General features: G+C 41.5%; 1 protein-coding gene across 2 annotated transcripts; it reads left to right on the forward strand.

Moving 5' to 3' along the window:
• Window positions 1-12,020: 12,020 nt before the first annotated feature.
• On the forward strand, window positions 12,021-45,254 carry Sry-alpha (Serendipity alpha). Of its 2 annotated transcripts, none has more exons than XM_076179117.1 (14): window positions 12,021-12,190; window positions 12,801-13,028; window positions 14,360-14,563; window positions 17,268-17,447; window positions 17,640-17,756; window positions 20,194-20,361; window positions 21,319-21,468; window positions 21,762-21,939; window positions 27,047-27,270; window positions 31,721-31,898; window positions 35,516-35,740; window positions 36,555-36,697; window positions 42,650-43,037; window positions 43,259-45,254. In XM_076179117.1, exons 1-14 carry the CDS (start codon window positions 12,122-12,124, stop codon window positions 44,053-44,055), a joined length of 3,249 nt encoding a protein of 1,082 aa, XP_076035232.1. In that variant the 5' UTR covers window positions 12,021-12,121; the 3' UTR covers window positions 44,056-45,254. The 2 variants fall into 2 exon arrangements, with proteins under 2 accessions (XP_076035232.1, XP_076035233.1); XM_076179118.1 differs by having other exon boundaries at window positions 35,516-35,728.
• Window positions 45,255-62,500: the final 17,246 nt, after the last annotated feature.

Consider the following 62,500-nt stretch of genomic DNA (forward strand, 5'->3'; position numbering starts at 1 on the left):
GCTGAGCCCCGTGGAAGCCCACTTGTCACTTCTCTCTAATCCGACACCTCGTCTTTCATTGTTGTTCTCATGCGCCTGTCTGCCTCTCACGAAATCCTTCATCTATTACACGACTCCCTTCAATTTCTCCAATATTGTCCGACCTCCACATTGATATTTTTGTGCGGCACCTCGTCGAAGGTTTCTCCAGGTTAAGGTATGCACAATCTAACACTCTTGAATCACAACAACAACCCTCTAATAAAGAAAAAAAAAATGTTGCACAGGACCCTCCCTTTCTGAATCCCTAGTCATCTACCTTGATTCATCCTTCCTCCTCCAAGTCAATGTGTGATTCACCACGATCTTGGATCACGATATGGCACAATCTATGGGTAATGCTGTCACTTTACCCACACCTTGCCCACCAGAGTTGGAGTGCCGGATCACAGTGCAGCGATGCTGATTTTTTTTTTCTTCGGTAGGATCGCTGACTTAGTGGTCGATAATGGCACCAATGCACCGTGTGTGTGTGTGTGTATTTACCTATTTGTAGTATACAGGAAAGGAGCAACGCTCGCTAAGGTCCCGTCTTCTACTCTCCAATGTATCTTACCTAGCCTCAAATGCATATACACTTCCAACTGAATCTATATCCTTGATTTCCAATTGTCACGTTTAGATTTGAGTTCATGTATTGTTCCAGCTTGGGCTATATCTCCTGACCCATTCTAAATATTTATGCATCTATATGGAAAACTATTTCTTCACATCCTGTAGACATGTAGTCTTCCTTGATTTGTTCTCACGATCTCTTAAACTCCCCCTCTCCATCAAGAGATTCTCACCTGTCAATGTAATCTATCCCCTTTAATGACCTGAATACAGTAATCATACCACCTCTTTCTCTTCGATCTTTCAAAGTTGGCAGACCCAGTGCTTTTAGTCTCTCCTCTTTTTATTTTATTTTATTTTTTGCCAGGCTGGCAACCAATTTGGTTGCTGCCACTTGTATTCTCACATAGTGAAAAGCAACATTAATATTCGGCAGCAGTCCCTTCGCCCTTACCACAGCCCTCCTGACATATCTGTTAGGTGGTTGTGTGTGTGTGTGTGTGTGTGTGTGTGTGTGTGTGTGTGTGTGTGTGTGTGTGTGTGTGTGTGTGTGTGTGTGTGCGTGTGTGTGTGTGTGTGTATGTATGTTTGTTTACCTAACCTATCTATATACCAAGGGCTTCTTCCCCCTATTAAGGGGGGTAGCCAGACAATGCATGCCTCGACCCCCAACTATCCCACTCCCATCTATTTGTTTCCCTCTCCTCTTAGATCCTCTTGGATGAAGGGTCATCCCTGTCTCCAGCCCAGTGCCCGGATCAGAAGCAAGGCAGCAAGACACAGCAGGAGCACATCCACAGCAGGGTCAGCCGAGACTCGTTTACACGAGGACCCTCCCTCCCTCCCTCCCTCCCTCCTCGTCCAATCAAGCGAAATTTTGAGAAAGCGAAGAGAAATTCCCTCGGGTCCCGTCAAATTAATTATCGGTCAGACACAACCATATTCTACTTACAATTATCCCCGGCCTTTCCCCTTCCCTGCTCAAAAACTCCTTCGCCCCCCATCTTACTTTTGGTCCTTCCTCCCTCAAATTGACTCCATCCACCTCTGCTTTCCACTCTTTTTGCTAATCTCCCCTCACTCATTCTTTCTACGTGCCCAAACTGTCCCACTAACCTTCCATCAGCCTTTTCTGCCAACGCCCCTTTCTACACCGGCTCTCCTCCTCGTCTTCTCATATCTAATTCCATCCGTCCATCCATCCTTGTAACGCCCACCCTACTTCTCGAACTCGCTTCAATTTCTTCTCTCTGCCTGCCTCTCTTAGGTTCCCAGGTTCCGTTGCACACAGTATCGCATCGCAGGCAGCACAAAGGCACAATCACCTCTCCGCATAATCGATTTGCATCAATTCCCAAATACCTGTTTTTTAACTTTTCATTCCCCGCAAGACATTGACTTACTTGCTTCCCCCACTCTTCAATTTGGCCAATTACACTCCCCTCCTGCAACATATGACCCTAAAAACATAAAACTCTCCACTTCTAACCTATCTTCTCTAAGACCTCCAACATACTACAACTCTTTCCTCACCTTGTATACTCATCACCTTACTCAATTGTAGTAGAAAAACCAACATCCGTGGGGTCTCGTCTCCTACTCACAAAATTGCCATACTTAGCTTCAGATACATTTATGGTACCAACTTGGTCTATAGTCTTATTTTCCAAATTCATATTTGGATATGAATTCATGCATTTTCCCATCGAAACTATTCCAGGTATCTATGCATATGGAAAAATGTGTTTCTTCACATCCTTTACACATTGTTGTAGACTTTCCTAATTTGGTGAGGATCCTGCCGTCTCCATGAGATGGGAAGTAATCTAGTTGGTACTGCAGTGTCCACGCGCGTGCTGGTGACAGCACAAGGTCAGGTCCGGTCAGGAAGCGTGTCGAGTGCACGGAGGCAGACGGGCAAGTGACCGCGACCTTCCTTCCTTCCTTACGGTCCTCTCCTGACTGGCTCGCGCCTCCCACGTGACTGGCTCACTCACGCACCGCTTGAGCCGCTAAATTTGTATAGATATCCTGTAATTTTGCCGATAAGGCATTCTGGATCCAACTGTTGTCTTTATAACACCTTGCCGGTGGCCATTACGCTATCATTTGTTCCCATGACCTCTTAGAGCTCTTCCCTCCCTAATCAAGAGCTTTTGTCAAGGTAGCCTATCCCCTTTAGCGACCTGAATGCTGTAATTATATCATTTCTCCTCAAGCAGACTAATGTGGTTTACCAGTAGACTCGCCCCCGAAAAAGGTTGCAAGCCTCTCCCCTCCCCAGTGCTTCTTACCCTCACATTTGCTACAGGGGATCTCGTAGACGAGCCTACACTTGAGTCGTTTCTTAGTTTCGTAGTTGGTGTTACCAAGTGTCCTATTTTCTTACCCGTGTCATTAATGATTTGAAGACCAAGCGGCCTTAATGCGATTCCAAGTGTGTGTATAAGACTAGATCCCGGAACATTTGAAAGTAGATCAATCATTTAATAAATACAAAGAATCTACTCTTTTTAAATATCACATAATAAAAGTTTGTTTACCATATATGTACTTTGTTTTATTTACATGTACAATACTTTGTAATCGTACAAATATTCAGTTACAGTAAAAAAAATCATATTGGACCATGGATGGCACCTTTAAAACAGTATTTTACCAACTTTACCCCTGTCAGATACAGAAATCGTAGTCTTCCCACTTGTCTATGCCTTGATGACAGGAGCAGTGAGGTCGTGTATATATGCTTGTTTGAAGATTTAACTGACATCGCTAACGAAAACGGGAAATGGCTTGAACTCACAATCCAAAACATCAGATTTAGAATTGGCTGTAATTCAAAAATCTAAAAACGAGTTTTCTAGCGTCAACAGCAATCTTTTTTTTTCCATTTAGGGCAGTGCTTTTGGCGAAGAATTCATTCAAATTGATTATAATCCACTTGATCAACTTTCTATGGCAATGATGACTTTTTTTTAGTTTAATAATACATCTTCCTTCGCATGAGATTCCGGAAGCTTTCGAAGGTTTAAAACCTAGAAGCGTGACGACTTGGTCTGGAAATAAACAGGTGCCTCGGACGAATGAGAAGGCACTTACGTAATGGCGCTGTCGTGGGGGGGCCCATTTCCTCCGATGATGTGGCCAGTACGAGAGAGACTCCATGCCATTACGAATTCCACGCATTCAAAGTGTAGTCGAAGCAAGGCTCACAAGATGGGAAAACATCAATGGAAGAGCTCATACTGGGCTTTGTACCATAACTGAAAAGTTACAACAGGAGCAGCAGCAAGTTGTTGAGTGCATACTTCGTGGCGAACCATTTTACACACACACACACACACACACACACACACACACACACACACACACACACACACACACACACACACACACACACACACACACACAAGATAAGACCAAGATTGGAATATGCAGCAACGATGTGGTCACCAAGTACAAAAAATGTATAAAAAAAAACTTGAAAGAATACAAAGAGCAATTACAAAATTGGCACCAAAACTTAAAACTATCATATGAAGAGAGACTAGCAAAACTTGAACTACAGACACTAGAGCAAAGAAGAGAGAGAGGAGATTTGATAGCTATTTACAGAATCATGAAAGGCATAGAAATTATTGATAGAGAGAATCTGATAAAATGGGATGATAGAAATAAAAGAGGACACGGAAAGAAAATCAAGAAAGACAGCTATAGAAGAGATGTGAAAAAGAACAGCTTTCCTCACAGAGTAATAGACAGTTGGAACAAGTTAGATGAGAAAGTGGTGTGGGCAAAAACAATACATGAATTTAAAAATAGTTTAGATAAAATGAGGTATGAAGACGGGACCCCACGAGCATAGTTCCCCTTCCCGTAAAATACAACTAGGTAAATACACACACACACACACACACACAAACAAACACACACACACACACACACACACACACACACACACACACACACACACACACACACACACACACACACACACACATAAATATATATATATATATATATATATATATATATATATATATATATATATATATATATATATATATATATAACATATTCATAAAGAACACATCACAAAGCCAATGGGCGAACGCAAACACCAGAATATCACGGATTATATATCATCGTGGAATATACCAATGTCTTAGATAAACTATTGAATTATTTTAATTATACATTTACATCTGATGTTTCATTCAGTTGTAAATTTATATCTTAACAGAACATAGAAAATCATGATCATTTTGACAATTCACCAATATAATTTAAGAAAATAAAATATTTGGTATTCTATGTCGGAATTCTTTTTTCGGTAGCTTGGTCTGTCGGGATTTTGGCAGTCGGGAACTTGACCCACACCCATATGTATGCATATATATATATACACACACACACACACATATATATATATATGTTTGTATGTAAGTATGTATGTATGTTTGTATGAATATTTGTGTATGTGTGTGTGTGTGTGTGTGTGCGTGTATCCACCAGCAATTAATCGACAATGTGCATATATACCGAAAGGCCTTCCTCTTCTAGGGGATGTGACCGAGGCTAAGCACACACACATTTACAAAAGCAAAAAATGTGTCGACAAGAGGTCATTTCCGGAAAAGAATGAAAGGTCAAGGACACGCATGCACCCGCCCTACGCCCATCCCACGGTGGGTGTAGCAATTAATCGATAATTTACATATATATATATATATCACAATTAACACCACAGTCGGACGAAAGAAAGAGTTGCGTAAGCGGAACTATATATTTCGATTGCTACCTGCAATCCTCTTCAGTAGTACAAAGTGGTTGTAGCATGGGTTCGAATCTTTCTCCTGTTCTGGCTAATCTTTACATGGAATACTTTGAGAGTGTTCTTCTTCCAACAATTAAACCCCCAGGTATGATTTGGTTAAGATACGTTGATGATATTTTCACTCTTTGGGATGAGAGTTGGGGTCCCTTTGACATTTTTCTAGATAAACTAAATAATTTAACAACCAACATCAAGTTCAAAGTGGAATGGGAAAAAGATGACAAAATCCCCTTTTTAGACATCTTAATCATGAAGAATGGGAATAAGCTTGCCTTTACTGTTTTTAGAAAGAACACTCATTCAGGTAGTTACCTCCATTTCTTCAGTCATCACCCAGATCACATTAAAAGGAGTGTAGCTTCGGGACTTTTTCTCCGAGCCTTTAGGATTTGTAGCCCCCAATTTTTAGAACACGAATTAACTTCCATCAAGTCCCAATTAACAAAATTAGCCTACCCTCATTGGTTTCTGGATAAAGCCCTTAGTCAAGCCAGAGCAAGTTTTTTTAAACACCCTTCCACTAAGTTAAAGAAAGAGAGACAAAATTCCCTAGTTATCCCCTTCTCAGAGTCCATCAGTCAATTGTCCAAGTTTCTTCCCAAAGAGAAAGTAAATTTAATTCATAACTACCCTAATACTATTAATAAAAAAGTTGTTAATGTTCACCAGAGGTTGAAGGAAGAACATATCCCAGGTGTTTACTCCCTTCCATGTAAAGATTGTAACCTTTCTTACATTGGCCAGACGGGAAGAGATCTACCGACAAGATTAAATGAACACAAAAGGTCGATTAGATATGGCCAAATAAATTCAGCAGTGTTTCAACACGTTGATAAATTTAATCACCGGATGGACTGGGAGAAATCTGATCTCATTTACAAATCAGGGTGTGGGTTCAGAAGGAAAATGGTGGAATCAACATTAATTGATTGTCTGCCCACGATGAATATTTCCAAGGGTCAATGGACCCCAGACATCATTTCAGGACTATTCATCACCAAAAATATTGTCAACAAGCTTCCTCCCCCTCCCCCTGACCCGACCTCGTGTCAGCCTCAGGTCAACTAGGGTTGGGGCAGTGATGTTCTGTATTTTCTCGTGTTCCCTTTCTTTTGTAAGAGGTTGCTACTTAAGATAGCCTCCTCCCTGCCACTTTGTACTACTGAAGAGGATTGCAGGTAGCAATCGAAATGTATAGTTACGTTTACTCAACCCTTTCTTTCGTCCGATTGCGGTGTTAATTGTGATTTATAAATGTGTTACTACATTTCTCACCTGTGATATACATATATATATACAGGTATATATATATATATATATATATATATATATATATATATATGTTGATGAAGGTGGAAAAAGACCGTATTCGCTCTATGCTTCTTCAGAAGAAGCATAGAGCGAAACCGGTCAGGAATAAACTCAGAAACTCGAAACTAGACCCGTGACTTCTTTTCCACCTTCAACTTGTCACAATGTACCAGCATATATATCTATATCTATATATATATATATATACATATATGTATATATATATATATATATATACATGTGTATATATATATATATACATGTATATATATATACATGTATATATATATATATATATGTATATATATATATATATATATACATGTATATATACATATATAATATATATGTATATATATATATATACATGTATATATATATATATATATAACACACATGTGCTACTACATTTCTATTTAGAAAATATATATATATATATATATATTATATATATATATATATATATATATATATATATATATATATACCTTTGCCAATTATAAGGGGAGTAGTCGAGGCTAAGTATACATCCACTTTACACGCATCCAAAAGAAGAAGAAAATATACTAAAATAAAAAGATTAGTAAATAAACGTATTGAAAAAAAAAAAACATTTGTTGGGGATGTAGCCATTCCTGTAAAATGGGGGAAGCGTCGCCCACCACACCCCCCGTCGTCGTCTTTGATACTAATGTTTGATACTTATGTCTGCATTATGAGAGACTCCTTCACTTCACAAGCGACTTTCACCCGTTACGTTTCCTTTCACTTTCAGCTCTAGGCTGCTTGTTCTCACACTCGAGTGACGCTGCGATTTCATCAAGGGAGAAAAGATCATCACAACTCTCCGCGTTTTTTTTTCTATGTCTCTAAACACAAGCCTGGTCATATATGTGATCTTATCAAAAATCTTTTGTAAGAGGACGAGGTGGGTGAGGAGAGTTCTCTGTTCGATTCAGATCTCTAGTTATCGTCACACGTCTCCCCAGTTGCCCAGACTGATCGGTCACGGAAGCACGCGGGTGCATGAAGGGACTTCTTGCCACGAAGGAGAAATGAATTCCAACGTTATTCATCGGAATGTGGACAAACCTTTCGGAAGCGAGTACGGCTGGACATCCGATGGTAATAGGGACTTCCTCGCGACGGAAGGCATGCGGGAGGTGACCTTGTTTAGGGGCAGCACCTCAGGGTGACGTCATCAAACCGGGCTACCCGCTCGGGGAGGGGGGAAAGGATTAACGTGGTAACTGAATCAATGCGTGGTTTTGTTACCTCATTCTTGAAATCCTCTCCATGGTCTGAAAATATTAGTTTGTGAATAATGTTAATATGCTAATTCAGCAGATTTGTCTTTGATGGGTATCCTCGTAAAAATATATTATAATAATAATTATGAAAAATAAAGAAAAGTAGCCCGCTACAATCAAGGCGAAGTTTAATCTTTGATAACTGCGGGGTATCTCAGAACAATTGACATTGCATCTGTCACGCTCTCGTAAAAGACGTGTAGGTCTACGATCCATGGGCGTGTTCTTAGCAATCCCACGTATTTGTCGTCAGCCGTGACGACAACAGGCAGGGCGGCAAATCGTACCGTTCCAAGGCGCCAGTTAGTGCAGGAGCTCTTGTGACTACCGGCCAATTCTATTTATCAACGTAAGGCTGTACATATACATTCTGTAGCCTACGTAACCCCGTTTTATGGTGTATAATGTGTAAAAAATAATCATGCGAAAGGCCTATGTAGCCCGATCATATTTTTCCATCAATCTTATTTTTTTCTTACATGCTGGCGAAGTGACGCTTATCTTTGGGCAAAACATTTTGTGGTTGCTAAAATCATTTAGCTTACGACTAGCTTCCTAAGGTCCACAACGGTGATCATCGTTTAAACATGAACTAGAGAGTGTTCAGCCTTAAGGATCCACTGTAGGATCACCAGTATTCCATACAACAGCCACGTTGGTTGTATGGATGATATTTAGTTAGTTAGTTAAGGTTCATACAACAATATAAAATACAATTTAGACATACATATATACAAATTTTTTACAAAATTAGTTGTTGAAAAATGAAGGACGGTATGGTGAAGTGGCGAGTGTTCAATACAGAGTTGTACACAGAGCCTGGAACCAGTGTAATCAACTCAAATGTGTTGCTTGTGTGCCAAAGCTGAATTGTAACATCGATATACTACACCTTGTATGTCCGCCGTTGAAGAAAAAACATTAATGTCAGATTTGGACAACTGTCCACATTGTTTCTCGGGGGTCGAACCCGAGACTCCAGCGTTAATTGTAATTATATATATATAAGTATATATATATATATATATATACAGACACAAACCAACAGCTCCCCCCTCCCCTTACAAGGGAGGCAGCCAAAAGCAAAGGCATAAAATCTACTCCCACCCATTCCATCCCCGCATACTCCACTCCCATTCACCACCCCTCCCTCCCACTTATCTTGGCTCCTCCTGGATGACGGGTCATCTCCGTATCTTGCCCACTTCCCTGGGTCAGAGGCAATGTACAGTATACTGTACACTGCTATGTGTATTACATGTATATATACATATATGTGTGTATGTGCTGCAAGAAATGCCTGTAGACTGAGTGTCATTGATTCATTCTATATTAGCGTGCACACGCGCACGCATTAGTTACATGACGTCAGGTCTTGGTGGTATCAGCAAGCTTCAACGAGCCATCCACTGTCTGACCCGACCAGCGGTCACCTTGGCGTGGCCTCAGATTCCGACCGTCAAAGCCACCTGCATCACGACGACCAGGGAGTCGGCCACACATGCAGTGTTACCTTAAGACAAGTTATCAATCACGCCGATAGGATGATGTTTCTTTCTGTATATATGTATGTGCATCTATATATCATACTGGGTGCTCACACTCGGTTCTATACTGTACATAAATTTAGTCATGAGGAAAATAGATCTGTGTAATTATAACCTTTTTCTTCGTCGCGCCCTACGCGGTGAGGGACAGGCGAGGCTCGACTCCGCTACTCGTACTTATCAAATAAAGATAAGCCAAGCGACGCCTTCATTTCAACAACTCCAAACTAATGTAGAAAAACACAAGTCTACATATATATACATACATACACACACGTATATATATATATATATATATCACTACAAAATGTAAAAGCACATTTGTAAATAATAACAACAATGAACCCACAGTCGGAATGAAAGGAAACTTAGAAGAAAGTATAACTTCTATATTCCAGCTAATAGCTATAGCCCTCTTCAGGAAAGTACTTTCCTGAAGAGGGCTATAGCTATTAGCTGAAATATAGAAGTTATACTTTCCCTTTATTCTGACTGTGGGTTTTGTGATTATATACATACATATATATATATATGTATATATATATATACACACACACACACACACCCATATATCCATCAGTTTGGTTCGAGTTCATAGCTTGACTATGTACTATTTTCTGTACATCCTTCCATCAAGCACATAATATGCATACGATCATAGATTCACACATATATATATATTGAAAGACTGGGTTTGACAGATGGGGTGTGGGTGGAGGAGGAACAAGTGAGGATGGGCTGGAACTCTTTTATTGCTTGTACGTTTTGAACTATTCGGTCTTCTTCAGTAAGCTGTCTACAAACAGCTCGAACCTTACAGTGATACACACTCGAAGTTGGAAACTTGAACGGGTGATCCCGCTGGCTGGCTGGCTGGGGATTCCCGTACCAGGTACATACTTCCCAATTGTATTTATCATTAACTTGCTTGCTACCTTCGGTAAAGATGCAAAACCACTTCTGTCATTGGTATTTCGACATTTTTTCTCGTGTCTCTTTTTAATCACGTGTGCAGAATCTCGACCCCATCCCATCTGAAAATACCAACGACAGAAAAGGTTTCGCATGTTTATCGAAGATATCAAGCAAATTGATAATACTCGCAAATATGATTGGAAAGCATGTACTTGGTACAGGAATCCCCAGACAGCTAACAAAGGATGGACAAGAGAAATCACTGTATACAAAGAACTCACAAATTTAATAATTAGTCACAATCTGACAATGACCAATACATACAATAAGCAATTACTAGGAAAGCCTCCAGACAGTGAAAGATGGGGACACGGGAGTAATAACTGTTAGCACCAAAACAACTAATTGTAAATCAGGGTCTGGGAAATCCACTCCTTATAAATATATTACTCAGGCCTGTCCTCGAAAACCAAAATTCTCCCAATTTTGAATACACTAAAATTAAATTTATTTAAATTATACCTGTTTTGCAATAGGTCCAAGAGTATTCAATACAGATTTAGCTTTAGTATACCCTTCTACTTTATCCATTATAGTGAAAGTGAAAAGGCAAAGTTGAAAGTAACTAAAACTACATTCCAACGATTTGGATACCGCGCAACTATTTGAATTACCACTAGTTTTGTATTTTGTTTACAAGTTACGACTACTGTTGTCAGTATATTGTAGAAAATGCGCTAGAGTAAGACATATACGCTAAATACAAGTACTTTTTTTATAACCCAAACATGAATATCTTAATATGTTAGGGATGTTCCATAACGTTATGATATACACAAATCTTTAGGAGCCCATGGCACCAACTTTCTAGTTAACTGGTCGCAGATTTCAAATTTACACATCACAGAAATTGTTCGTCTGGACCCGGAGATTTTGTAGTTGTCTTTCAAGCTGTGTGACTACTTCTACCTTACTAATGCTGATATCAGATAGTCTACTTTCTTCATTCCTATTGAAAATAAGATCGTAGTCAGGTACCTTATCTAACCTCTCCTTAGTAAACACCGAGAGAAAATATTTGTTAAAAACATCACTCATTTTCCCTTGATTCTATCATGGCATCTTCGTCGTTTTTCCATTGGGCCTATGCTTTCATTATTTTTTGTTCTGTAGAGATGAAAGAAGCCCTTTGGGTTGGATCTCGCATGTCTATGACTCAGTATATATTGCTTACATTTGGTGATTAATTGATTTGTACTGGTTATTGGCTTGGATTGCTTGCAAAATGATTGTAACATATTGGCTAACTGGTTTCAAGGTATTAACTAGAAAGTTTGTGTCATGGGTTCCCAAATATTTGTGTATATCATAACGTTTAATGGAACATTCCTAACATGTTGAGATATTCATGTTTGGGTTGTAAGAAAAGTACTTGTATTTACTTGGCGCATATCATGTCTTACTCTAGCGCATTTACTACAATTCACTGGCAACAGTGTAGTCGTGATTTGTGTACAAAATACAAAGTAGTAATTCAAATAGTTGTGTGGTATCAATATCGTTCGAATATAGTTTTGGAATTACTTTGTATTTTCACTTTTAATGTAATGGATAAAGTAGAAGGCTGTACGAAAGCTAAATCTGTATTGAATACTCTTGGACCTATTGCAAAACAGGTATAGTTTAGTAAATGTATGACTAAGTCTAAGTAAGTAGCCTTGAGGCTTGACTGTTGACAAAGAACTTCGTATTAGAATAGTATTGGCACTTGGACATGAGATGACAGTTGACAGGTCTATATTTACTCTATTTCATATATTTTGGTTCTTCGGATATACAATAGGATCCTACAAGTGCTAGCAATATGTAATACCATCATAGTTTAGAACTTCGTATTGGCACTTGTGACGTCACTTGAACATGAGATGACAGGTGACAATGATAATAAATAAATAGATAAACATCCTTACTTTTTGCAGTCAAAAATTTCTTTCATATCTTCCTCACAAAAATGTTATGCACACACCCTTTACCTTTCCTTAACACACTATATTAATATTCTTCCCCAATTATTTCCTTAGCTCCTCTCCTAATCATCTAATGCTAATCCTTTCCAACTGCACTCAACAGATTGATGAAACTACTACATCCATATTTGTCTCCTTTTCCTTTGTCAAGCAGAAATATAAAGTACCATAAGCCCATAATAAACAACCTAACTAGCCAATTCATTACAACTGTTCCTCTCCTTGTAAGACACATTAATACTCTTTATTCTCATTTTAGGTTGTTGAATTAAAGAGTCGCCATGGGATAGTGTGTGAAGCATCCACTGTGTTACACCTTCTTCATCAGTGCACAACCCTCAAGGCAGCATGCCAACACCTGGTGGAATGTCTGTTGTCTTTTGCCCATCACCATAATCACCGCCAGTTAACAACTTGTGTAGTACATCTACAGAAGGATTTGCAAGATGCAGTGGAAGAAATCAAGGATGCCACAAGGGATTTGCATGTAAGTGTTTGGGTGAAGATATTAGCCTGTGCAACATAGTGAAGTTTTTCATGGATTTTGTTTGGCATTACCAGACAATCTTGTACATACATACATACATATACCAAGGCTTTTTCCCCTTTACAAGGGAGGTAGCCAAAAGGGAAAAGGCATAAAATCATTCCCACCCATTCCATCCCTGAATACACTCCACACCCCTCCACCCTCCCTCTTATCTTAGCACCTCCTGGATGACGGGTCATCCCTGCACCTTGTCCACTGCCCTGGGTCAGAAGCAGTGTCGCAAGACACAGCACATCCACAGCAAGGCCGCTTCATTAAATCAGCGACTCCCCCTCTCCATCCCCCCATGCATAAAAGGAGAAGACGGGGAGAAATCCCTTCGGGCTGCGTCAAATTTTGCTCACATATACTACCTCACCCCCCATCCCCCCACCCATTCTACCTCATGCATCACAACATCATCCATATACAACCATTCTCCATTCACCCCTGTCTTCTGTCCTCTTCCGTCCTTCCTCAACAGACATTCCCCTCTTCCCCAAAGCCCCCTTCACCCCATCCATCCATCTCATCCTAGGACGTCCCCTCATGTTCACTCCCTCCACATCTGCCTTCCATACCTCTTTTACTAGTCTTTCTTCACTCATTCTTTCCATGTGTCCAAACCATCCTAATATTCTTTCATCAACCCTATCTCCCAACTCCCTTTCCACCCCTGTTCTCCTCCTCACCTCCTCATTTCTCACTCTATCTAGCCTAGTAACCCCCATCATACTTCTCAGACACCTCATCTCAAACACATTCAAACTCCTTCTCTCTTCCTCTCTTATGTTCCATGTTTCTGCCCCATACAGTGCTGTTGGCACAATCACTCCTTCATATAGTCTCCTCTTAGCATCCATTCCCAAATGTCTATTCCTCATTACACTCTTTAATCCACCAAGGCATTTACTGGCTTCTCTCAATCTACATTCTACCTCCACCTTCACTCCACCTTTTCTGTCACATTTGCACCTAAGTATCTAAAACTATCCACTTCCTCCAGTTTCTCTCCCTCCCAGTCATTTATCCATAATAAAAAACTTCTTTCCCCTAATAAGAGAAAATGCTCACCAAGACAAGGCATGCCTTAGCAGTTGTAGGGAATGAATGAATTTGAAAGAATTTGTTTTTACTGATTTATTGTTGATAATGAAACTTGTGCAATACACCCTCAAAGATCATACAATATCATGAAACAAATATATAAAAAAACAAATACATATTCCTGTTATTTTAAAAGCAATGTACTGGTATTTTTCCTTTTACATTCATATTTTTACTTATAGAAAGGAGATGTCGACAAAACAAAAGAAGTCTGGTCAAGTCTTGTGGAATGTACTGAAAATCTTCTCTCCATTCTTGTGTCAGCTCTTCTTGCATGGGATAATGCAAACATTCATCAGATAGAAATTTGTATTGGTAACTTTACAAAATCTGTGGAAAACTTGAAGGAAATCAGGATTGTTCAAGATGTTCCTGTTGCTTTCCAGGTGAGACTTTTATCTATTTATCTGTCTATTTATTTATTTATTTCTTTTTCTTTTTCTTTTTCTGTAGAGCTGAATTTTGGTAATATTTTGACATATTCAGATCTAATGTAATTTTAAGATCTAATAGTTGGAGAACATGTGATACAGACTATTCTTTCCTAGACAGAAAATGTCTTAGATATTCATCTCATGGTTGAATAAATTGACATTTTTCTAGCCAGCAGCAAAGCCTTTTTCATCTAGATGCTGCTGAGGTGATCTGCATTTTTGCCACATACCAGAATGTTGTCCAGATAAATAGGAACTCTAGGCACCCTTTTATCTTTGGGAGAGATACTGACCAGTATCTATATAACACACATACCCTAAAGAGAACTACCTGGTGGTGGTTGGGGGGGGGAGGGGTTGCATATCCCCATGACCTGGTGAGCAAAGCTAGAAGGGGCTACAAGCTCTGTTCTGCCCTACTTAGGGGGAGAGGGGGCTATTAAGGTCACCAGTGAGGGACCAGACTAAAAGTTTTCTGGTTCTAGGCTGCCCATATGGGCCAACAGTGCTGCCCACCAGAGGGATCACCTCCCTTTACAGGAATCGCCTTGTTGTGGCGGGGAAACTTGTGTGTCCTAGTGACCAGACGAGTGAGGCTAGAGGGGGTTTCACCTTGCTGATCCACCCTACTTAGGGGGAGAGGGTTACCCATGCCAACAAAGTCATCAGTGAGGGACCAGACTAAAGGTTTCCCAGTGCTAGACTACCAGTATGAGCCAACAGTGCTGCCCACCAGAGGGACCACCATAGAGGTGGTCCTGACCTTGACAAAAAAAGAACTGTTAATGGACCTTGCTATGCAGGTGTTTTAAAGAAACCGAGGCTGGCACTTGTCAAAAAATGGCAAGAAAAGCTGCATGGTCAAACCCTCTTTCACCACAGCAATGCACCAGCACATTCTGCAAGAGTACTGATGGGAAGTGTTACCTCATCTGCCGTACAGTCCAGATCTTGCCCCATCAGACTTCTTCCTCTTTTCAAAGCTTAAGGAATCACTTAAAGGAGCCCACTTTTAAAACATGGAAAGAATTAAAAATTTTAATATGTGGCTATGAGAGAGGGCTGACTATTTCTGTTGAGAAGGCTTACATGGGTGGAAACATCATCTGCAGAAGTGTATTGAGCAGGATGGTGACTATATTGAAAAATAAGCACACAATTTTTTTTTTAAATTCCGCAAACTTTTTTATTTCCCCCGCATATATGAACTGTAAAATCCACTGTTTGAGAAAAGAAACATTGTTGAATGGTGATTTTTATGAAATGACTATAACTGTATTACATATAATTTGCACATATATATATATATATATATATATATATATAATATGTATGTATGCATGGGGTAGTGTGAGAGGTAAATGCAAGGGTAGTGGGTCAGGGATTGGAGATGGTTAAAGAAAATGGAGAAAAGTGGGAGGTGAGCCAGCTGTTGTTAGCGGACGACACTGCGCTTGTGGCAGGATTGGAAGAGGGATTGAGGAAGTTGGTGGCAGAGTTTGGGAGAGTATGTGATAGAAGAAAGCTAAAGATAAATGTGGGTAAATGTAAGGTGATGAGATGTACAAGGGGTGAAAGTGGCAGTAGACTGGAAGTGAGCATTAAGGGAGAGCGACTGGAGGAAGTGGATAGTTTTAGATACTTGGGTGCAAATGTGGGAGGAAAAGGTGGAGTGAAGGTGGAGGTAGAATGTAGATTGAGAGAAGTGAGTAAAGGCCTTGGTGGATTAAAAAGTGTAATGAGGAATAGACATTTGGGAATGGATGCTAAGAGGAGACTATATGAAGGAGTGATTGTGCCAACAGCACTGTATGGGGCAGAAACATGGAACATAAGAGGAAGAGAGAAGGAGTTTGAATGTGTTTGAGATGAGGTGTCTGAGAAGTATGATGGGGGTTACTAGGCTAGATAGAGTGAGAAATGAGGAGGTGAGGAGGAGAACAGGGGTGGAAAGGGAGTTGGGAGATAGGGTTGATGAAAGAATATTAGGATGGTTTGGACACATGGAAAGAATGAGTGAAGAAAGACTAGTGAAAGAGGTATGGAAGGCAGATGTGGAGGGAGTGAACATGAAGGGACGTCCTAGGATGAGGTGGATGGATGGGGTGAAGGGGGCTTTGGGGAAGAGGGGAATGTCTGTTGAGGAAGGACGGGAGAGGACAGAAGACAGGGGTGAATGGAGAATGGTTGTATATGGATGATGTTGTGATGCATGAGGTAGAATGGGCGGGGGGATGTGGGGTGAGGTAGTATGTGTGAGCAAAATTTGACACAGCCCGAAGGGATCTCCCCGTCTTCTCCTTTTATGCAATGGGGGGACGGATAGGGGGGGGTCGCCGATTTAATGAAGCGGCCTTGCTGTGGATGTGCTGTGTCTTGCGACATTGCTTGTGACCCAGGGCAGTGGACAAGGTGCAGGGATGACCCGTCATCCAGGAGGTGCTAAGATAAGAGGGAGGGTGGAGGGGTGTGGAGTGTATTCAGGGATGGAATGGGTGGGAATGATTTTATGCCTTTTCCTTTTTGGCTACCTCCCTTGTAAAGGAAAAAAAGCCTTGGTATATGTATGTATGTATGCATTATATATGTATGTATACTGTGTGTGTATGTATATATTTATTTGGGGTTACCCATGACATTGGTATAATTTTGACAGGAAGTTGCTGATGCTGCAATTAGTTTATTCTCTGCCCTTGAGCAAAGATGTGCCGATATGTCTCAGAAGAAACAAGAAGAAACTGTCCAGCTGCTGTCCTTGCAGCTTCGACACATGTTGCCCCTGCTTGCTGCATCAACAGTTGCTTGTGTTCAGCACCCTGTCAGCAAGTGCTTAAAAGTTGGTGCCTGTCCCATTAGTTTATAAAGAACAACTTGTTTGAGTGTAATTTCTTAGGTATATGTAATGGATAAATGTATCATAGTAAATGAAAATATGTTTAGGAATTGGTAAGCTATATATTTCAAGATATTGTTTTTGGAAAGACAGACTATTATTTTTAATTTATTAAACAAAATAAATTCTTTGCAGTCAACTCGTGAGGTGGTCATTAGGAGAGTGAGGGATGTGTTGACAGACCTGAAAGAAGTTAGTGGCCAGGGGAAGCCACATTATGATGTAGAAGAAGATGGTATTTTCGTTAAGCATGTAAGTGGATGCAGGATGTATTTTTATGTTTGAATTAGATGCTGGTCTGGGACAGGATGCATAATGTAACTTTGATAACTAGTGTATGGATGGAATAATTAGAAGTGAACACAAGTTATGAGTAAGGGAGTGAAGATGGAAAGAAGTGGGAAAGAATGAATAATAAACAGTTGTACAGATGACACGTTAATTGACAAGGTGCTGGAAAGACACTTCTCTTTTTTTCATGCTGAACAGGGTCACTTTTTACTGAAAGTGGCCTTGTGAGTAAACAAAGGCAAAGGTCTCCATAGCTCTGCATGTATTTAACCATTTCAGTATGAGTCAAATTCTCATGCACAGAATTGGCTGCCATATGTACAATTCATCACACTACTTGTATTTCAAAATATAAAGTCACTGCTGTATTACTCATTCTCTTTTACTCTGAGTAATGATAAACCCAGAAAACGTGATCAAACCAGTTTGCAGAATCTGGGGCAAACTCATGTACAACTACAAAAACGCCGATTTCGGCATCCAAACCATCCTAATACTCTTTCATCAACCCTATCTCCCAACTCCCTTTCCACCCCTGTTCTCCTCCTCACCTCCTCATTTCTCACTCTATCTAGCCTAGTAACCCCCATCATACTTCTCAGACACCTCATCTCAAACACATTCAAACTCCTCTCCTCCTCTCTTATGTTCCATGTTTCTGCCCCATACAGTGCTGTTGGCACAATCACTCCTTCATACAGTCTCCTCTTAGCATCCATTCCCAAATGTCTATTCCTCGTTACACTTTTTTAATCCACCAAGGCATTTACTCGCTTCTCTCAATCTACTTTCTACCTCCACCTCCACTCCACCCTTTCCTGCCACATTCGCACCCAAGTATCTAAAACTATCCACTTCCTCCAGTCGCTCTCCCTTAATGCTCACTTCCAGTCTGCTGCCACTTTCACCCCTTGTACATCTCATCACCTTACTTTTACCCACATTTATCTTCAACTTTCTTCTTTCACACACTCTCCCAAACTCTGTCACCAACTTCCTCAATCCCTCCTCTGATCCTGCTTCAAGTGCAGTGTCGTCCGTAAACAACAGCTGGCTCACCTCCCACTTTTCTCCATTTTCTTTAAACATCTCCAATCCCTGACTCACCACCCTTGCATTAACCTCTCACACCACCCCATCCATGTACAAGTTGAACAGCCAGGGTGACATAACGCATCCCTGACGGAATCCCACCTTTACCTCGAACCACTCACTCTCTCCATTTCTAATCCTGACACATGCTCTACTACTCTCGTAAAAAGTCTTGACAGCTCCTAGAAGATTTCCTCCTATCCCATATATCTGCAGTACCTCCCACAGTGCCTTCCTGACTACCCTATCATAAGCCTTTTCCAGATCCATAAAAGCCCAAAAAACATCCTTACCTTTTCCTATAGCTTTCTCACATATCTGTCTTACCACAAAAATCTGATCTACACAACCTCTACCTGTCCTAAATCCACACTGCTCCTCACCAATCACTCCCTCTGTTCCTCTCCTAATCCTCTCAATCAAGATCCTCCCATAAGACTTCCCAACTACACTTAACAAGCTAATCCCTCTGAAACTACTACAGTCACACTTGTCCAATTTTCCTTGAATGATGTACTTAACTTTATTGTGTTTAAGATTGTACACATTTAAGATAAAGTGCTCTAATTACAATACAAATACTCATAAAAAGATGGTGATTATTTCTCTTTTGGTACAACAAAATTCTTCACATTTTTGGATCAACTTTATTTTGCATTTTAAAGTGTGGCTTATTAGCTTTCATTTGGTACATAAAGTAATTAGATTGCACATATACAGATGCTCCTCTACTCACGTTCATTCGTTTTACATTTTTCGATTTTACGTTTGAACTGACTCTAAAAAAATTTTTGTAATTTTTTTTTTTTTGTGAGTGAATTTTTTAGTTAGCGCACTCTCCATAGTACGAGACGTTCAAACAATACTTACGCATGACGCTGTGTCCATTGTTTACATGGCACAAACGACAGACTGAACGTGCCTTGCCTCCTCCTTCTCCTCCACCATCTCACTTTATGTTGCTTGAATTTAATTTATTTGAAATTAATGTTATTATTTTACAATGTTATGTTTATAATTAATGATTTAGGGGTGTTTTTATAAGATACAGTAATAGAATTTATGGATGTATAGTAAAGTATGAACGGTCATACATTACTGGAACGTACAGTAACAACTTACGTTCATTTTCACGTTATGTTCGGCTGTTTGGAATGTAACTAAAACGTAAGTTGAGGAGCGTCTGTACTAACAAAGTTATTGGCCATTTATTCAAGTCAAAATGCATACTTACGTTTTTGGACCAGGTGTACATCTAGTTGAAGAGGAAATGATAATTGATTATTTATTGTCATTCTTTCAACAGGTTGACAAGGTTATAGAGATTCTGGTGGAAGCAGGAGCAAATCAGAAAAGTATTTTTGTGAAGGAAAAGGTACAAGCACCTTTAGAGGAAGTCCTTCGCCATGCTATTGCTGTTGCTCATTCAAGTTGTGAACAAGACAAGAAAGTTATCATGACCATGTGTGAAAATGTAAGCTACTGAATTCAATTAGAGTATCTGCAGTCTCTTGATTAATCAAGACTCCTGCACCACTGGATCAATCTTTTTTCATACCTCGATAGTAGAACAGGTGGCGACTGTCTCAGAGTTGCATGAGCTTCTTTTTCCACTCCTTGGACCTCACTCACTCCTGCAATTTCCCAGTTGATGTTCTCCAGTTCTTCCATCAGATTCTCAAACTTATGATTGTCTGCAAGGATTCTCACATTATAGATGTAAATACTCATTTTTTCCAGGTTTTTTGATGTGCAAAACAAATCTTGGACAATGCTTACATTTAGTGTTATACAGCCCATAAAGACCAGAGGCAATTTACCTAATTGTAGTGTGCAGGAAAGGAGCATTGTTCAATTTTTCATCATACCTAGCCTCAAATTCATGCACAGTTCTAACTTAATCAAAATCCTTGATTGCCAATCATATGTATATTTGTACAGGAATGCCTATTATAAATTTGACTATGTTTACCATGAATCTTTTTGGAAGGCTGTAGATATAATTTCACTCCCTTGCCACATAGTTTCTCTGAGATACATCTTTGGTATATGTATGTATGTATGTATGTATATATGTAGGGTGACCATTGGACCATGTCATCATTTTGATGGTACCCCATAAATCTCTGAGGAATTACCCTGTTTGCGACTAAGGGCTTGCCAACTAGCTTTGGGTCCTATGTATGCATGTGCAAGCTGATCATCATCGTATCTTTCATACAAGACCCACAAATATTTTATTCTTCATTGACAGCCCTTGTAGTTGTTAAGATATGCAAGCCTATCCACAGATATCAGCTCTCAGATGGTTGGAGGGTGGGGTTGGGGGTCTTTATTGAATGCTTATGGTTGTGTAATCATTATAAGATAATGTAAGTAGTCTCAAGAGTATTAAATCCTAAAAATTGATTATGGATTTTTTTATAAACAGGTGCTGAAGCAGTTACATGCAGTAGCTGCAAAGGAGCATAGTGGAGCTCCAGATACTGTTGATATTCACGTGTCTTGTGAGATTCTCACAGATTGTTTAGAGCTGTTGGAACGTGGAGTCAACACAGCACTTATAAGGCTAATAGTTCAAGTAGGGTATATTGGTCCTCAGTTGTGTAGAATATGAGTTAAAATTAACTAACTGACAGATACAATAATAAGTGATGAATTACATACCTTAAATGATCATATTTTGATGTTTTAATTAGCATTAGAATTGGATATTCATTTGGTTTAATGGAATATTGAATACAATCACTTGACTTTAATATGTTTGTCATATTTTACTTGATTTGATATCAAGAAGGTAGATGGCAGTTTGCTGTTTAGGTTCAGGTGGTATGCATTGCATAATTGTAATTGCCTAATTCTTGTGTATGACAGACAATGGCAGACCCTTTTGTTCCCATCAAAGCTCTTGTAGAAACTCTCCATCCCAAAGATGGCAAGATTCCAGTTGACCGTGAAACTCTACGAGCCAAAATTGAAGAATTTGAACAGCATGTGGATAACTTACTTTTGGTTGGAGGATTTGCCATTGCCTGCACTACGGATACAAAGCGTAAGGGCTGCTTTGAAGACTTTTTGTTAACTGTAATAGGATTTTAAGAGGAAAGGCTCTTCAGTGAACTTTATGTAAGATTGATGCTTGACTGACACTAGTTACCCACTTAGAGGGAACAGTTGATGCCAAAATGGTTTGTAAAACTAAAAACATTATCTATATTGCATCCATTCTTCAGATGGGGGCATACAGAAATGTAGGGAACCTTGCGGTGGTATACATACATACATACATATACCAAAGACTTTTTCCCCCTTTATGGGGGGGTAGCCAAAAAGAAAAATGCACAGAAACCACTCCCACCCATTCCATTTCCTATATATTCCACTCCCCTCCACCCTTCTCCCTCCCTCTCATTTTGGCACCTCCTGGATGACAGGTCATCCCTGCATCCTGTCCACTGCCCTGGGTCAGAAGCAGTGTTGCAAGACACAGCACATCCACAGCAAGGCCACTTCATAAATTTGGCGACCCCCCCTCTCCGTCCCCTCATGCAAAAAAGAAGACGGGGAGAAATCCCTTTGGGCTGTGTCAATTTTTTTTTTCTCATATATACTTCCTCACCCCCCATCCCCCACCCACATACATATACTAAAGGCTTTTTTCCCCCATACACAGGAGGTAGCCAAAAGACAAAGCACATAAACCACTCCCACCCATTCCACCTCCTACATACTCCACTCCCCTCTTCCCTCCCTCTTATCTTGGCACCTCCTGGATGACAGTTCATCCCTGCATCTTGTCCACTGCCCTGAATCAGAAACAGTGTCACAAGACACAGCACATCCACAGAAAGGCTGGTTCATTAAATCGGCAACCCCCCCTCTCCGTCCCCTCATGCAGAAAAAGAGAAGACGGGGAGAAATCCCTTCAGGCTGCATCAATTTATTTCTCATACATACTCCCTCACCCACCATCCCCCACACATTCCCCCTCATGCATCACAGCATCATCCATACACAACCATTCTCCATTCACCCCTATCTTCTGTCCTCTTCCGTCTTCCCTCAACAGACTGCTCTTTCCCAATGCCCCTTATACCCCATCCATCCATCTCATCCTAGGATGCCCCCTCATGTTCACTCCTTCCACCTCTGCCTTCCACACCTCTTTTACTAATCTTTCTTCACTCATTCTTTCCATGTTTCCAAACCATTCTAATATTCTTTCATCAACTCTATCTCCTAACTCCCTTTCCACCCCTGTTCTCCTCCTCACGTAATTTCTCTCTCTGTCTAGCCTAGTAACCCCTATCATACTTCTCAGGCATTTCATCTCAAACACATTTAAAATCTTTCTCTCTTCCTCTCTTATGTTCCATGTTTCTGCCCCATACAGTGCTGTCGGCACAACCACTCCTTCATACAATCTCTTCTTAGCATCCATTCCCAAGTGTCTATTTGTCATTACACTTTTAATCCCCCAAGACATTTACTCACTTCTCTCAATCTACATTCTACCTCTACCTCCACTCCTCCCTTTCCTGCCACATTCATACCCACGTATCTAAAGTTATCCACTTCCTCCCGTTTGCTGCCACCCTTGTACATCTCATCACCTTTTACCCACATTTATCTTCAACTTTCTTCTTTTGCACACCTTCCCAAACTCTGACACTTCCTTAATACCAAGTGCAGTGTCATCAGCAAACAACAACTGGCTTATCTCCCACTTTTCTCCATTTTCTTTAACCATCTATCCCCGACCCATTACCCTTACATTTACCTCTTGCACCACCCCAATCATGTATAAATTGAACAGCCAAGATGATATAACACATCCCTGATGAAGTCCCACCCTTACCTCAAACCACTCACACTTGCCACTTCTGATTCTAACACAAGCTCTACTCTCATAAAAACTCTTAACTGCTCTTAAAAGCTTTTCTCCTATCCCATATATGTGCAACACCTCCCACATTGCCCTCCTGTCTACCCTGTCATAAGCCTTCTCCAAATCCATAAAGGTCCAAAAAACATCCTTACCTTTTCCTATTGCTTTCTCACATATCTGTCTTACCACAAAAATATGATCCATGCAACCACCTACCTGTCTTAAACCCACACTGTTCCTCATCAATTACTCCCTCTTTTCCTCTCCTAACCCTCTCAATCAAGACCCTCCCATAAATCTTCCCAATTACACTAAACAAACTGATCCCTCTGAAACTACTACACTCACACTTGTCCCCTTTTCCCTTGTAAAGCAGAACTATACGGGCACTCCTCCATTCCTCCGGCACTCTACCCTCTCTTAAACAAACATTAAATAACCTCACCAGCCAGTCCACCATCACTGTACCTCTTCTTTTTTAGACATTCTGCATGACACTCATCCAACCCAGGTGCCTTACCTGCTCTCATCATCTTAACAACTGCCTTCACCTCATCTTTCCTTGTTTCTCGTCTTTTTTCCTCACTCATCACTGGGTACTGGGTAACTAGTTTATTCCTGAAGACAACTGTTCAGACAATGAAAAAGAGAATTTTTCCAAAAAGAGTATGTGTTGATAATGTATTTATTAGAAAACAAACTACAGATAAACTGAAGCAGGACAAGGTAAGGTTCTTTGCATATATCAACAATGCATTTATTATGTAATTTTTTCAAGCTCCTTTGCTTTGTGTATGATGATTCACCATTTTCAGTTGTGTAAGCTTGCCAGGATTTGTTGATATATTCACTTACAATATACAGTACTTGTGAAGCAATCCAATGTGAGCTAGGCTTCATATTTAAAAACTTATTTCTGCAAGTAGCAGTGACACTGCTTCTGACCCAGGGCAGTGGACAGGATGCAGGGATGACCCGTCATCCAGGAGGTGCCAAGATAAGAGGGAGGGAGGAGGGTGGAGGGGAGTGGAATATATAGGAAATGGAATGGGTGGGAGTGGTTTCTATGCCTTTTTCTTTGTGGCTACCCCCCATGTAGGGGGAAAAGCCTTTGGTATATGTATGTATGTATGTAGCAATGAATTGAGTATGAACACTACTGTCAAACATTTTATTGGAGTTCTGTTTGAGCATGTCTTAATATTCATCAGTATATCAATGTGATTCATAACTAGTCTGCTCAATGAATCTCTTATCAGTGTGATAACTGGTAACTAAGTTACTCTCTACATTAAAAGAAATTCCAAGGAATATGTTTTTGTGTCGACTCTTTAGAAAAAGCTACAGCCTTAAAGACAAAACAGCCATATGTCTTACATCTCTGTCTTGTTTATAGAGCATAAGAGCAACTGCATGAAAAAATCTATTATGAAGTTTGCATCAATAAATGCAAAAGCCATTGAATTATTTAATTGTACTGCAGTACTTTCTTTTTTCAAATGACAATGATCTGTTGCATAGTGTTATCAATTGAATGGGTAGTCACAGTATGACTGAAGTGTCATGCAATTGCCATGACAGTATACTTTTAACCTGACTGTTCATTGTTGACTATGAATTGATTTCCTTTTGCTATAGCACTCACAAGCATTTATGTCTCTGTATGGTCTAGATTAAAGTCTAGACCCAAGTCCAAGATATCTCAGTCTCAGCCTGGGTTAGTAGTCCACAGGTTAATAAAGCAAAGTTTTTGATGATTGTCACTCGATCTGAAATCCCATGACATCTCCAGATAGGTTACTGGGGGGATGGTACAATGATGTTTAGGTTGGGCTATTGGATATAGATTAATGATTGAATAGTACCCGGGCTCTCCCAAAATTAACATTGTGTCATGCAAACAAAAAACAAGGTGGACTAGTCAAAATTTTTGGTCTGCTAGTAAGTGGATAGTTTCAGATACTTGGGTGCAAATGTGACAGGAAAGGGAGGAGTGGGGGTAGAGGTAGAATGTAGATTGAGAGAAGTGAGTAAATGCCTTGGTGGATTAAAAAGTGTAATGAGAAATAGACATCTGGGAATGGATGCTAAGAGGAGGTTATATGAAGGAGTGATTGTGCCAACAGCAATGTATGGGGCAGAAACATGGAACATAAGAGAGGAAGAGAGAAGGAGTTTGAATGTGTTTGAGATGAAATGCCTGAGAAGTATGATAGGGGTTACTAGGCTAGATAGAGTGAGAAATGAGGAGAACAGGGGTGGAAAGGGAGCCGGGAGATAGGGTTAATGAAAGAGTATTAGGATGGTTTGGACACATGGAAAGAATGAGTGAGGAAAGATTAGTAAAAGAAGTGTGGAAGGCGGAGGTGAAAGGAGTGAATATGAGGGGGCGTCCTAGGATGAGATGGAAGGATGGGGTGAAAGGGGTTTACAAAAGAGAAAAATGTCTGTGGAGGAAGAACAGGAGAGGAGAGAAGATAGGGGTGAATGGAGAAGGGTTGTGTATAGATGAGGCTGTGATGCATGAGGGGGAGTGGGTGGGGGATGGGGGGTGAGGAAGTATGTATGAGAAAAAAATTGACGCAGCCCGAAGGGATTTCTCCCCGTCTTCTCCTTTTCTGCATGAGGGGACGGAGAGGGGGGGTTGCCGAATTTATGAAGTGGCCTTGCTGTGGATGTGCTGTGTCTTGCGACACTGCTTCTGACCCAGGGCAGTGGACAGGATGCAGGGATGACCTGTCATCCAGGAGGTGCCAAGATGGGAGGGAGGGAGGAGGGTGGAGGGGAGTGGAATATATAGGAAGTGGAATGGGTGGGAGTGATTTCTATGCCTTTTTTCTTTTTGGCTACCCCACGTGTAAGGGGGAAAAAGCCTTTGGTATATGTATGTATATATGTAGTAAGAATTCTTGCAGACTAGCCAAAATTGAATCTAACTAGTCTGCCTGGCTAGTTAAAAAAAGTTTAAGGTCAATCCTTGTTTAAGGATGGAAGCAAAAGGAATGATAGAAGTCACGTAACTAATATTCCTTTTTGAATGGAGATTTGTTTACAGTTATTAATGAATGCAGCATGACTTTGGTCCTTAGTGGTGTCAATGAAGTGCCTAAATTGTTGACTGTATAAAGCTTATGCAGTTAGTGCTCTAAACAGTGGGTGTGAGTAGTAGATGATCAATTAGCCTTCTAAGCTTTCTGTTAGAATTGTAGGTCAAGGGTTCATTTGTTCTAGTTCTTGTATGCACATGGTCTCAGGAAACTTCTTTATGCAGGTGTTCTTCAAATCCGAGATGTGATATTGACCCTGGAATGGTTGGAACCCTGTCTCATCTCAAGCATAGTTACTGCCCATGAAGAGATCATCTCATCAAAGGGGGATCTGTGTCAGCAGCATAATTGGATACTTTCTCAGATGCTTATTAAGCACTGGAAAATGGCTATCAGGCAGCTGAAAGAATGTTTTGACTTTCTTCTAGATCCTCCTGCCTTTACTCTGGTATGTTCCAATGTTTTTTTTTTTTTTTTTTTTTTTTACATATACCATGTAAATATACCATATACCATTTTTTTTTACATATACCATATACCATGTTTTTTTTTTTTTTAAAGATAAATCTTTTCAGTATTGGGTTGATCAGAGTAGAATAATTGGAATATCTTTTTATACTGAAAAGTTGAGGGCAATTGAATCTCACTACAGACACTTTATTGTGAGTGTCAAAACAATTTAGCCCACAAACCAGCAGAGCTGGGTGCATTCCATTTTAGTTTGGCCACGGTTATCACTCCCAAACTATTAAAGCTTAAGAGACAGGAGGTTCAAACTGAAATAAAAGTCTGGTAGGCCACATACTATATCAAAGAAAAATTTTGTAGGCCACATACTATACCAGTACCTATATTGCTTTAATAGTTTGGGAGCACTAACCATGGCCAAACTAAAGTGGAATGCAGCAAATGATGCACCCAGCTCTGCAAATCAGTTTGTTAAACTCTCATATTCTTCAGATGCCATACCTCATTTTAAATTAATTTATGGTTCCAGCTCAGATTTGATCATTTAAACTATTTCAGGAGAATTTTTAAGAAAAAATGTGTTTCCCATCATTTGGATATGTGGTCTTTTTCATTTTGTTTCCATGACCTTGTAATGCCATCCCAAATTGAGAGATTTTTCTGTCAATTTTGTCCTCCCTCTTTAGTTATCTGAACATTACAATCAAGTTCTTTGGTCCTGTAACAATGACATGTTGAGTGCTTCTAGTCTCTCCTTATGTGACATACCTGCAAGGCGCTGGAAACAGTTTTGGTTGTTGCTCTTTGTATTCCCTCAATTTTTCACTTTCTGTGGGAACCATCCCACTGCAGCATGTTCCAATGGACAGGTAGGATGAATTGGGGTCTCTGATTTTTCATCATCTCGTCATCCAAATAGTGAAAAACCATCTTTATGTTTTTCAGTAATCCATAGATCTCCCCAACAATGTTAATGATACATTTGTCAGATGACAGATTATCCCTTTTCAATGCATCCATTGGCCCAGGCCTCTCTTGCTTGTCAACAACAGCTTCCAGGCAATAGGCACAGAGCTGGCCCTTAAGTCATTTAAAGAAGAAACATTGTGTTGTCTGAGTAAGTCTAGGGTGGTGGTCAGTCGTCTGTGTGATGGTTGCATCTGAGGCAATTTGTTTCTGTTACCAGGTCTGTTCTGGGAGGGACCTGAATGTAATTGTCCTGGTGTGGCTCTTACTTCTTTTTGGCGGGATTTTCCTGTGAGGCTCATGTCTGGAGGTGTTTGATGAAAAAGGATGATTGGGTGTCAGTTTTGTAGTTGTTTTGCTATCTGTATGTGAATGTGTTTTTGTAAGGGTGCATTGTGTCCATGTGCTAAGTTGTTGTAAATGTTTGAGATGTATATTGTTGGTGTAGCTTTTTCAGTTGGTTGTGCTTGTGTGATGTAAGGAGGTGGGTGAGTGGGAGTGAGAGCTCAGGCATAGAACTGTGTACTTGTCATTTCCATGTGATGTTGTGTGTCAAGAAATAGGGGTATCCATCAGATACAGTAACTTCTGGAATAGTTTAGAAGGTACTGTAATATTTCCCATGGAAAATCCACAAGTGATTTCAGAGCTATGTGTGATACTTGGAGAATTAGAGAGAAAATCTATTGAATGTAACTGCTTTCCTGTGTATAACAGTTGTGTAAGATAATGAGACTATTTCAGGCAAGGACTGCAAGTTAAAGAAAAAGATCTGACAAACTGACTGAAAGTAACATGCATGCATACATACATACATACATATACCAAGGCTTTTTCCCCTTTACAAGGGAGGTAGCCAAAAAGAAAAAGGCATAAAATCATTTCCACCCATTCCATCCCTAAATACACTCCACTCCCCTCCACCCTCCCTCCCATCTTAGCACCTCCTGGATGATGGGTCATCCCTGCACCTTGTCCATTGCCCTGGGTCAGAAGCAGTGTCGCACGTCACAGCACATCCACAGCAAGGCTGCTTCATTAAATCGGCGACCTCCCCTCTCCGTCCCCCCATGCATAAAAGGAGAAGACAGGGAGAAATCCCTTCGGGCTGCGTCAAATTTTGCTCACACATACTACCTCAACCCCAAATCCCCCACCCATTCCACCTCATGCATCACAGCATCATCCATATACAACCATTCTCCATCCACCTCGTCATCTGTCCTCTCCCATCCTTCCTCAACAGACATTCCCCTCTTTCCCAAAGCCCCCTTCACCCCATCCATCCATCTCATCCTAGGACGTCCCCTCATGTTCACTCCCTCCACATCTGCCTTCCATACCTCTTTTACTAGTCTTTCTTCACTCATTCTTTCCATGTGTCCAAACCATCCTAATACACTTTCATCAACCCTATCTCCCAACTCCCTTTCCACCCCTGTTCTACTCCTCACGTCCTCATTTCTCACTCTATCTAGCCTAGTAACCCCCATCATACTTCTCAGACACCTCATCTCAAACACATTCAAACTCCTTCTCTCTTCCTCTCTTATGTTCCATGTTTCTGCTCCAAACAGTGCTGTTGGCACAATCACTTCTTCATACAGTCTCCTCTTAGCATCCATTCCCAAATGTCTATTCCTCATTACACTCTTTAATCCACCAAGGCATTTACTCGCTTCTCTCAATCTACATTTTACCTCCACCTCCACTCCACCTTTTCCTGTCACATTTGCACCCAAGTATCTAAAACTATCCACTTCCTCCAGTTGCTCTCCCTTAATGCTCACTTCCAGTCTGCTGCCACTTTCACCCCTTGTACATCTCATCACCTTACTTTTACCCACATTTATCTTCAGCTTTCTTCTTTCACACACTCTCCCAAACTCTGTCACCAACTTCCTCAATCCCTCCTCCGATCCTGCCACAAGTGCAGTGTCATCTGCAAACAACAGCTGGCTCACCTCCCACTTTTCTCCATTTTCTTTAACCATCTCCATGTAATGGTGGCATAGAATATTCTTTGTTGTACATACATATTTGTAATATTGTTTATTTATTATATATTTTATATATTGTGAGAACCAAGTGTTCATTTAAGCGGGTATTTTTTCCTGCCAAATCTAAGCTTGGTCGTGTCACTTGGCGTCAGTCTTGATTCTGCTTATGAAGCGACCGCACACTTGTTTTTGTAGTGCTTGTAACTAATACAATATTTTGCATTGTTGCATTGTTTCATTGGCCACCCCAATACATCCAATCCCTGACACACCACCCTTGCATTTACCTCTCGCACCACCTCATCCATGTACAAGTTGAACAGCCAGGGCGACATAACGCATCCCTGACGAAGTCCCACCTTTACCTCGAACCGCTCACTCTCTCCATTTCTTATCCTGACACATGCTCTACTACTCTTGTAGAAACTCTTGACAGCTCCCAGAAGCTTTCCTCCTATCCCGTATATCCGCAAGACCTCCCATAGTGCCTTCCTGTCTACGCTATCATAAGCCTTTTCCAGATCCATAAAAGCCCAAAAAACATCCTTCCCCTTTCCTATAGCCTCCTCACATATCTGTCTTACCACAAAAATCTGATCTACACAACCTCTACCCGTCCTAAATCCACACTGTTCCTCACCAATTACTCCCTCTGTTCCTCTCCTAATCCTCCCAATTAAGATCCTCCCATAAGCTTTCCCAACTACACTTAACAAGCTAATCCCTCTGAAACTACAACACTCACACATGTCCCCTTTTCCCTTGTAAAGTGGAACTATACAGGCACTCCTCCAGTCCTCCGGCACTCTACTCTCTCTCCAGCAAACATTAAATAACCTCACCAGCCAGTCCACCATCACTGTACCTCCTTTTTTTATACATTCTGCATGGCATCCATCCAGACCAGGTGCCTTACCTGCTTTCATCATCTTAACAACTGCCTTCACTTCATCCTTCCTTATTTCTCCTCCATTTTCCTCACTCATCACGGTCATTTTCTTAGCATTTCCCACTGCAGCTATCTTTCCCTCCCTATCCTCCTTCACATTAAGCAACTCCCTAAAATATTCTGCCCATCTTCCCCTTACTGCCTTCTCTTCCATTATCAACTCTCCATCTGCACCTTTTACCTTTTCTTCTCTACTTGATTCACCTCCTCTTCCTCTCTTAATTTCTCTCCAAAACATCTTTTTATTACTTTCAAAATTTTCTGTCATACTCTTACCCCATTTCACATCTGTTCTCCTCTTTGCCTCCTTTACCTTTTGCTTTACTTCTCTTTTCTGAAAGTAACAATGATCAATATTTGTAGATATAGATGATTTGAAGATCTTGGGTGCTTAGCTTTAGTAGAAATTTCTGTATTCATTATTTATTGGCTGCCTCCTTTGTAAGGGGGAAAAAGCCATTGGTATATGTATGTATGTATATATTATTATTATAATTTCTTGTCTCATTTGGAAGGTAAGCCAGGAAGAAGTGCACAAAGCTTGGGCAGAAGTGAAGGGTTCACTCTACACACAGAATACAGTATGGCTGAGTCATCATGTTCATCACACAAGAGCTGTTATCAATCATTTACTGGATTTGCACAAAACAACGCCTTTTTTGTCTGAGGTGCAAGTGGATGACATTGAACTAGGTAGGATTTATTTGACTAACTTGTTTTCACTGTGGGAGGTTATGCAGATTTATGGGATAGGAGGAAAGCTTTTGGGAGCTGTCAAGAGTTTTTATGTGAGTAGTAGAGCATGTGTTAGGATTAGAAATGGAGAGAGTGAGTGGTTTGAAGTAAAGGTGGGACTTCGTCAAGGATGCGTTATGTCGCCCTGGCTGTTCAACTTATACATGGATGGGGTGGTGTGAGAGGTGAATGCTAGGGTAGTGAGTCAGGGATTGGAGATGGTTAAAGAAAATGGAGAAAAGTGGGAGGTGAGCCAGCTGTTGTTTGCGGACGACACTGCGCTTGTGGCAGGGTCAGAGGAGGGATTGAGGAAGCTGGTGGCAGAGTTTGGGAGAGTATGTGATAGAAGAAAGCTAAAGATAAATGTGGGTAAAAGTAAGGTGATGAGATGTACAAGGGGTGAAAGTGGCAGTAGACTGGAAGTGAACATTAAGGGAGAGCGACTGGAGGAAGTGGATAGTTTTAGATACTTGGGTGCAAGTGTAGCAGGAAAAGGTGGAGTGAAGGTGGAGGTAGAATGTAGATTGAGAGAAGCGAGTAAATGCCTTGGTGGTTTTAAAGAGTGTAATGAGAAATAGACATTTGGGAATGGATGCAAAGAGGAGACTGTATGAAGGAGTGATTGTGCCAACAGCACTGTATGGGGCAGAAACGTGGAACATAAGAGAAGAAGAGAGAAGGAGTTTGAATGTGTTTGAGATGAGGTGTCTGAGAAGTATGGTGGGGGTTACTAGGCTAGATAGAGTGAGAAATGAGGAGGCGAGGAGGAGAACAGGGGTGAAAAAGGATTTGGGAGATAGGGTTGATGAAAGAATATTAGGATGGTTTGGACACATGGAAAGAATGAGTGAAGAAAGACTAGTAAAAGAGGTATGGAAGGCAGATGTGGAGGGAGTGAACATGAGGGGACGTCCTAGGATGAGGTGGATGGATGGGGTGAAGGGGGCTTTGGGGAAGAGGGGAATGTCTGTTGAGGAAGGAAGGGAGAGGACGGAAGACAGAGGTGAGTGGAGAATGGTTGTATATGGATGATGTTGTGACTGCATGAGGAGGAATGGGCGGGGGGGTGGGGGGTGGGGTAGTATGTGAGTAAATTTTGACGCAGCCCGAAGGGATTTCTCCCCGTCCTCGCCTTATATGCAAAGGGGGACGGAGAGGGGGGGTCGCCGATTAAATGAAGCGGCCTTGCTGTGGATGTACTGTGTCTTGCGACACTGCTTCTGACCCAGGGCGGTGGGCAGGGTGCAGGGATGACCCGTCATCCAGGAGGTGCTCAGATGAGAGGAAGGGTGGGAGGGGTGTGGAGTGTATTTAGGGATGAAATGGGTGGGAGTGTTTTTATGCCTTTCCCTTTTTGGCTACCTCCCTTGGAAGGGGGAAAAAGCCTTGGTATATGTATGTATGTATGTTTTCACTGTTGAGAGTGAGGTTTTCCTACTGTCATGAATCTTGTTTTGTGGTCTTGTACCCCTCTCTTCCTTGTCTCCTGCCCAGGAAGAGAGTGGCAAGACCTTGAGGTGGGTTGCAGGAGCAGGCTGAAGGAAAAGCAGATGCTGCCTGATGCCACTGGGTTCCACTCCGATCCAGGAGTTGATGACAAGAATGAGCCATCCACTGGGACTGACAGTACTGTATTTTTCGGACCATAAGGCGCTTTGTACCATAAGGCGCATCTGTAATTTGCTATTCCCCGTCCTTACATAAGGCGCACCTGGTCTCGTCATCGGATAATCCTGCCTATGTGAGTGCAATTCAGAACTGAACATTTTCGTTGTTGAATGAAAAAAATCGGTTGGGATTTAGCAAAATTACAAAAATAAATGATATATTTTTTTATTTTGGTCAGTGAAATCAGACCACCTCCATGGACAGTCTGCCCTGCCAATACCCCTAAAAAACAACATAAACACGTTATGGGAATTGTGGGGAATAAAACCAATATTAGCAGTTTTATTCCCAGAATTCTCTATTCAAAGTAAATTTTTAGTTTCAACCATGGGCGCAATATAGCAATAGAAAATTAATTATTAATTTTGTAAATTATAATGTATCAACGTAATATGCAATTTTGTGACCGGAAATAAAAAACAAAAAAGGTGCTAAAACTGATTTCATAAGTAACGAAGTCGTGACGGATGAATGGTACACCATGTTTGTTATGATAGATGCTGACGTCGAAGAAATGAAAGGATGATAAATTCGTCTAACCTAACCTAACCTGTGTTTAACCCCTTCCATACAGTGCCGCCTATGTAGGTGTCATGAGGAGCAAGTGGATTTGCGACGCTGCCATATCGGCGTCTTGATTATATTTATTGTAGTCGCGCCTGTGTTTTTACATTCTCCCAAATGTGCCCTGAATCCCATTCTCTGTGGTTTTCAAAATTTGCGGGTGAAAGAGAGAACGATCAATATAAGTGGTGACTATATTTTATGATGCAAGTATTATTACGACACGTTGTACGGCTGGCATTGGCTGCTGCCCGCGAGATTTAAGTCCCGTAGTGAAGTGGTTAATGAATCATTACCTGCAAATTAAATGTCATCCGGCTCGTCCTCGTTGTCGTCGTCGTGAGAGACGTTGGTGGGCTTTTCAACCACTCTCACCTTGCGGGGTATACAAAGTTCGTGCAGCTTGAAGGAATGCATGTATCTCCTCTCCATAACATTCCTTCAAGAAAATGTACCTGGCGAGGTACTATAGGAAGTACCAAGGCCGTCAATTGACAGACGACAAGATGGCGTCCCGATCCTATGCTACCAACTTTGTTCATTAGCATATTTGCTTGTAGCAAGGTATTTTTTATTTTCATTTCTGCCCACAAAATTACATATTACATTGATAAATTTTAATTTACAAAATTAATAATTAATTTTCTATTCCTATATTGCGCCCATGGTCGAAACTAAAAAAATACCCAAATGACTACAGTCGGAGTGGAGCGAGACTAGACCAATGCAAAATGGCTGGCTGTGTTGTGGACACTATCATGTCATAGCCATGATAGCGTGAATGAATGCGGTGGCATGGACTCGAAAACTGTCGAAGTTTTCTCAATTTTCTTGTCTAGATACATGCAGCTTGGTTATAACTTGGTTGTAACTTTTGCTAGGCCTATGCACTGTCGCTGTCGGCAGGCTAGCTACGAAACGTGTCAAAATAGTACGTCACTGTCCGAGGCATTTTTTTTGCACTGAAGCCACACATAAGGCGCACCTCACGATAAGGCACACCACCCGATTTTGGCCTGTTTTAAGGATTTTGCCCACGCCTTATGGTCCGAAAAATACGGTATATATAGTTAGTGTTGAACTCGTCTCCCGTGAATTAACAATAATTTCATTCTTCTACTTAACATCATGAAGTCCTTTGGTAATAGTGCTGCAGAATTGTGGACAGGGGAGGAGAAAGGGGTCTCGGGAAGCCCGTAGTCGCAATCCAGGTGGCAGGAGGCAGTGGAATTCTGATGGTGCCCAATGGTGGGATTTGGGTTCAGAGGCACAGCTTGGCAGTAGCCAATACAGTTGAGCAACCATGAAAGTGGTCTTACTGAAAATATGTATTTGAATTTCAGCTAGTCAGGAAATTATGTCCTGTTTGCGCTCTGCCTTGGAAGCTCCAGAAGACCGTGCTTGCCGTAGGAGTCTGCTGAAACGCCTTCAGTTTGCACTTACTGTTGTATCTCGCCTTTCCTCAAGCCTGAATGAAGACAACTCGGCAATGGATATCACAGAAGAACACCTATCTCAGAATCATGTCTCTGAACAGGCTCAGCAAACCTCTTATTGTAAATTGTCTGGTAATGTTGCTAATATTTTCATATAGAGTATGTATGTGTATAAAATTGAATCTTGACTATCATAGGGCTAAATTGTGAACAAGCCATAGTTAATTATTCAGCAGAAATGAAATGGTTATCAAAACAAAAAGGGACAAACCTGGGGAAATTGGTCTTGGAAAATTTACATACATACATACATACATACATACATACATACTTACATACATATACATACCAAAGGCTTTTTTCTTGCCTATAAGAGAGGTAGTTAAAAAATATTTAGGGGCATTGGGAAAGAGAGGAATCTTTGTTGAGGAAGGAAGGGAGAAGACAGAAGATAGGGATGAGTGGAGAATGGTTGTGTGTGGATGATGATGTGATGCATGGGAGTGAAGGATGGGGGGTGAGGGAGTATGTGTAAATGAGAGGGAGTATGTGTAAATTACATTTCTCCACATCTTCTCTTTTTCTGCATGAGGGAATGGAGAGGGGGGTCGTCGATTAAATGAAGTGGCCTTGCTACGGATGTGCTCTGTCTTGCTACATTGCTTCTGATCCAGGGCAGTGGGCGAGATGCAGGGATGACCTGTCATCCAGGAGGGGCCAAGATAAGAGGGAGGAAGGGATGCTGAGTCGGTCTGGAATATTGGTGATGGAATGGGTGGGGGTGGATTTCATGCATTTGTCTTTTGGGTACCTCCCTTGTAAGGGGGAAATAGCCTTTGACATATGTATGTATAAAGTTTTACCATATGATCCCAATATTCAATAAGTCCATGAGGAATTAAAAACAACACAGTTTTAGACAAAATTATTTTGACTCAAATCACAGGTGAGCTGCCTCCTGGTATTGTTACTGCAGAGACTACTGTCAGAGCAGATGTCTCCATTGACATAAGCAAATTCCTGAGCCACTCAACTAATGCTTTTCATTGTTCTTCAACCAGAACCTCTCGCCGGAACTTTACCCTAAAGGTATGTATTTTTTTTTATCCATGTTATGATATCAATAAGCAAGAAATTCATTGTAATAATCATGAAGTGTTTCAGGGGAATAGTGTATGTGAATGCTGAGAGATGTTTATCATAATTTACATGTGGACTTGATTTTTATTATTCTCAAGTCTGCAGTAAAATTATAAGACTGATTTATTTGTATATTGTTTTCTATAAAGTAGGAAAGCACTTAACCACTTCAATACGGGACTTAAATCTCGCGGGCAGCAGCCAATGCCAGCCGTACGACGTAACGAAATAATATTCGCATCATAAAATATAGTCGCCGCTTATATCGATCGTTCTCTCTTTCACCCGCGAATTTTGAAAACCACAGAGAATGGGATTAAGGGCGCATTTGGGAGAATGTAAAAAATAAGGGGAGACTAAAATAAATTTAATCAAGACGCCGATATGGCAGCGTCGCGAATCCACTTGCTCCTCATGACGCCTACGTGTGCGGCACCGTATGGAAGGGGTTAAGTGAATTTTTGGTATATTTAAGCTGGGTACATTAGGTTGATAAAAGGCAACCACTTAAATCCCAGAGAAATGCAGTAGGTCACTCACTCAATTAATCAAACCTTTGCAATAGGTATGTCCTGCAAGAGAACCATGGTTCTCAGTTAATTGACAACAACCAACAGATTGGCCCACAAGTCATACATACATACATACATATACCAAGGTTTTTTCCCCCTAACAAGGGAGGTTGCCAAAAAGGAAAAGGCATAAAATCATTCCCACCCATTCCATCCCTGAATACACTCCACACCCCTCCACCCTCCCTCTCATCTTAGCACCTCCTGGATGACGGGTCATCCCTGCACCTTGTCTAATGCCCTGGGTCAGAAGCAATGTTGTAAGACACAGCACATCCACAGCAAGGCTGCTTCATTAAATCGGCAACCCCCTCTCTCCATCCCCCCATGCATAAAGGAGAAGACGGGGAGAAATCCCTTCGGGCTGCGTCAAAATTTGCTCACACATACTACCTCACCCCCCATTCCACCTCATGCATTACAACATCATCCATATACAACCATTCTCCATTCACCCCTATCTTCTGTCATCTCCCGTCCTTCCTCAACAGACATTCCCCTCTTCCCACAGCCCCCTTCACCCCATCCATCCACCTCATCCTAGGACGTCCCTTCATGTTCACTTCCTCCACATCTGCCTTCCATACCTCTTTTACTAGTCTCTCTTCACTCATTCTTTCTATGTGTCCAAACCGTCCTAATACTCTTTTATCAACCCTCATTTCTCACTCTATCTAGCCTAGTAACCCCCATCATACTTCTCAGACACCTCATCTCAAACACATTCAAACTCCTTCTCTCTTCCTCACTTATGTTCCATGTTTCTGCCCCATACAGTGTTGTTGGCACAATCATACATACAAGGGAGGTAGCCAAAAAGGAAAAGGCATAAAGTCATTCCCACCCATTCCATCCCTAAATACACTCCACACCCCTCCACCATCCCTCTCATCTTAGCACCTCCTGGATGATGGGCCATCCCTGCACCTTGTCCACTGCCCTGGGTCAGAAGCAGTGTCGCAAGACACAGCACATCCACAGCAAGGCAGCTTCATTAAATCGGCAACCCCCCTCTCCATCCCCCCATGCATAAAGGAGAAGACGGGGAGAAATCCCTTCGGGCTGCGTCAAAATTTGCTCACACATACTACCTCAACCCCCATCCCCCCACCCATTCTACCTCATACATCACTCCTTCATATAGTCTCCTCTTAGCATCCATCCCAAATGTCTATTCCTCATTACACTTTTTAATCCACCAAGGCATTTACTCGCTTCTCTCAATCTACATTCAACCTCCACCTTCACTCCACCTTTTCCTGCCACATTTGCACCCAAGTATCTAAAACTATCCACTTCCTCCAGTCGCTCTCCCTTAATGCTCACTTCCAGACTACTGCCACTTTCACCCCTTGTACATCTCATCACCTTACTTTTACCCACATTTATATTCAACTTTCTTCTATCACACACTCTCCCAAACTGTCACCAACTTCCTCAATCCCTCCTCTGAATCCTGCCACAAGCACAGTGTCGTCCACAAACAACAGCTGGCTCATCTCCCACTGTTCTCCATTTTCTTTAACCATCTCCAATCCCTGACCAGCTACCCTTGCATTTACCTCTCGCACTACCCCATCCATGTATAAGTTGAACAGGCAGGGCGACATAACACATCCTTGACGAAGTCCCATCTTTACCTCGAACCACTCACTCTCTCCATTTCTAATCCTGACACAAGCTCTACTACTCTCATAAAAACTCTTGACAGCTCCTAGAAGCTTTCCTCCTATCCCGTATATCCGCAAAACCTCCCACAGTGCCTTTCTGTCTACCCTGTCATAAGCCTTTTCCAGATCCATAAAGGCCCAAAAAACATCCTTCCCCTTTCCTATAGCTTTCTCACATATCTGTCTTACCACAAAAATCTGATCTACACAACCTCTACCTGTCCTAAATCCACACTGTTCCTCACCAATTACTCCTTCTGTTCTTCTAATCCTCTCAATCAAGATCCTCCCATAAGCCTTCCCAACTACACTTAACAAGCTGATCCCTCTGAAACTACTACACTCACACATGTCCCCTTTTCCCTTGTAAAGTGGAACTATACAGGCACTCCTCCAGTCCTCTGGCACTCTACCCTCTCTCCAGCAAACATTAACCTCTTCACTCTGGGGCACATCGCACGTCTGGCAGCATTAGCTGCCCAACGTGCGATGTTGCGTCATAATAATCGCATTATAAAAAATAAAGTCAGTGCTCAATCGTTCGTTCTCTTTCACCCGTGAATTTTGATAACCATAGAAAATATGATGAAGCCAGTTTAGACTACAATAAATATAATCAAGACACCAACGTTGGCATCATCGCGTACCCACTTGCTCCTCATGACGCCTACGTAGGCGTCACCATATGGAAGTGGTTGAATAACCTCACTAGCCAGTCCACCATTGCTGTACCTCCTTTTTTTAGACATTCTGTATGGCATCCATCCAGACCAGGTGCCTTACCTGCTTTCATCATCTTAACAACTGCCTTCACTTCATCCTTCCTTATTTCTCCTCCATTTTCCTCACTCATCATGGTCATTTTCTTAGCATTTCCTACTGCAGCTATCTTTCCTTCCCTATCCTCCTTCACATTTAGCAACTCCCTAAAATATTCTGCCCATCTTCCCCTTACTGCCTTCTCTTCCATTATCATCTCTCCATCTGCACCTTTTACCTTTTCTTCTTTACTTGATTTGCCTCCTCTTCCTCTCTTAATTTCTTTCCAAAACATCTTTTTATTACTTTCAAAATTTTCTGTCATACTCTTACCCCATTTCACATCTGCTCTCCTCTTTGCCTCCTTTACATTTTGCTTTACTTCTCTTTTCTTTTCTTTGTACCTCTCGTATGACTCCCTCGTCCTATTTTGTAACCAATTTGTGAAAGCTCGCTTCTTCTCTTCTACAACCTTCTTCATTTCCTCATCCCACCATTCACTACCCTTTCTTCTATTTCCTCCTGTCCTTCTTGTTCCACACACCATCTTTGCACACTTTAAGACTCCCTCCTTGAACCATCCCCATTCCTCCTCCACACCTGGCTCTACTCACAAGTCACTCAAAGAAATATGTTGTCAGGGTATTGCTAGGATGAGGTTTTTGGTGGCCTTAGTGTGATGGTTGCATCTAGGTCAGTTTTTTTCTATTCTGCTGCAGGGGGCCTCCTCCAGAAACCCAAGAAGACATTTGCCCCTTTTTGTTCAGGACCACCAAAGGTGGACAACCTGGGTAATCCAATGAGAGTAATTACATCAGGAATAGGCAGTGCACCACACCAACTAGCCAAACAACTCATGAAACCCGTGCCTTCCATGTTGGGTTTGATAAGTGGCGCACACCGCAACTCTGCAGATCTGATTGAATGGCTCAAGAGTCTGAAATTCGAGAAGAAAAAGCCAGCCAGCTTTAATGTGAAACAGATCTTTACAAATGTAAGTGTGAAGGGGGCTAAAGAGGCGGTAAAGAGGGCAGTCAACTCCATGGATGAAGATGACTTACCAGTCAGAAAAGTGGACTATCTGGATTTAGTGCCTCAATGCCTAAATTTTGGTGCATTCACATTTGAAGACCAGGAGTATACACAACATCGAGGTTTGACTATGGGCTCCCTTCGGAGTGCAGTCATGGTGTCACTATATATGGAGACATTAGGAAAGGAAGGCTACTACACATCATGGGAAGAGGCTGTGATTGGTTTGCTATGTAGATGATATATTGGTTGTGCTGCCTGAGGGATCATGGACAATAAGCTTTGTATGCTTAATAAAGTAGACGAAAACATACAATCCAGCATACTGTGTGGTGGATGTTCTGCTGTATATTATGGTGAGATGTCAAAGGGGGACTTGCAAAAAGGACAGGAGAACACAAAAATGACCTATGGGACCACAGAACCTCCAACTCCTTAGTGGTGCATGCAGAGTTGCAGGAACATGTTCCTAAATGGGAGAATGCTCGCCCTCTCCACATGGGGCTTGGGAAGAGAATGAGGAGGCTACTGGAAGCCGCACACGTCATTTCAGGAGAGGTCACCAACCACAGAGAAGGGTTTTCCAACTTGTCATTGGTTGCAGCCAGGCTGATCCTCAGAAAAAGAACGGACCAATCAGCACACAGCATTGTAAGACATCCGACAAGATGATCTGCTATGAGTGTATATATTACGATGTTCTATATTATTATTCTGTTACTCTGAAGAAGACGTAAAGGCAAAACATTAGATTACATTAGTGTTCCTGGTTCAACCTGAGTTTCCTTACCACCTTTTCCACTCATGTATCAGGCCCATACCCAGAACTTATGACTTTGTGGGGGACTGAACATAATAGAAATGATTAATTTTGTATAGCATTTATGGAAACAATAACACAGCAGTGTTGTGACACCAAAGCTGAACCATCAGACACTACCATCTTTAGTCCAGGCCAACAGTGCATTGGACATCATAATTATATGGGTCATGCAGTACAAGCACCTGGATTGGCTTCCTGGTTATATTCATTTTGTAGTTGTAGCTGAGTGACCCCCATATTCTGTGAACAGGCTTGATTGGGTTTTCTGTAGTTGTCAACATTCAGGGTGAAAGAGAATGAGTATTACAGCTGTAACTATTTTATAACATTCATCATCATACGTCAGGCAGTCTAATGTGTGCACAAGTATTCAACTCATATTGAAGAGGTTAAGAAAGACTAAATGTCTAAAGGATGTGTACAAATGTAGTTTTCTATATAGATGCATTTAATACTTGGATTAGATTAGAAGGTGATATAGCCCAAGCTGGAACAAGACATGAATTGAAATCTAAATATGATTATTGAAAATTAAGGATACAAAGTTGGAACCATATATGAGTTTGAGGCTAGGTAGGATCAAATGGAAAGTAGGAGATGGGCCCCAATGAGCTTTGCTCCTTTGCTGTATACTACAATTGGGTAAATTAAGTAAAGCAGTATAGACAATCCAAAGGCTCTCCCAAATAGATATTTGCTGATGTGTTTACCTTATTGTAGGTGTACTGCATAAAGAAAGGATCAACACTCATGAGGTCTGGTCTCTTACTCTCAAATTTATCACATGTTTGTTGCTTGAAATTCATGTATGGTTCCAACTTAGTTGGTATCCATATTTTATAGTTGTTATACCAATATTTTTATTTTTATTCATGTATTGCTCTCTTCCAAGTATTAGGTAGATATTGATTATGATACAAATTTTATAATTGTTCTGTGGACAGTCTTTAGCCTTTGTCAGATACCTTAGGGGCCATAGATCTAAGAAACAAAGTAATAGACTGATTTTTCAACCTTATTTCAACTGTTATTTCTTCTGTTAAAGGTACGTGAGATCCAAGTGAACCTGGACAGTCTTGTGAAAGAACCTAAAAAGGACCTAGAGGCCGTGCAGCATGTTGTTGAACCTGAAAGTGACAGGGAAGATGATAAACAAGAAGCAGAAAAAGTTGTCATAGAGAGAGAGAAGTCTGTCACTGAGGAGGAAGAAAATCAACAGAGAGAACTTAATGTTGGGTCACAGACTGACTCTTCCATCTACATATCTTCCTTAGGATCTACTACTCTACCTTCTTTGCTTTCTTTCTCTTCTCTGGCATCTCATCACCACAGACAGGCATCTCTTCCCTCTACTTTGTCAACTCCCCAGACAGAACATTTGACTGTGAACCCTGATGTCTCAAATATAACCTGCCCAGGAGAAGAATTATCAGGTGAATTACTCATAACAGAATGGGCTTATTGAAAATGTATTGTTAGTACTTACTATATGTTGCTTCATTTGGCATACCAGACTAACTCAATACATCCATATTTACATTGTTTCTTTCTTGTTTATTTGATTCATGAATTTGATCATACTTTCTTGACCTGTCTTCTACTTCATACCACTTATTTTTTGTGTGTGACTGAATGCAATGTTTTATATTTACAGAAATTCTTGAGAATCTCACATCCATAGCTGGAAGTCTCTCTGCATTGACCAGTTTGACTGAGAGTGAAAAGACAAAATCAGAAACAGTTCTTGTGGCCGGGAGCGAGAATCTGGAGAAAAGAAAGAGTTGCAGTGTGGCAAACTGTGCTGAGGAAGGTCAAGAGCCATTTAAGACTGAACGAATGTCCACAGTTGGTGCTGAGAAAGTGGGTTGGTCCCCTCTTAAAGGTATAATAATCCATGATACATCCTTTACCCCTGAGTTTCCATCGATAGGGTCAGGAGATACAACTGAAGAGATATTTTGTGATGTCTCTGGATGCAAGGGCCAGAGAAGCTCTGTTCATGAGCCTTCAGAGTTTGGCATATTTTCATCCAATAATGAGACTTCAGTCTGGCAAGATTTTACAAGAATACTAAAAGCTGTCACTCCTGCCAAAAGTGAACTGCTTAACTTTACTGACAATTTCAGTGAGGCCTTTGCAGGTTGGTTTACTAGACTAACTACTCCAATCCAGAATCAAGAAAACTTCAAAGACAAAACTGCATTATCAGTTAAACCTAGAAAAACTCCTTTTAAGGATACAAAGGACATTTCCTCCAACTCCTGCTCACCTTCACCTCCCAAACGTATGTCTTTAGTGAAGGATAACTCTCTTATATATTCATCAACCTCAAGCTTGCCTTCTAATATTTCTGTTAGTTCTGCAAGTGCTAGTGTTAGCACTCCACAACGAATCTGTGACATCCATAAGGTTAATCAACGCCTGGCTGTATTGAAGGAGTCACAGGAATAAGTAAAGTTGGTACTGCCTTGTTCAAGGAAATTGTATTTTATTTTTACATACATGTACTAAAAGGCCCTTTCCCTCTTATAAGGGGTGTGGTTGAATCAAAGCATTCACCCATCATAAAACCCATTTGTTGTTGTTGTTGTTGTCGTTCCCTAGACTGTCTGTCCGAGCAGTCCCGTCTCCCCAAGGAAGGCCACAGCCGAAACTGGGTTTTCCCACAAATCCTTTATAGAGTGTATGTTGTGTTGTTTGCGTGCATGATTGTGTATAATGCAGTCTTCCATTATGTGTTGTATGGTATGGGGTGAAGTGTTACATCCTGGGCAGCTGTTCACAACACGGTCGTCCAGCCTCTTCTGGTAGCTTAGAAGTGCTGGGTGGTGACCGCATCGCAGTCTGGCCAAGTGGACTCTGTCCTTACGTGGGAGAGAGGATTCAGAAGGGTGGATATCAGGGGGTCTGGCATGCAGCAGTGTGTTGTCTTTCAGTGTGTTAATGGAGCGGTGAGTGATATGATTATGAATATGTTTCCGGAGGCTGGTATTTGGTGGTTGTGGAGGAAGAGAAGAGAGTATCTGTGTGTAATAAAGGTCTTTGGGTGTAGTTTTAATGTTTCTTGGTGTGTGTGGGTGTTCTGCTATGTAGTGTAGCGGGTGTGATGTGTTTGAGGTGGCTGCAGCAAGTGTTTGTGTGCCTCTCATGTCGAGGTGGTCCTTGACTTTGAGGACTTTTGTTTCATGGTGTAAATGGTCTGTAGGTGATGTATTTGTGCAGCCTGTAATTGTTTTTAGGGCTTTGTTTTGTATGATTTGAAGGGTGTTGTGGTGTGTCTCACTGAGATTAGGAGCCCATGCAGGACTCGCATAATTCATCACTGAGCGTATGCATTGTTTGTATATTGTTATATTAGTTTCTTTGTTTTGTCCAAATGTTGTTCCAGTGATTGACTTAAGTGCGTTAAGTCTAGGTGTGCATTTGTTTTTTATGTTTGTGAGGTGTTGTTTGAAAGACATGGGATGTATCGTATGTTACACCAAGAATTTTTGGTGTGTTTGTGTGTGGTATTAGAGTGTTGTTGATGTAGAGATGAGGTATGTATTTGTGTTCTTTTGTCCAGTTGGTGAGAAGTGTTGCTGTAGATTTGGTTGGAGCTATTTTGAGTCTGTTTGTGATGAACCATGTGTTGAGTGTGTCAAGGTAAGGCTGGTTATTTCTGCAGTTTTGTCTGTGTTACGATGTGTGCATGTGATTGTTATGTCGTCTGCGTAGGAAGAGATTTGTATTTCTGAGGTGTCTGGCGTGGGTAAGTCATGCATGTATAGATTAAATAATGTGGGGGATAGAACCGAGCCCTGTGGTACTCCGTTCTTAATGTTTCTGATGTGCGATGATTGGCCATTATATGACACATGAGCATTCCTGCCTGCCAGATAATTGGCCAGCCATCTTTTGGTGTTATTGTGCATGTCTGTGTTATATATTTTATTTGTTAGGTTGTGGCGGGGGATAGCATCAAAAGCTTTACTAATGTCCAATGTTATAAGAAGTGTTCTGTGGTGGGGCCTATCTGAATTGATGCCATCTAAAATTCTTTGTGTGAGGTTTGTCAGAAGAGTGTTTGTGGAGTGTAGTGGTCTAAAACCGTGTTGTGAGTCAGCAAGGGGAATATATGGTGTGACAAGTTTAAGTATTAGGCGTTCAATGACTTTAGAGGGGGTGCAGAGAAGTGTGATTGGGCGGTGCGATGTTGGGATTGTTGGGTCTTTGTTCGGTTTTGGAATGGTGATTATTTTACCATGCTTCCAGATGTCGGGTATTGTGTTGTGTGAATAGCTGTAGTTTGCAATGTTTGTGAGTGCGTGTATACCTTGTGGTCCAATGTGTTTTAGGTGGATGTTGCTTATGTTATCAGGGCCACAGGCAGATGAGTGCTTGAGACTATGCAATATGAGTTTTGTCTGACTGTCTATGAAGGGTGTATAGTCTGAGTCTGTGGGAAAGTCTTTCTTACGTCGAATGGTGCGTCGGTCGTCAGGGTGAGATGTAAGATGGCTCGTCTGTGCAAAATGACGTATGAGTGCGTTTGCTTGTTGTCTGTTTGAGGGTAGATTATCTGTTGTGATTATTGCTGCGTGAGAGCGTGTAGTGTTAGTGTTGGATAGTGTGATGCTGTTGAGTGTTTTGTACAATTTGCTGGTGTTTGTTTTGTGATCAAGTGTATTGATAAAGTTTTGCCAATTTTGTGTTTTTTGTTCATGTATTTTATTGGCAATCACAGTGTTTAGTGTTTGTATTTGGTCTGCTATGTTTTGAGGGATAGGTGTGGGGGTATCGTGTTTAAGTGTGTCACGTTGTCTGATGAGGCCTTGGATTTCTGGTGTGAAGTTGGGGTTGTGTGATTTTCTGTTGCCTCTAGGGATGTATCTCTTGTCTGCGTTTTGTATGATTGTATTAAAAGCGTGCACAGCATTGTTTATGTTTGTGATTGGTGTACTGTTAAGTGTTTCAAAATGTTGTTCTGTCTCTTCATTAAAGGCTTCCCAGTTAGCTCTCTTGTAATTGGTGTAAGTGTGTCTGTGGCCAGCTGGGGTGCATCTTGTTTTGGTGGTGATGATGATTGGAAGGTGGTCAGAACCAAGGGCTCCGACCACTCTCCATGATGTTGTTGGGGTTAGGCAGGGGGAGCAAAAGGTGATATCAGGAGAGGAGGGAGTGTAGAGGGCTTGGTATGGGATATGTGTATGATTATGCGTGTTGTTCATGATAGTCAATGAGTCGAATTGAGTCTGTATATCAAGCCCTCTGTCTGTGTCAGGGTTGTCGACAAACCAGGCAGACGACTTGGCGTTGAAGTCACCACCCAAGATCAGGTTGGGGATTGAGGTTAGTTGGCTGAGTTGAGGTCTGAAGGTGTTTGGAACTGTGGGGGATGATTGGGGGGGAATGTACATGTTAACTATTGTTAGTGTTGAATTGTTGCCTGTGCGGATACGAATGGATTGGGTTTCTGTTGTGTTATCTGTGGTAGGGAGGAGAATTTTGGTTGTGGCACTTGTGTCCACAAAACAGATGGAATGGTGGATCAGGGTGATGAGTCCACCGCCATTGCCGTCAGTCCGGTCTTGTCTGATGGTGGTGTAATTATGAAATGATGGTGTTTTGTGTGAGTGTCTTAATTTTGTTTCTTGTAGAATTGCAATGTGTATGTTGTGTTGTTTAAGAAAGTGTTCAAGTTCATGTTTTTTAGTGTTTATACCGTCAATGTTGTGTTGTAATATGTTGATGTTGTGTGTTTTGTTTGTGTTGTTTGTTGCCGTTTGGGGTTGTGGTTGGGGTGGTTGTGGGGAAGGTGTAGGATCTGGGTCAGAGGGGGGGAAAGGAGAGATCGGGGACAAAGGAAGGGGAGTACTAATCGGGGGTAAGGGCAAAGGGAAATTGTGAGTGGGTAAGGGTGTTGGCTGTGGTTGGGGAGGTGGGATTGGGGTTACTGGAGGGCAGGTAGAGCATGTCCAAGTGTTTGTGTATTGGTTTGTGTCAGCAAGTGTTGTACAAGTGAGGTGGGCCCAGTTTTTGCACACATTGCACTGAACTGAGCCCTTTGTCTGTCTGCTCGAAGTAATGGGTTTAGAGCATGTTGGGCATGTGTATTTTGTGGTGGGCCCAGGATTGCTCTCTACATCTCCGGCTAAAAGTAGAAGAAGAGGGGTGATCGCCGGAAAATGACCCCTCAGTGCAGAAAAAACGTAACATTGTGTGTTGGAAAAAAAAAAAAGGATTGTGGTACTCCCCCAGGTAGGCGTAGCTCCTCCTTGGGGATCGGTGCCATCTGCGTAGAGCTGATGGCCAGGGGTAGATGCTGCTGTTTGGCCCCCAACTCTTGGGGTTGGGGGGTGGTCCCACGACGTAGACGTTGCAGCTCCAGGACCTGTTGCAGCTCCAGGACCCATTTGTTGTTGCCCTTCCTGTCTTAGCTCCTCAAGGATGGAGAGTCATTCCTGTCCCTACCCACTGCTCAGGTCAGAGGCAATGCAGCAAGACACAGCTCCTGGATGGCTTGTGGGTGCCTCTAAAGACCAGACTCTTACATCATTCGTATGTGTTAGAGTAAATTCTCTACTTATAAAAGAATGATGCTTTTGTACTACAGCTGTCCCTCCCTCCTCTATGTTGTCCTTGGGAACCTATTCTTTACCACTTCTATGGCTCTCTCTCTTCCATTTCTGATCCCCCTTTGTTTGGGGTTTTGTATATTTTTACTTCGTACCTGTTCGATACAAATAAGTGATTAATCCTTAATTTTATTAATATATGTGCTATCCCATCTTTGTCTCATTTTCTTGTTTTTTGTGGGTTCTTGTGGTAATTGGAGTAGTTTAAACTAATACGTTTCTATACATCTCTATTTTTTCTTTTCATTTTATGAGGAGGAGGAGGAGGATTGATACAATGTGTAAACAACAGAAATCCAAACAAATGAACAGCCCAGCCTCCCAATCCAGTCCTATGCTACAAAGGATCACATCACAGCATATTACATCAAATAATACAGGCAAACATAACAGGGGAGGATGAAAAGAATGCTGTCTCTGTGATGATTTGTATGAAAGTGGCAGTTGCCAACAAGTCTATTGAAATAAACACCACAAGTGAGGATGGAGCCTTTATAAAGATCAGCAAAATGCCAGACAATAAAGCTGGTGTTTATTGGATTCCGTTCTTGGGATGTGGAAAATCCTACGTTGAAGAAACATCATGCAGTCTAAAAACCCGGATAGAAGAACACAGATATGATGTCACCACCAATGTGTGTGTTGCACACAGGAACAGTAGCAACCACCTGATGGACAGAGAATGCAGACATTCTGGTATGTGAGCCTGACAAGATCTGTAGAAAATGTTTGGAAGTAGCCATAATACAAGGAACCAACACAATTGAAGAAAATAGGGGCATGTTCAATATCTCACCTCACCTAATTTCTTTAATACCTGTTGCCAACAATATTTTAAGCTATCCCTTGTTGCCCTCCAGAATCCCCTTTTTTCTCTCAAGGTTGATGTCCACCCTCAGTAAACAATTGCTCACCCTTCTTATTTTCTATGGTTGTGAGCTAATGTCCTTCACCCATTCAATTGTTCCATCTTATCCTTAACCTTTCCTGTTCCCAGACATTTGGTCCACCTTCTCCTTAACCTTACCTTGTATTCAGTGACCCTCCTCCCCCTCCCTCAGTCCCCCCATTCCTTTTATTTAATCTCAGTTGTCATATGTATTACAACTAGTATGTACTTGAAAAAGCTGTAACAAGTGAAACATACTAATAAAAGTTCCGTCCTCACTTGTGGTGTTTATTTCTGTGATCCCATGTAGGTTGTAGAAGGTGACTAAATGGGATTGAGTAAGTGGACAAGTGATCTCCCATTCGGTATTTTATTCCTACAAAAGTCGAGGAAGTATGAAAGGAATGTCTGTTGAGGAAGGATGGGAGAGGACAGAAGATAGGGGTGAATGGAGAATGGTTGTGTATAGATGATGCTGTGATGCATGAGGGGGAGTGGGTTTGGGATGGGGGGTGAGGAAGTATGTACTGTATGAGAAAAATTTGACGCAGACTGAAGGGATTTCTCCCCGTCTTCTCCTTTTCTGCATGAGGGGACGGAGAGGGGGGTCGCTGAATTTATGAAGCGGCCTTGCTGTGGTTGTGCTGTGACTCACAACACTGCTTCTGACCCAGGGCAGTGGACAGGATGCAGGGATGACCTGTCATCCAGGAGGTGCCAAGATGGGAGGGTGGAGGGGAGTGGAATATATAGGAAATGGAATGGGTGGGAGTGGTTTCTATGCCTTTTTCTTTTTAGCTACCCCTGTGTAGGGGGAAAAAGCCTTTGGTATATGTATGTATGTATCCTTTTGATTACAATCAATGATGTTAAGGCAGCGATAACTAAGGAGGAGAAAAGAATAATTATGAAAAGAAATATAGTTATTATAAGAGTTGTTTCTATTTGACCTCAATGGATGTAGCTTTCTCATTTTCAAAGGTGGTGATGTGCTGTATCTTGCTACATTGCTTCTGACCCAGAGCAGTGGGCAAGATGTAGTGATGACCTGTCATCCAAGAGGAGCCAAGATAAGAGGGAGTGAATGGGAGTGGAGCAGATTTAATCTGCTTTGTCTCCAGAAGAAGTTGGAGCTTTGGCATGCAGTATCTATGTGCAAAACAGAGTCCTTATGCAAAAATGGAGAGTATTTATGCCAGCTGCTGACCTGCATTGGCAAGTAAAACATCAAACTGTCTTTCCCCTGCTTTCAGAAATATTGTTCTAAAATTGGCTCATGATATTCTTTTGGCAGGTCACTTAGGGATAACAAAGACATTGTTTAATATAACCCGACATTTCCATTGACCCATGGTTGTCAAAAATGTTGCCCAATATTGTAGAACTTGTCCCACCCATCAAATCGTGGGCAAGCCGAATAAAATAATATTTGAAGCCCCACTCTATCCCATTCCCATGATGCAAGAACCCATTAGCAAAGCTCTCGTAGACTGTGTAAGACCATTACCTTCTGTACCTCCTTCAAGTAAAGGTAATTAGTACCTCCTCACCATAATATCAAAGCCCAGAACATAAGTATAGAAATGTGAAATTATTTTACAATGGTAGGATTTCCCAAACATATTCAAAGTGATTAAGGAAGTAATTTTCTCTTCAACAAATCTAAAGAAATCCTTCTAACACTAGATATGCATCATATAACCTCCACTGCATATCATACTCAATCACAAGGTGGTCTTCATTGCTTTCATCAAACCCTTAAGACAATGTTGAGAACCTTCTGTCATGATAATTCTCAAAATTGGGAAGACAGACCTCCCTTTTTGCTATTTGCAACAAGGAGACCCATTACAACCTAACCACACCAGGGACCCCTTGAAATATTGATCTCAACACCATGGTCTTGGATCACGTGTTGGATTCGTGATCGACAGCTATTTCCCTCCTGGAAGAGAGCTCAGAGCTCATATATGACTGATCTATGGGTAATGCTGTTACCTTACATGCGCACACACACACCCAACTCCCTTCCCACGAGAGTTGGAGTAACGACTCAGCGCATCAATACTGAAATTATTTCAGCCCTGGGTGGGATTCGAACCCGGACCGCCGTAGTGGTAGGCGAGACCGGGTTCGAATATGTGTGTATGTATTTACCTAGTTGTATTATGCGGGAAGGGAGCTATGCTCGTGGTGACCCGTCTCTGTATCTTTCAGCATTAAGTTTATTCTTAAAATCGTGAATAATATTTGCATACACTGTTTTTCATCAAAGTTATTCCATGTATCCAGCACACTCTGTGGGAAGCTATTCTTCTTCCTATCTCTTCTATAGTTGTCCTTTTTGAGTTTCTTTTCATGATCTCTTATTTGTCCATAGTCATTTTTAGTAAATCTTTTCTGTCAAGGATTTCCATTCCTTTCATGATTCTATATATAGTCAGTAGATCACCTCTTTCTCTTCTTTGCTCTAGTGTTGGTAGTTCTAGTTTCGATAATCTTTGTTCGTATGTTAATTTGGAAAGAGCTGGGGCCAACTTTGTTCTTGCTCCCTGTATTCTTTCTAGTTTCCTTGTATTCTTTTTAGTACTGGGGGTCCATAGTGTCGCTGCATATTCCAGTTTTGGTCTAATCAATGTGACTAATATATTTTTTTTTATAATTTCTTCATCCAAGTATTCAAATGCCACTTTCATTGACCTTAGTAGGTTACATGTTTCACCTACTACTTGTTTATATGTCATGTCATTGCTGATTAATTATCACTCCCAGGTCCCTTTCCGAGTGCACTTTTTTATTTATTTAATTTTCACCAAGTTACATTGTAATTTTTTTTAAATTCTGTTTTTGCTTTTACCAAACTCCATTATGCTACACTTCTTGATATTAAAGTTCACCTCACACTTTTGAGTTCATTTCCAGATTGTGTCCAGGTCTGATTGTAATGAGTCACAGTCCTCATTTGTTGATACTTTCTTTAATATGGGGTACCCTTCCGTCCGCTCGGTTAGTCCGGCTTCATTATGTGCCTGCTTATGTATTCACCTTGGTCTTTTGAATCACGTGTTGGACTCGTGATCGACAGCTATTCCCCTATCGGAAGAGAGCTCAGAGCTCGTATGACCGATCTATGGGTAATGCTATGACCTTACACGCACTCACCCCCAACTCCCCGCCCACGAGAGTTGGAGTAACGACTCGAAACGCAGCGATACTGAAATAATCTCAGCCATGGGCAGGATTCGAACCAGGTACTGCCGTGCTAACAGTCTGAGACTCTACCAACCGCGCCACCGAGTCGTGTGTTCGAATGTGTGTGTTTGTATGCGTTATTAAAATTGTGTGCGCATGTATGTATGTATGTATGTGTGTGAATGTGGTGTGTATGTGAGATTACAATTATGCGTGTGTGTGTGTGTGTGTGTATGTGCGTTTGTGTGCGTACGCGCGCGTGTGTGTGTGATTGTGTACGTGTGTGTGAGGTAGGTAGGTGGATTGAGATAATGAAGCCGGACTAACCGAGCGGACGGAAGGGTAACCCATATTCCGGTCTTAGGGTATATCTATATAAAAAAATAATGATAAAAAAGAGAGAAAGAGAGAGAGAGAATGCTTTCGACGTGGCCAGGAGACTGGCTCTGGCCGTCTGTCTGTCTGTCTGTCTGTCTGTACAGTACCTGCGGAGGACGTGGTTGCGATTCTTCTTACAGGAGGCATCGCATGCGTGCGTGCGTGCGTGCGTGGGGGGAGCCTTGTTGTCGCTTGCTCCTGCAAGTGGTCTGCACAGAACAACTAGAAGGAAGAACCCTCCCTTATGTCTAAAGTTCGCTTCCCTAGTTTTTGAAGTTGTGGTCCTCCATTCGGAATGAATGGCCGGATTATCACACGCGCGCGCGCGCACACACACACATGAACTCTCAGCTCTTTTCCGGGACGTTAATAGCTGTCGATCACGAGTCTAACACGTGATCCAAGTCCATGGAGAATCATACACACGGAAGGAAGCTCAAAAAGGACAGTTATAGAAGACCTGAAAAAAGAACGACCTTTCCCCACAGAGTGGTGGATGTCTGGACCAAACTGGACGAAACGATAGTGTCTGCAAAAACCATTCATGAATTTAAGAGCAAATTAGACATGCCGAGATAGAGACGGGACACTACGAGCGTAGCTCCCCTTCCCGTAAGATACAAGGTAAATAAACACACACATACACTCGACTGCGCATTTGGTTGAGTTCCAGGCCGTCACTACGGCAGTCCGGGTTCGAATCCCGCCCAGGGCTGAAGTAATTTTAGTATCGTTGCGCTGCGAGTAGTTACTCCAACTCTCGTGGGCGGAGAGTTGGGTGTGTGTGTGCGTGTAAGGTAACAGCATTACTAATAGATCGGTCAAATATGAGCTCTGAACTCTTCCGGGAGGGAAATAGTTGTCGATCACGAGTCCAACACGTGATCCAAGACCATGGTGAATTACACACATCCACACACACACACACACACACACACACACACACACACACACACACACACACACACACACACACACACACACACACACACACACACACACACACACATATATATATATGTGTGTGTGTGTGTGTATGTATGTATGTATGTATATCCAATCAACCAAATCAGCCATCCTGAGTACACTGCTGAACAGAGGCCTCTTTTATAACATTCCATGATTCACATGACCGCGCCAACCTCTGCCACGTCACTCCTGCAATCTTCTCTATCTCTCTCCTGTCTGGCCTCCCTCTTCCAAGCTTCCCACCTCGCGGCATCCACTCAGTAACACACTTGGACCTTCGCTCATCGGGCATTCGCGCTAACTTACCTGCCCAGTTCCACTTCTCTTTTGCCGCCTCCACAATATCTTTCACTCTAGTCTGCTCTCTCACCCCAACTTGCTCTCTTTCGGTCTCTCAGCGCTATTTCCATCGTTGATCTCCCCATTTTCTTTGCACTCTTTAGTTTTGTCTCCATCGCCTTCGTCAGTTTCCAGGTCTCACATCCGTAGATTAATTATTGATGGCAGAATACATTGATTGTAATTTTTACGTTTCAAACATAAAGGTAGAGAGCCTCTCAGGATTTTATTATATTTGCCAAACACTTTCCAACCAACTGTAATACGCCTTTTTATTTCATTATCATGATCTTTGGTAACTTTCACCATCTGGCCTAAATAATAATACTCTTCAACTTCTTCAAGACTCACCATTTACTTTGAACTTTCATGTTGAACATAACTTTGGCTTTCCTCTTATTCATTTTTAAGCCTACTTTGACACTCCTTGCTCAGATCACTCGGCATATTTTGCAAGTCTTCTGCTCTTCCAGAAATAAGAATAATGTAATCCGTAAATCTTAGGTGGTTAGAATATTCGCCATTATTCTTCAAACCTTTCTCTTCCCAACTCAACTTTCTAAAAATCTCCTCCAAGAAAGTTGTAAATGATTTGGGTGATACTGTATCGCCTTGCCGTACTCCTTTATTAATCTTGATCTTTTTTGTATCTTTAATGTAGTCGAATTACAGCGGTACCTTTCGCATAAATATTTTCTAGAACCCTTACGATCCTGTGTTTCCTACTCCACTTACGACGAATCAAGTAGAGAAGAAAAGGTAAAAGGTGCAGATGGAGAGATGATAATGGACGAGAAGGCAGTGAGAGGAAGGTGGGCAGAGTATTTTAGGGAGTTGCCAAATGTAAAGGAGGATAGGGAGGGAAAGGTAGTTGCAGTGGGAAGCGCTAAGAAAATAGAGTGATGAGTGAGGAAATTGGAGGAGAAATAGGGAAGGATGAAGTGAAAGCAGCTGTTAAGATGATGAGAGCAGGTAAAGCACCTGGTCTGGATGGATGCCATGCAGAATGTCTGAAGAAAGGAGGTACAGTGATGGTGGACTGGCTGGTGAGGTTATTTAATGTTTGTTTAAGAGAGGGTAGAGTGCCGGAGGACTGGAGGAGTGCCTGTACAGTTCCACTTTACAAGGGGAAAGGGGACACGTGTGAGTGTAGTAGTTTCAGAGGGATCAGCTTGTTAAGTGTAGTTGGGAAGGCTTATGGGAGGGTCTTGACTGAGAGGATTAGGAGAGGAACAGAGGGAGTAATTGGTGAGGAACAGTGTGGGTTTAGGACAGGTAGAGGTTGTGTAGATCAGATTTTTGTGGTAAGACAGATATGTGAGAAAACTAGGAAAAGGTAAGGATGTTTTTTGGGCTTTTATGGATCTGGAAAAGGCTTATGACAGGGTAGACAGGAAGGCACTGTGGGAGGTACTGCAGATATATGGGATAGGAGGAAAGCTGTTAAGAGCAGTCAAGAGTTTTTACGAGAGTAGTAGAGCTTGTGTTAGGATTAGAAATGGAGAGAGTGAATGGTTTGAGGTAAAGGTGGGACTTCGTCAGGGATGTGTTATGTCGCCCTGTCTGTTCAATCTTTACATGGATGGGGGTGGTGCGAGAGGTGAATAGAAGGGTAGTGGGTCAGGGGTTGGAGATGATTAAAGAAAATGGAGAAAAGTGGGAGGCGAGCCAGTTGTTGTTTGCTGACGACACTGCACTTGTAGCAGGATCAGAGGGGGGGTTGAGGAAGTTAGTGACAGAGTTTGAGAAGGTGTGTGAAAGAAGGAAGCTGAAGATAAATGTGGGTAAAAGTAAGGTGATGAGATGTACAAGGGGAGAGAGTGACAGCAGGCTGGATGTGAGCATTAATGGTGAAAGACTGGAGGAAGTGGATAGTTTTAGATACATGGGTGCGAATGTGGCAGGAAAGGGAGAAGTGGGGGTGGAGGTAGAATGTAGATTGAGAGAAGCGAGTAAATGCCTTGGTGGAATAAAAAGTGTAATGAGAAATAGACATCTGGGAATGGATGCTAAGAGGAGGTTATATGAAGGAATGATTGTGCCAACAACATTGTACGGGGCAGAAACATGGAACATGAGAGAGGAAGAGAGGAGTTTGAATGTGTTTGAGATGAAATGTCTGAGAAGTATGATAGGGGTTACTAGGCTGGATAGAGTGAGAAATGAGGAGGTGAGGAGGAGAATAGGGGTGGAAAGGGAACTGGGAGATAGGGTTGTTGAAAGAGTATTAGGATGGTTTGGACACATGGAAAGAATGAGTGAAGAAAGATTAGTAAAAGAAGTGTGGAAGGCGGAGGTGGAAGGAGTGGATATGAGGGGGCGTCCTAGGATGAGATGGATGGATGGGGTGAAAGGGGCTTTACAAAAGCGAGGAATGTCTGTAGAGGAAGGACGGGAGAGGACAGAAGATAGGGGTGAATGGAGAAAGGTTGTGTATAGATGAGGTTGTGATGCATGAGGGGGAGTGGGTGGGGGATGGGGGGTGAGGAAGTATGTATGAGAAAAAAATTGACGCAGACCGAAGGGATTTCTCCCCGTCTTCTCCTTTTCTGCATGAGGGGACGGAGAGGGGGGGTCGCCGAATTTATGAAGCGGCCTTGTTGTGGATGTGCTGTGTCTTGCGACACTGCTTCTAACCCAGGGCAGTGGACAGGATGCAGGGATGATCCGTCATCCAGGAGGTGCCAAGATGGGAGGGAGGGAGGAGGGTGGAGGGGAGTGGAATATATGGGAAATGAAAATGGGTGGGAGTGATTTCTATGCCTTTTTCTTTTTGGATACCCTCCGTGTAAGGAGGAAAAAGCCTTTGGTATATGTATGTATGTATGTATATATATATATATATATATATATATATATATATATATATATATATATATATATATATATATATATATACATATGCGGAAAAACCACCAAGGAAAAAGAAAAACTGATGACCAAGCGCTTTCGTCTATTCAGACATCCTCAGGGTACATGAGGTACCCTGAGGATGTCTGAATAGACGAAAGCGCTTGGTCATCAGTTTTTCTTTTTCCTTGGTGGTTTTTCCGCATATTTAGAATCACGAGTTTATGTGATTTCTCATGCATACATATACATATGTATGTATGTATGTATATATATATATATAGATATATATATATATATGTATATATATATAGGTATATAGATGTGTATATATATATATATATATATATATATATATATATATGTGTGTGTGTGTGTGTGTGTGTGTGTGTGTGTGTGTGTGTGTGTGTGTGTGTGGGTGTGGGTGTGTGTGTGTGTGTGTGTGTGTGTGTGTGTGGGTGGGTGGGTGGGTGTGGGTGTGGGTGTACTGTTCTGCGTGTTAGAGGATCTGTTACATGGGAGGAAATATGTGGAAGTAGTTGTGACAAAAATAAAATGAAGTGACGATGAAGTACGTCCATTTGCTTTGGTGACGTTTGCGAGCTGTATAAAATTGTTTGGTAGTAGCCAGTATAGAATCTGTGAAGTGTGAAACTGTTTCAGAAGGGTTAATGTAATCGTTGTTCTGAAACAGGAGTACAATGTGTCACGACAGACAAGAAGAAAACCAAATGAATATCTGCGTGAATGAAGAGACACGCTCGCGTACTGCTGCGATACCAGATTGTGCAATTCAAACATGTATCCAGTCATGCAGAGATGACAATGAAAATTAATAAATAAATAAATAAAAGGAGAAGAAAGGCAGGAGACGGGACGGAGAAGACAGAAAAGGTATAATTACTGGGGAGGGAAGAGAAATTGAAGGGAGAAGGAAGTGGTGAGAGGTAAGGAGAGATAAATCAAGAGGAAAGTGGGGTAGATGGAAGGAGAGGAGAGAGGAGAAGAAGAGACATAAAGGGATAGGAGAGAAGATAGGAGACAAGAAGAAAGAGGAGAGAGATGGGATGGTAAGAGCAAAAGAGGGAAGAGGAGAGAGGAGGGGAGATTAGGGGGAACAAGGAAGTGAAGGGAGGTAGACAGGGATGGCTGAACGCTAGGAAGGTGACTATATAGAAAGTCGGTCGAGAAGACACAACCACTTGGAGAGAGAGGGTGGGGGTGGGGGGCGGTGTGGCGACCCAGCGGGCGGCGCTTTGTGACGCGACAGTAGGTAGCTTGAGTAGGGGCCGTCCTCGGTGGTGTTGAGGTCGAGAAGTGTGAAGGGAAACAGGAGGAGCGGTGGCACCAAGGAAAAGGGAAAGTAAGTCAACAGAAATGGAAAATGGGAGGGAAATTAAAAAAAGAACCGAAAAGATGATCTAGAAAGAAGGGGAGTGAGTAGGAAAATGAGGAAAGGGAAAGGAAAAGGGAGGATGATGAGAATAGGAGAGTGAAATGAAAAGAAAGGAAAAGGGGTGAGAGAGAGAGAGAGAGAGAGAAAGAGAAAAATAGGAGAGAGGGTAATGTCGAGGGTCAAAGAGAAAACAAAATCATCAATCTAGATAAGAAGGGGTTGAGAAAGAATAGGTAGGATAGAATTAGGAAGGAATTCGTTAACAAAAGTGGATAGTGAAAAAGATCTCGGCGTAATTATCAGTAACGACCTCAAATCATCCAAGCAGTGTATTTCAGCCTCTGAGAAAGCAAATAAGATTCTGGGATTGATTGCGCGATCTTTTGATTTCAAAAGTCCATCACTCATTAACAAGCTATATAAATCGTTAGTTCGTTCACATTTGGAATATGCTGTTTCCGTATGGTCACCGAATCTCATTAAAGACATTGACAGACTGGAAAAAGTACAACGGCGAGCCACAAAACTGATTCCAAATATCAAAAATAAATCATACGAAAATCGACTTAAGCACATGAATCTGTTTTCCCTAAAAAAGCGTAGACTCAGAGGTGACTTGATACAGGTCTTTAAGATTTTAAAGGGAATTGACAACATCAAAAGTGACCAAATTTTCACATTGAATGAGAATCAGACAAGAAACAATGGTCTCAAACTGTCCGGAAATAGATTCAATTTGGAAGTAGGTAGAAACAACTTTGCCAACCGTGTAGTTAATGAATGGAATAAACTTCCTGCACAGGTAGTGCAATGTAGTTCAGTTCGAAGCTTTAAGAATCATTTAGATAAATACCTAAGTAAGATGCTGTAATGATTATAATTTATGTTATATTATTTGTTTTTGTTTTGTTATAATTTGTCTGTCTGATTTTCATTTATTATTAGTTATATGTCAATTTATAATCATTTACTATTTACCTTTTTGTTTGTTATTCAACTATACCTATGCATTTATTTATGTATTTTATTTGTTATTTTTACATTATTGTAGTTTTAATTTATTATTATGATTTTTTTTTTTTTTTTTTTTTTTTTTTTTTTTGCATCCGACCTAGATATGGATCAAAAGGTCTCCTGTCGGCATGCTCCGCCTTTGTAATCCTTTGTAATTACTAATGTATGTATGTATGTGCGTACGTACGTACGTAGGTTTGTCCGTTTGTGTGTGTGTGCGTATATTTCTAAGTATTGAATGCATCCAGGGCGGGGGCCGGGGGGGTTTAAGATATAACATAATGATAACAACAACAATAATGATTTACATACCGCAAGGGCTTTTTCCCCCTTAAAGAGAGGTAGCCAAGTCAAAAAACATGCGACAATTCACACCCATCCCACTCACACCCACCACCCTTTCCACCCTTTTCCCTCTTAGCTCCTCGTGGATGATGGGTCATCCCCGTCTCCCGCCCACTGTCCTCCTGGTTCAGAGGCAATGCAGCGAGACACGCCACATCCACAGCAAAGCCGCTTCACTTAATCGGTGACCCCCCCGCCCCACCCCTCCTCTCCGTCCCCTTATGCGGAAAATAGAGAAGACGGAAAGAAATCCCTTCGGGCTTCTTCAAAATATCAATCACACATAACTACTCCCTAAACCCCCCCCCCCTCATCTCCCGCCCCCCCTTCCTTGCATCACAGTACCATCTAGAGTATGTACAGCCATTCTCCACTCACTCCCCCCCCCATCTCCTGCCTTCTCTCTTGCTCATAGCCCCTTTCACCCCATCCATCCATCTCATCCTCGGTCGTCCCCTCAATTTACTCCATCCACCTCTGCCTTGTACACCTCTTTTACTTATATTCTTCACTCATTCTTTCCATGTGTCCAAACCATCCTAATACTCTTTCATCAGCCCTATCTGCCATCTCCATTTCCTCCAGTGCTCTTCTCATCACGTTTCTCCTTCTATCCAACCTTGTAACCCGTACCATACTTCTCAGACATTTCATCTAAAAAAATTGTAACTTCTCTCTCAGTTTTGAAGTCTCCTCCACATACTGTGTTTCTTTTGATTTATTGATTTTTTATCTATTTATTTATTTTTTTGTATATTTTTGCGGGACTTCAACCCTGCAGGTGGTCCAGAACAGTTCATTATAATCCATGAAAGCAGAAGACGGTGTCCTCCACGGTATGCCACTGTCTGGTAACGTCATCCGGAGGAAGGTGATGCATCACACACTCAGTGATGTCCAAGTCGCCTCAGGTCTGAGATGAGTATCAGTAGGGGGTCATTACTACTCAGATTGGATGCCCTTCTTGACCTCTGCGCCGCGGACAGGGTTCGAGCAGACACCGAAATCCCCACGCAATTACCCGACGCGCGTGGTACCCACGGCGCCCCCCACCCCCTCCCCAATACAGTGTCGTCGTCGGTATAAACACCGTTTCCTATTATCTCCTCTTTGCACCCATTCCCAGCTGCCTATTTCTCTATCATCTTACTCTTCTTTCTTTCAGTTATGCCAGACCCATTGCTTTTCATATTATTCACACATCATCAAAGCTAGGAACCAATTTCGTTGATGATTTTAGTCATGTTAATCTTATCCATGTCGTTTACCATATGAGGAGACCACACCATCTGTATGTGCGCGCACGTGCGCTCTTGTTTTTTCGCGTTCTTTATGTTGACAAAAAAAATATATTGTCTACACGTACGCAGATGACGCAAACAGAATTCTTACGTGTACCAAAATACACAAACATGGACCTCGCTCCGCTTTATACACACACTCACAAGTATAGTATAGATATGCATATACATATCCATACATAAATATATGTACATATACACACACATATATGCTCACACACACACACACACACACACACACACACACACACACACACACACACACACACACACACACACACACACACACACACACACACACACACATATATATATATATATATATACATATATGTACATGTAAGAGTAACCACTGGGAGAAACTAAACGAAGCAGAGCGCTTTCGTATATTACATCCAGTCCAAAAATACAAGGATAGAAAGGATTACTGGAATATATATGCATACACAGAGGAATGCGGGAAGGAAGTGAGACGTCGGTCCCACTTTGAGACCCCCTGGAGTGACGTCGGGCAAGAACTAACCATTGGGCCATTTGACCACCTGGAGACGTGGTGGGGGGGACATCTTAAGGTCACAAGAGGCCACTTAAGATTCAGGTAATACAATCCTAACGATTTACATATATGTTAACATATATGTCAACAAATATGTAAATCGTTAGGATTTATTTTCTTTTAAATAAATCCTAACGATTTACATATTTGTTGATATTCAGGAGGTGCCAAGATAAGAGGGAGGGAGGAAGGTGGAGGGGAGTGGAATATATAGGAAATGAAATGGGTGGGAGTGGTTTCTATGCCTTTTTCTTTTTTTGCTGCCCCCCGTGTAAGGGGGAAAAGCCTTTGGTATAGTATGTGTATGTTAGGAAATTATTTTATGCCTTTCCCTTTTTGGCTACCTCCCTTGTAAGGGGGAAAAACCTTGGTATATGTATGTATATATATATATATATATATATATATATATATATATATATATATATATATATATATATACACACATATGTATGTCTTGTCGGTAGAGAAAAATATTTCTTTAGTTATTTCTACATATGTAATGTAGCAGAAATTACTTTCACCACAAAAACAAGCACTATGATGATATATACAGTATGCTTCTTGTCTTGACGGTAATTAGCACGACCCGTTGTGGAGGACGAGGTAACGGAAGACCTATCTTGAATGTTGAGTAGTAGAAGTAGGACTGGGACTGAATATATCGTCTTATATGAATACATTTTAATCTTACCGAAAAAACTGAGCTACGAAGCAGTTCTGTTGCTACGGTTAACTCCTCATTTCCATTTTTTTAATGGCACCATATTTTATCATACTCGTATCTGCGAGTTTGAAAGCATGTGGCCAAGTCGATATCGAGATATTGATTAAGATTTTCGAGATGCCCCGGATATGCTGACTTGACCGATTACACGAGCTATGAGGCAGTTCATGGCCTCTGGAAGATCGCGTCGAGTTGTCGAGTTGTCGGTAGTGTATCACAACTGGATTACATCGATATGGATGAGGCCTAATATAGAAACGATGAGATATGGCACAAATTATTTATACCAATATCAGCTAAAACAATATAATGGGATTTGTCTT

This window comes from Oratosquilla oratoria, chromosome 42 (genome assembly GCF_046742065.1).
Source record: "Oratosquilla oratoria isolate Oo_2021 chromosome 42, ASM4674206v1, whole genome shotgun sequence".
NCBI classification, from domain to species: Eukaryota; Metazoa; Arthropoda; class Malacostraca; order Stomatopoda; family Squillidae; genus Oratosquilla; species Oratosquilla oratoria.

Coding starts and splice junctions, on each gene's coding strand:
- Sry-alpha (XM_076179117.1), top strand. CDS start 12,122: ATGGATAAAGTAGAAGGCTGTACGAAAGCTAAATCTGTATTGAATACT. Junction 21,940..27,046: donor CTGCACTACGGATACAAAGC/GTAAGGGCTGCT, acceptor TTCTTTATGCAG/GTGTTCTTCAAATCCGAGAT. Junction 27,271..31,720: donor ATCCTCCTGCCTTTACTCTG/GTATGTTCCAAT, acceptor CTCATTTGGAAG/GTAAGCCAGGAAGAAGTGCA.